The 69,794-nt window shown below is 52.1% G+C and overlaps 2 protein-coding genes across 6 annotated transcripts; one reads left to right on the top strand and one right to left on the bottom strand.

Moving 5' to 3' along the window:
* Positions 1 to 16,074: 16,074 nt before the first annotated feature.
* ZIC4 (Zic family member 4) lies at positions 16,075 to 38,884 on the bottom strand. Of its 5 annotated transcripts, XM_055126348.1 has the most exons (6): positions 38,775 to 38,884; positions 35,683 to 35,818; positions 32,179 to 32,263; positions 25,772 to 26,392; positions 21,088 to 21,421; positions 16,075 to 18,950 (listed from the first exon to the last, which is right to left on the bottom strand). In XM_055126348.1, coding segments are annotated over exons 3-6 (1,026 nt in total). In that variant the 5' UTR covers positions 32,249 to 32,263; positions 35,683 to 35,818; positions 38,775 to 38,884; the 3' UTR covers positions 16,075 to 18,949. The 5 variants fall into 5 exon arrangements, with proteins under 5 accessions (XP_054982323.1, XP_054982327.1, XP_054982325.1 ...); XM_055126352.1 differs by lacking the exon at positions 35,683 to 35,818 and having other exon boundaries at positions 38,775 to 38,836; XM_055126350.1 differs by lacking the exons at positions 35,683 to 35,818; positions 38,775 to 38,884 and adding an exon at positions 34,055 to 34,130.
* A 124-nt stretch (positions 38,885 to 39,008) lies between these two features.
* Positions 39,009 to 43,888, top strand: ZIC1 (Zic family member 1). Its single transcript, XM_055126347.1, has 3 exons — positions 39,009 to 40,781; positions 42,407 to 42,570; positions 43,024 to 43,888. The coding sequence occupies exons 1-3, from the start codon at positions 39,800 to 39,802 to the stop codon at positions 43,219 to 43,221; spliced, it is 1,344 nt and encodes a 447-aa protein (XP_054982322.1). The 5' UTR covers positions 39,009 to 39,799; the 3' UTR covers positions 43,222 to 43,888.
* The last annotated feature ends 25,906 nt before the right edge of the window (positions 43,889 to 69,794 follow it).

Here is a 69,794-nt window from a genome sequence, read left to right on the forward strand (position 1 = left end):
GACAGAGGGAACGAGAAGGTGTCCCTGTGTGCGTGCCTGTTTTCCTGGGGGGTTGGGGGTGGAAGTTACTTGCTTCTAAAATGTCCGTGTTCTGAGTCCTCAAGGGTGGGCCCCCACTTCGGTCTGGGTTTTTACACGCACCTCTGATTTCGGTGTACTTTTATCCCCCCCCCCTCCCCTTGAGCTGAGAAAAGCTGGTAGCTTACTTTTCGAGAGACTTTGCTCGTTATTCATCTGTTTAGTCGCCTCAGAAGCACAAAAGCGGATTCGCGGCGTTATGAAAAATGGCCTCTGGGCGAGGAGAATGTCACAGTGGTCGGGGTATTATTTTAGCCTTCTTAAAAAAAAAAAACTCAGGGAAAGTTTGCTTTTGATGAATTCAATAAAAGCGAAGCTGCAACGGAAGAGATTTTCAGCTAAAATCATACAGCATGGGGCAGAGCTCAAAACAGCCAGATGGCCCAGGGAGAAGGGTCCTCCCGGTTTCAAAACCGACACCCTGGATCCTGCCGGCTGAGCCTCTTAGCTTATTTAATCCCGTGTGTATCTTTTTTTTTCCCAATTGATTTCCCACACACCCCCTCTTTTTTTTCACCTCGCTTTGAGTCGCGTCCCCCACCCCACCCCAGAAATTGTTGGTCAGCCCCTGTCTTGGGATTGTGCAGAAGTCACTTCGCAATTTCCTTTCTCTGATCGGAGTTAAACTTGAGGCCCACACATGGCCGGGCAGGGCACAGAGGGTCTTGCTGGCCGTGGGCAGCTCTCTGTGGCCGTCATTGGGTGTTGGGTGGAAGTGTCATGACCTTTGACACTTGGGGACAACTGGGAAGTTGGAAAATAGTGACAAATATATTAATCCCACCCTTACTCCACCCCATCCCACCTGTACCAAAAACTAAAATAAAATTAAACAAAATAGCAGCGAAATGAACTCAGCCTTGATTCAAATCCTTCCTGAAGCCCTCCGGGGAACCCCACCCTGAAGGTGAGGTTTGGCGGTAAAGTTTGGTGCATCCCCTATTCATGGTTTTTTTAGGAGGCAGAGAGGCAGAGACAGGAGCGGCCATTGGAGTTTGATTTGCACTTGGAAGTGGGCCCTGTGAGGGCAATGGCTTCACCTCTGAGCCCTGATTTCAGAGTCAGACATTGGGGAGGCAGAGAAAGTTCTGGGGAGAAAGTAGTGTGAAGAACCCCGGGTTCTCTCTCTCCAGGTTTGAAGGTAGGAGAGGATTCAAACCCACCCCCCACCCCCCACCCAAGATTCCCTTCCTCACCCTCGTTCCTAACAGAATTTAGGTGGGTTTGTACATTTGAACACCACCTCTAGGAAGGCCTCCAGATGTCTCCTAACACCAACATTCCAGGCTGAGAATAGATATTTTGGCAAGCAAGGGCCAGGAGGATTGGTTCATGGTTGGAAGCCTGCCTCAAGGGCTGGAGGATAGGGGTAGGGCAGTTGGGATAGAGAAGGGACCATTATGGCAATGATGGTTGGAAGGGATTGGTCTGGGTGGGAAATGTGTACTAAAAAGAACCCATGTGGGGCTGGAGCAATAGCACAGTGGGTAGGGCGTTTGCCTTGCACGCGGCCGACCTGGGTTCGATTCCCAGCATCCCATATGGTCCCCTGAGCACCGCCAGGAGTAATTCCTGAGTGCAGAGCCAGGAGTAACTCCTGTGCATCGCCAGGTGTGAAACAAAAAGCAAAATAATAATAATAATAATAATAATAAATAAAAAGAACCCATGTGGGTAAAGGACCAAACATGATGGCCTCTATATGGCAAGCCATGGGGAGGAGGGAGGGAGAGAGAGAAGGAGAGAGAGAGAGACTGTCACAGAAGCAGGCTGGGGGTGGGGATATTGGTAGTGTTAAGTGTGGAGGGATGGCTGTTGGAACATTGTTCTGACTGTGAAACCCTTCCACAAAAACTTTGTAACTATCTCACAGTGATTCAGTTTTTAAAATAAGTACATTTAAAACTCAAATAAAATTTAAAAAACACCAAAAAATCACTTTAAAAAGAAAAAGAAGACAAAGGGCTTCGCAATGTGGCTCTCAGCTCCCCAAGCCTAACCCACCGGGCAATGGGGAGGGGGGTGATAAGAAGAGGGTTGGTGGGGTGGTGCAAGGATTAGCGCCCGGCTTTAATTCGTCGGGGGTGTGGGCCATCTCTGAACTAGATCTTTAGGGGGCTCTCCAAGCTCCTAAAGAGAAGAGTCCCACCGGAGGGAGAAAATGGGAGACTTTGGCAGGACCGGGCCATTTCCCAGATGCGAGGCCCCAGATTTCTCCAGCACCCAACCCTCTGCTTCTTCAGCTGGGAGGCTGGCACAGAAGGAGAATCTGCTCCAAGCAAACTTCTTTGTTCATTTGTTTCCGGCAGAAACGAGGGTGCACAGCCCCTCCGAGAAAACGCACTTTACACTTGACGTATCTCTGGACGTGACGCTGGCGTGGCTGCGGCTGTGTCTGCTTTACGCACAGCTGCTGGTGTGGGTTTGGCCGCCACGGTCCCCGGGTGCGCACACGGCCAGCAAGCGGAACCGTTTGCCCCAGCTGGGAGTGGGGGGTCTCAGAGGGTCCAGGATTGGAACCCAGGATGGAAGGAAGAGTCCCTCCCACCGTGTCCAGTTGACCCCGCGGGCGCGTGGACGCCCCCTTCTGCGGAGATGGGGGACACGGAAAGGTGCGCAGAACCCCACTGTCCCCCGCCGGGCCTGAGCGCGCTCCCCTTAGGGACCCTCAGCAGTGCCGGAAGCCTGCGAAGAGCCTCCAACAACGGGTTAGTACCGACGTTTTGGAAACAAGGCGCTCCATTTTTCTTCTACTTTCTTTTTTTGGGGGGGGAAGGGGCGGCAAAGAAGAATCGCTAGGATATGGAGAACCTGGGAAGGAGGCTGGCGCCCGCCCTCACACACAACCAAACTCAACGGGCTCCAGAGTTCACACCTCTGAGCTCCACTGTTCTAGAATTTTCGAAGAGGATGCCCTGGAAAAGCTCCACCCTTCCATCTTTCCCCTCTTACACACACACACACACACACACACACACACAAACACACACACACACACCCTCACTCAGGGGCTAAGGGGACGGTCGGGGAGGGGGGGGGAGGAGCCCATTAGAGCTCCAGGACCTTAGGGGCAGGGGCGCACAACAATTACTGGGGACCCAGGTCACACCTCCAAGTTGCGGTGTCAAAACTGGTGTCCCCAGTTGTGTACAAACGAGTTACAAACACACTTGGACGGGGGGGGGGGGCTGCTGGGGTTCCGTGGCACATGTTCAAAGATCCCCCGCCCCCACCGCCGTTCCCCCAGACCCTGAACTGTTTGAAGTGCACGGACGCAGAGCACTAGATGGCACCTTGACCTTCACCACAAATTCAGTCTGGTCCTGAGCGCCCAGCCCCCGAGGGAGCGCTCCGTGGCTCCCATCTGGCAAATGGGGCAGGTTCTCTGCACCCTTAAGAGAAAGTGGGGGGTATCTAAAGTTCTACTCTGAACCTTGGGAAGACGCTGGGTTGGAGGACCCTCCCCGCCTCTCCCATCCCACAGTGCCACAAGGGTACCTTCCCACCTAAGCATCCTCGCAATAGGTGCTCCCCTGAAGAACGCGGTGCCGGTGCCGGGAGAATCCCCACCCTCCTCTGGGGGTTATGAATAATATACCGGAGGAGCCAACTGAAGTTTCTGTACTTTTATCTCAACAACAAAACAAAATAAAACTTCCCATGGCCAGTGGACATGGGTGTGGCAGGAGGGTTTACATGCAGTGGGGAACGGGCTTGCCTTGCACTCCAGTGACCAGGGATGATCTCCAGTACCCCATCCGATCCCCCAGCCTTCCAGAAGTGAGCCCTGAGTACCTTGGGGTGTGTTCCCCCAAAACCAAAATGATAATAATAAAACAAGCAGGTTCGCGAACCTCTAACCTTCCAGGTTGAAGATATGAAGGACTTTGCTTTAACTTCACCATGATTATTAAACTATTCGAGACTCTGCTGAAATACTTTATTAGCGAAGACTGAGCCTGAGGTTAGGTTAAAGCACTCACTTCCCTCATCCCTCCTCTGTCACAGGTGTTTATCACTTTCCCATCAGTTTTTTCAACACAAGCCCCACCCCTACTGCCAATCTGCTCACTCTCCCTCCCTCCCTCCTCTCTCTCTCTCTCTCTCTCTCTCTCTCCTCTCCTCTTCTCTCTCTCTCTCTCTCTCTCTCTCACACACACACACACACACACACACACACAGTTTCTGGGCTGTGTAAGTATCAATCAAAAGGAACTTGGGTGCCTCGCCTGAGGTAGGGCTCTGGCATTAATTGTCCCAATAAATTGAGATATAGTGTTCATAATGCAATGGAGCAATATGGTTAGAGTCCACGTGTATGACTTAATTAAGCTATTTGCAGCTTGATGCTGCAAGTCAACGGGTGTGCAAGTGGATTAACAATTGCCTGCTCCCTGATCCTCAGGATGGTGCATAATTACTTTACTAGAGGTACATATCAATTTTTGATGATTGCCGAAGCCATGCTCGCTTCACCCAGAAGCCGCTTAATAACTCTCTGTTGTGTATTAAAAAAGTGGTGTTTGGAAATATTTTGAAGTCGTTCCCAACATTTTTATAGGTTCTGGTTGTGGCCTTTAATGGGCCACCGTTTTATTCCTGATGTATATTTTATAAAGGGGCAGAGGCTAAACTCTAAGTCCATGCTCAGAGAGGAAATTGGAGTCTCCCTCCTGCTCCCCACCTCCGGGGCAAATGCCTCACACATGCTAGAACTGAGTTGGCTGAAGAGGAATAATGGACTTGTAAAAAAGGTTCCCATCAGGTCAGACCCCCCTCCCCCCCCCACACACACATGCACATACACATGCATGGAGGCACGCACTCGCACTTACAGATAATTGAGGGGAGCCTCCGTAGATGAAGTTCTCAAGGGTGTGTGTGCTCCAGACCCCTCATGGTGGACAGACCAGGCTAAGGAAATCCAGGAAGGGGGGGCCCACAGGGTAGTGTGTGCTGACACAGGTTGATAAAATTTGCAAGGAGGCTAATAAAATTACCCAACCTGATGGTAGAATTATTGACAGCCTCACTTCCTGGGCTCCTTGCCCCTTTGTTGAGGGCAAGATGGCGCCGCAGGGCCCCAGCTCCCCTCCATCAGGGCTAGGGATGGATGGTGTGGATGTCCATTTGTTCCATGTGATTTACTATTTGAATCTTAAGTCAGGGCTGATGTTTGACCTCTTTGGATTGAACTAAATTCATCACCTATAATTTTATTAAAAAGCCCCATGGCCATCAATCATAACGAGAGCGTGGGGAGCTAACATTTTCAAAGGAAATGTGTCAACCTCATTGACACAAAGCACTTAGTGACCCCTTTCCCCCAGTGCTGGACTGAGCAGGCACAGACTTGGGGTGCCTTGCAAGCTCCAGGGCAGTGTGGCATCTCTTGGGTGGTGTGATTAGAAAGAAGAGATTCTTTTTTGTGTTTCGGATCTTTGCTTGCTTTGCTTGCTGAAGGGATAGGAGAGGTGGTGTCCTGGAATAAAGCCCAGTTCCCTCCCTCCCAGCCCTCTACCTTTGGACTCAAGTGATGATTTACAGATTGTGTCCCCAGGCTCACTCCAGAGGCCATTTCACAAAAATTCTAAAAGATGATATCAAAATCACAACTGTTCTCCTCCCCACTCACCCTGTTTCTCATGGTGCTGCTGTAAATCACATTGATATTACAGGATATGTGGGACCTACATCTGTCTGAGTTTCCAAGTTATTGCTTACTAGTGAAATAAACCTAACAGCAGTCTCATTTAAAAATTTAAGAAGGGTAAAAATTTCCAGTCGTCTTTTAAGCCCAAGTCAACATTAATTCTGAAAAACGAAGGTCGCAGAGTCCCTGTTTTGAAGGCTTCCTGGTCGAAGTCGATTTGTTCTCCTACCTGAAGCAGGTGATGTTTCTGCAGAGGCATCTGAATGACAGCGGGAGTGAAGGACAAATCTAATAAAGCCTAATAAAGCGTGAGCGTCGCAATGTCATTAAACTTACAAAGATGAGACTCAAAATCACCAAAAAGGTAAATGTCTTCATTAGTCTGATCTCTGAAGACTGTCGAACATTTCATTAATTTATAATTTATGATTGTTTGACAAATATTGAAAAGTATGTAAATATGAGCGGGATAATGTCTTTTCTGCGGGGGATGAGGAAATGACCCAAACTGTACGTGCCTGCAAGATTACACACAGGACTCAGCGCTGTGTTATCAAACTGTGCCGCCCCTTTAGCCAACATATTGTGCAAGTGACAAGTGAAATAGTGCAGATAAACCAATGGTTTAAAACGTAATAAAGACAACAGCCATTTGCATTTTTTACATTTTATTACAAAGGTAATTTACTATGACACATTTCTGAATGTAATTTATGAAAACATGTTAAAGCAATTACATCGTGTATACAGCCCTCAGAGCTGCGAAATTCAGATAAATAATAATATTATAGATCTTTAGAGACTTTCACTGTTGAAAACATATCATGAAGGGAAACCTTTATTTCAGAAATGGGTTGGGCAGGAGAGAATAATGACATGAACATTTAAAATTAAGACCAAAACATTGAAAAAAAATGAATAAAACCTGGAAGAATAGAAAGCCAATGAGTAATGTTCCCAGCCAGAGGGACAAAATGGAATTTTTGCAGTGACAATTTGTTTGTTTCACCAGATTTAGTATCATTTTTTTTTCCTTCCAGGAGTCATTCTTCTGGACAAAGTATTAACAGCTTCTTAGCCAGGAGACACAAACAGAATCTATTTCCTCTTTCAAACTTCTCACTTCCTTCTTTCTTTCCATTTCTTTCTAAAGCCCAGGTCTGAGTTCTCTCTGGAAAGGAATAGAAAAGCCAGTTCTCTGAAGGGCCCTGAGGTCTGAACCATTCCAGGTTTTCTTCAGCGGATCTGCCATAACTATCAAAATGGAAGAAAACTCCTAGCTGGAGGGGAGAAAAGTATCAGTGAAATTCAAAAACAAGAGTGGGGTTAGTCCGGTAGCCGTTTCTCCTCCCTCTCCTCAGACATTCATTTTGCTCCAACTCCAAAATGTTTTAAAATGGGTGGTGCAGGGTTGGAGTCTTTTGATGTAGCCTCCAATTATTCATATCAACTTTGTGGGGGAGAATGGGGGAGGGGGTACTCTCACTTCTGAAGGTCCTAGATCTGGTACTGGGCTGTTTTAAGCTTTAAAAGTGATCAGAATCATCAGAAAATGTCCGAGTTGGGGGTTTAATTCCACACCCTTGGGGCTCTCTGCAAGGCCTGTTCGAAGTGTGCTGGCCTCCGGCATGTGTGACCAACCTGTTAGCCTGACACTCACAGACTCCGCTTTGCTCTTGGTCATGTTTCATCACCCCAGGCTGAGAATAAGGACTCTTCACACAACTCAAACTCCCAACTCCTAGACCGGAAACGTGTCTTCAGTTGCATGGGTGGGTGTCTGTCTTTCTAGCTACCCTTGCCCCACCTGAAGCTCTTCTTTCTTCCCCAGTGTGAACCCCCGGACACCCCCACCCCCAAGTGAAAGCCAGGAGCCCTGGACATGTGCTGTCCAGGAAGTCTGCAAGCAGACACATGCGGGTGTTCTCCAACTGTGGCTGACTTTTCTGCAGACCAGCCATGGAATGAGCCTTGGGTTTGGTGAGCAGCCAGACGCCCACAGCCCCTGTCCTTGATCCAGTGCTCCTGGGCGCCTCCTGAGGGACATTTGGACCCCAGACTGACCTCACTGTCCATAGTCGCTCCTAATACCTCCCCCGCCAAGAAAGCCGGGACAGACCCCGTGCTCAGCGGGCCTGGTTTTAGATTAGGGACCAGGTCGCTGCCGCGCCCTACCCCCATCCCACCAACAGCCTGGGGGCGATTCCCACCCAGCTTTAAGCTGAGCTTCACTCTTGGCCCCTCCGCTGATCCTCAGCCCAGCCTCGCCTGGGCCCCCGGACTGCCGGCCCCGCCCGCCTCTCTGAGCCCCAGACTGGCCCAAGGAGGTGGGCTGGGGGTCCTTTATGTTAGTCCTCGGCTTCTGCCTTTGTCTCTCTTGGAATGTTTAGGGGCTGCATATGCTTTTGTGTTGCAAACAGCAAGCGGGGTCCCCAGGAGTGCCTGGCCTCGTGCCTCGGTGGGAGCACCGTTTCCCGGGACGACAGTGACAGGCCAGTCTGCGGCAGACTGGGGACGGGCCCCAGGACCCTGCCACCATCCCCCGAAACTGACACGTCAAGTCCGGCCCTGATTATAGAAAAAAAAAAAAAGAAAATATAGAGGAAAGAAAAGTTCCTTCCTTCCTTGCAAACACATAAGAATGAAGAATTGCACCGATATCAGACTACCTGAATTTGTGGACTAGATTTCATTTAAAAAAAAAAAGGTGGAATTAGATTTAATGAGGGAGAGAATCAATAAAGAGAGGAGAGGGAAAAAATAATACCTGCTGATGTGTCAACTTCAATGGGCAAACAATATGCTAACAACTGAAACAATGAGAAGGGGGCATCATTTCCCAGGAAGCTCTCCCCAATGTGACCCCGTTTATATCTGCAGACCATGTTTTGATGACTTCTAGTATATGCAAAAACAAACTTTCCTGCCGAGGGTTTTTTTTTTTTTGTCTTTGCCTTCACTTCTGCTTGTCAAGCTTTTCTTTCCAAGCAGTCCGATGCTTTAAAAAAAAAGAAGGCAAGGAAGAGGAGGAAAAAACCTGCACCACCATCACCACCCAAGAAATGATAAATAGCGTCGCATAGCTAATCGCTGGAGGGCGCGTTTACCAATTCATAATCATTTATTCTTGGTGATGTATGGCTTTTACTCTTAAATCTGAAAAGCTTCTATTTGAAGGTGTAAATAGCTTTTTCCCCCCTTTTCCTGCAGTAAACCTTCCTGCATTAGCAGTGATTGATCTCATGTACAATTCGTCCCAGAGTGCTATTTTACAGGGGAACACTAGCTTTTGGAGATTAACTCGGGAGTCTGTTACATATTAATGAAGCCGGGAGATATACTAACGTTTTGGTAATTTAGTTATTTGTGTCTATAGCTATCGTGGTTATTTTCCTTTAGACCCCTGCGGTTGTTATCCATCGAATTAAAAAGTGGTCCTTAGAATTATTTTTTTTTCCACTGGCAACTAAACGCCATTTAATGTGAAAAACAAATGTTGACTTCTCTCTTGAAGGAAGTGTGTTTCTTGGCAAGACATTAAAGTGTTTTAAACTGTATTAGTGGGTGATGTTAGTTTTCCTACCCGGTGCCTGAGCAAAGTAATAAGGAACAGGAAAGAAAGAAAAAGGGGGGAGAAGAGGAAGTCGGCCTGCTTCTATCCTGGAAAAATGATTTGGTCTTGGGCGACAAGGAATGAAAGTTAAAACTCCATGATCAGAGGGTTCATGGAAGCGGTTTCCCTCCACAGGGGAAGTGGGGAAGGGTGAGAAACCCAAACTTCTGCCCAGGTTAGAACCGGAGCATGAGAGGAGGCATTGAAGGGACCGCCAATCAATCGGCAACTTCATAATCAATATCGCACCAAATGAGACATCAACGTCTGTGGACTCTTATGTCCCAGCAGACAGAGTCGGAATGGACTGCCAACCCCAAGAAAAGCCACATTCCGGGAAGAAGGGGGTTTCAGGGTCCCAGTGAGGGCGGGGGGGGGGGTGTCTGGGACAGGGACGGCGCATATTTTGTGTCCTTACAGGAGTCATAGAGGGAAGATGTTTTAATTAAAATCCCCCGACCTGGGGCAGGAGAGGTATTACAGAGGGTGGGGCGCTTGCCTTGCGCGTTCATTCCCCGCGCGCCCCCATTTTGTGGGGGTGCCTCGCAACACCTTCAAGAGCAATTCCTCGGTGCTGCAGAGGCAGGTGTAGCCCCTGGCCGTGGCAGGGCGGCGGGTGGGGGGTGGGGGGAGGTGGCCCCCAAAGTAAAATCAAAACTAGAGGGGAAGGGTAGGGAGTGGTAGTCAGCGGACCATACCCAACCCCCCGGGGTCAGCGGTGGTGGAGCGCGGTGGGAGAGGGGTGAGGAAGGGAGAAGAGAGCGTGGGGCGGCCACGCGGCCAGCCGGGGCAGCGCAGGGCAGGGCAGCGGAGACCCGCGACCGCCTGCTGAGTCCAGGAGAGGCCAGAGAACACCAGGGGCGCCCTCTGCCCAGGGCGCGCCTGCGTGACCACCTGAGCAGGGCGAGGAGAGGAGACTCTTCTCCCCTCTCCTCTGCCGCATCTTCTCTCCGCATCGTCACCACCGGGGCCCGGGGAAGGCGCAGGGGTCCCGGGAGCTCTGGACACTGGTGGGCACTGGCTGGCGGGGGGGGGTGCGGGGTGCCTCGCTCCAGCCCAGCTTCCGGAAAGCCACCAACTTTCCAGCGCCTGGAGACGCTGAAGCGTGATGGCGCCCGTTGGCCGGGGCGTGCCCCTTTTGTTTTCGGGGGGCGATTTATGTTCTTTATCAAAATGTGGTTGGGGGAAAAATAGAAAGAGCCTTGAAAACGTTGTTACAATGAAAAAAAAAAAGGGACAAATTAGAAGACATTTTCCGTGATCAAAGGCGGGAGGGCGAGCGCGCATGGGCATTCACAAAGCTTGACTTATTCACTCCCCTCCTTTGCAAACCGGGGCAACAAGCGTGTCCCCCATTGACAAGGCGCCCTATTCAGACTGCAGGTGCGAAGTGGGCCGGCGCGCCCGGCCACATTATGTCAAGGTTGTTGGAGATTAGTGTTCGGCCTTAATAACTAAAGCGCTTGATTTACATTGGAAAAAAGCCCCCTCAGCCGTGAAAACAAAATCGTTGAACGCGTGATCACGGGGAGGGCGGTGATGTCCTAATACTGGCGTTTGTTCTCGGGTCCAGCGAGTCTCAGCGACCTCGGAAGGCCAAGGCCTGCCCCCCCTCCCCCATTGCAGACCATCGAGTTTCCAATCCGGCGGGGGGAGCACAACCTGTTGGAGTTCTGGAAGAAACAGTGATGGGCAACAATTTCCTAGGGCCAGGGAGAAGAGTCTTCCTCAGAGTCCAGCTCTCAAGGAGAGATCCCTGGTGTGGGTGGGCCCCAAAGTCCAGCATATTCAGTACGGGACAGGCCCAGCACTGTTTTGGTGGGAAGGCAGGGGTGGAGAGAGTGGGGGGCTTACACAACCCGGGTGACAAGGGATGATCCTTTGGAATGACTGCAGAGTTGAGGGGATTACCAGGAACTCATGCGTACCCACTTTCTGGGGCTGCCTCCCTGTGTGACAGGGTCAAATCTGTTCCCCCAAAGACAGCCCTTTCTGAAAAGTTCCCAACTGCCTACAGCCCCGCCCTCTTTTAGTTTTGTTCGGCCAGGGCCTAAGGGGGCAGGGGAGGGGGGTGGTACGGGAGGGGGGGTGGTACCTTGGCCTTGGACCTGCTTTCTCTCCCAGTGTGGATGTTACTTGGACTCCATCCCACACCCCCCCCCCAAACTATCTCAGTTTGCCCCACCCCCCTAAGAGCTGGTGTGCGGGAGAGCTAGGGTTGAGACTAAAGAATAGGTGCTCCGAGGTGGCTAGGCAACCAGTCCAAGTGCAGAAATGCAGTATCTTTTGTGGAAGCCAAGCCACTTTAGGTCATTTCTCTGAGCTCCATCCAGAAGAAAAGGTTCAGAGTGGACAAGGTGAGAAAGTTTTAACCATTGTCTGGCCTTGAAAAGGTCGTAAGTCAGCGCCTGGGTAGCTGACCTGTCAGGAGAAGGTATAAAGGCTTTATTCATGCAGTTGCAGTGTTCTCAGCTCTCACAAAAGTGTTTTTATGATTCCATTTTCTTACCTCTTTTCTTAATTAAAAAAGCTGAACCATTAGAATAGCACCTGCAACGTGTCCTGATGGTGCCTGCATACTAATTACAGGGCCTTTACAAGCAGTAATTATAACATAAAATCAGAGATTGAATAAAACAGAAGGATTTTGCTCCCAAAGCCCCACTAATCCCCTTTTAAAAGGGCCTGGTGAAATAATTCAGAACAGTATCCGGAAGTTGGATTACCGCTTCTTTTTTACTTTTCACAATGAAATGATATTTCACACTTAAAGGAAGCTCTGTTTTTGCATGATGTTTTGTTTGGTTAGGTTTGGCTTTTTGTTAAAGAGAGTTGGCAGGATTTTCCCCTCCCCAGACAAAAGGAAGAATTTGACCATGAATTCCTTGCTTCCCAAATGCAGGGGCAGAAAGCCTGGGAGACTTTATGGCAGGTTGGAAACACGGATGTTTTCTCAGGTGAAGGGGGCGGCAAATTGGTGAAGAAAAGAGCTGTTGCATGCATCCTACCTCCAGCAACTCCCCCCATCCCCATTTCTCCTGAGGGAATAAATAGGCAGAGCTGTGTGTGTGTGTGTGTGTGTGTGTGTGTGTGTGTGTGTGTGTGGTAGGGTAGATTGCTGTTTTTCATAACTTGCAAATATGTACGTGTCAGGGAAAAGTCTTGTTACAATGCCCAGGAGGTCTTCATTAAACCTGTGTCCAGGCTCAAGAACCTTGAGCCGTCTGCAGTTTCTGCCCAGTTCTGGCAAAATAAAACGGCATCCTCATCTGCCTACAAGAATTGTACTGGGGGTCAGGGCAATGGTACAGTGGGTACCATTAGTACAGTGGGTACAATAGTATAGTAATAGTACAGCGGGTAGAATAGTACATCTCTTGATTTGCATACTGCTGACCAGGATTTGATCCCTGGTACCCCATATGGTCCCTCCTGCCTCAGTTCCCCAGGAGCCAACCTTGAACACAGAGCCAGGAGTAAGCCCCAAGTACTGCCAGAAGTGATATAAAACAAACAAATAAACAAAAAAAGAATCTTGTAATCTTGCCGGGACCAGCTCTCAGTCACAGATAAGAGAACACCAGAATCCTCTTTTAAGATATTGATTTTTTTCTACGTGCTGTTCTTCTCCAGCTGCACGGTATAGCCTGAATCATGGAAATTTACTCTAATTTTGGTTTCTTCCTTTTGCAAGCAATTTCCAATTTATTGTGAGATTCCAAACCAGCGCAGCCCTGTTTGTCTTGTTTTCGTTTGATCAACATCCTTGCTCACCAGAAGAGCCAAAGCCATCTTGCTGGTCATGTTCATATTTGATTCCCTTGCATCCTGAAGCATTCCCCACCTGCCTCCATCCTGTCCTGCTGCAAAGCTGTTCAGGAACATTGGTGGAGATTTCCAAATTTTCCCCTGGAAGATTCCAAGGTGTATCCCCAGCTTCTCTGATTGCCTATTGAGCTTCTCGGGTTTTTTTTCCTGAATGTATTTGGGGTCTGACTTTGATAACATTCAAATCAAGCCCTTGGGCATATTTTCCCTCCAAGAGATTTGGGTAAAAAAAAAAAAGCAACATTGTCTTGATATGTGGATTGGAAGTTGATAACTCAAGAAACCACTTGGTAACCTGGAGGTTATTAATCACCCCCAAGTGAGGATTCAGTAACAGAAAACTAGGAACTTAATAAAGTCCCCTGCTTACCCGGGGAGAAGATGTTTTTTGTGTGAGTTTCTCCCACACCTGGGACCCTTACCCACTCTCCCCATCTCACCTCCTCCTCGGGGGACCCCTGACTTTTGCATTCCCACCTTCACATCCAGGTCTTGAAAAGCCCAATTCAGACTCCATCACAACAGACTTAGATAATAATCAGTCAACAGCTGGGCCTGAGGTCGGTAGTGAAATTTACCCTGGCAGGCAATGGTAGTGACATTAAACAAGTCATGGGGGTGACACTAAAACTAGCAGATTTCCGCAGCTTCATTCCACCCCCAAAGAATTTCAATTCCCGCGCATTTTTCCTCGGACCTTTTATAAAGGCGTCCCTGCTTCTGTGCCCAGCTGCATGGGGCTCTGACGCTCTCACCCTCCAAGAACATAAATGAATGTGGTTCAGGCCCTCGGTGCTTGGCTAACCCCCTCAGGCTGCCGGGAACTTGGGGACCCCTGGGGTGCCATAGTTCCTAACTGGTCTGGGGGGAGGCGGGGCTAGGGAAGTCTCTAAAAGATGAGTCCTAAGTAATCAGAGCAACACTTAACAGGCAATTCCAAATCGCCCGGGGATCATCTGAGTGAACCGTCCCAAGCAAACTGGCGAAGGAGCATCTTTTGCTGCATTTCATCGGAGGAGGCAACGGAAGGGCAGGGAGGGTTGGTTGGTTCATCCCTTCCTGTGCTTGAGCTGGACAAATCTGAGCAATTGGCTCCTGGCTGTAGTCAAGCCACCAAGCCAGCATCAGGTCCTCCCTCCCGCCCCCACCCCCGACTCCAGACGCTTTCTCTGGGTTTATTTTTGGTCAGGGGCTCACACCCAGCGATGCTCTGGACTTCCTTCTGTTCTATGCTCCCTGGGGCTCACTCCTGCTAGTGCTCAGAGGGCTCTGCGGTATTGGGGTTTGAGCAGGAACCAGGCCTACATTCTCCTTGAGCCCCCTCACCCGGGGCTCTCCTGGGATCTATTGGAGAAAGGCAGAGTGAGCATTCCCCATACTTGAGAGCGTCTGGCTGTGGCTTGCTTCCCCCCAGAGGTGTAACACAGCTGTCTCTGGGAGCCAAGTAACCCTCGGCTCTTGGGGAGTGAATTCAACCTGGGAGCAGGTATGGTCTCATTCAACTTCCTGCCCCCAGTGCTGGTTTGAAAGCAGCCTGCGCCATCCACTTTCTCCCTCTCCCCTTGACGCCTCATTCCCCCAGGAGCCCAGACTGCTTTTTTCATCCCCCAAGCTTCCCCCTCCTCCTCCTCTCCCTGCCAGGAGTGTCCCTCCTTTCCAGCCCTTTCCTCTCCCTCAGGAGGTCAGATTGAAGGTGGTTGGGCCTGGTACCCTTCCTGCAGTACAGTGGGGACACAGGGGCACCCACAAGCACCATCTCTCCTGGTGCCCTCCTGAGTAACCTCTAGGATCTGGTCCCCTGGTGTACTGGCTACTTCCCAGTTCCGTCCAGCTCCCCAGCACATGGATGCAGTGGGGGAGACTTAAGGGGTGCTCTGGCTCCTGGAGATCAGGGCGAAGAGCCCAAGAGGCAGGAGAAGCCCCCTAACTTGTCCCCAGTCCAGGAAAAGGAATCTTCCACGACAGAGACAGGAGGGGGCGCTCATTCCAGGGCTAATTTTCCCAACCTCTTCCCTGGACTCTGACTGGTCCCACCGCTCCCAGTCCCCCCCTTGCTCCCAGTGGCCCCACTTTTTTTATATCCGTGGTGTCCTTGGGGTTCCTTCCCCCCAACTCTCTCTGTGGCACTGCAGCGCTTGCTCTTGAACTGATTCCTCAGAGAAATAACTTCACCCTAGCATCCCAGGAGAAAGCCCTCCACCCCACAGGAACCAACTCTCCTCCCCTTAAAGGGAACTGCTGGCTCTACCCAGTGATGTGATGGGGGTGAGTGGACCTTGGAGGTAGAAGATGAATTTGTTGATCCTGATGCCTCCAAAGCTGTTAGGTACTGGAATCAACTCGGCAGTAGCTGGATCAGAGAAAAACCCCTAACCCCCAACCCCAGTGCACCCCTGGGGGTGGGGGAATGCTCAAATCTGGGAAGATGCTGGGTCCAGTCCAGGGAAAAGAAAAGCCTTAGGGCTTGTCGTGGGCAGCTGGAGAAAGGAACCCTGAGGTCTGAGGTCTGAATAGAGAAAAACCACAGGAAGACCCCCATGGGCAACCTCACCCCCCTGATCCTTCCTCAGCACCTCCTTCCAGGAAACTTTATTTCTGCCACTCTCAACCTCCCTGTTCCAGATCAGAGGGTGCACGGTGCGGTGGGGTGGTGGTGGGGATTGGGAGCCCTAAAAGACAGCCTTTTCTAAATGACAGAGCCCCTTTACCGAATGGAAGTCTGCTGATGAGTACCAGGATTTCTGGGGTGACACTGAGCTTCCTCAAGGGGTTCTCCTTCAAGATGACCACTAGATGTTTCTGTGAGGGCCTCTAGCACAGAGGGTCTAAGGAACCTGAGTTTCTCCCCCGAACCCCTAAAATGTGAAGCAATAACAGGCCAGTCGGATGCAAAAGAGGAAGGGAGACATGACATCATTTATTTCCAAAGAAAGTAGCAAAATGGATCTCCATGTACACAAAGATCTTTAGAGGGAAAAGAATCACAGATCTCAGTTCATTTGTACATATTTACAGCAATGATGAAACCAGGGCTTTCAACTAGGTGCTCATTGACAATCACTTTAGTCAAATACATAACAACTTTTTTCTTCTTTCAAGTTAGATCACAGTTTAAGGATGCTAAGGGGCTGATGAAAAAGCACAGTGAGGGGAGAGTGTGTAAGGTTTCAATCAGGGATTTTTTTTTTGCTTTTGCTTTTTTTTTTGTACGTGTGAATTATGGTTACAAAACATTTGCCTGTCTGTATAATTCACATTCATTACAATCATTACATTTTCCCATAAATTAGCGATATAAACAAACATATGGGGACCTCCAGTAAACAAATAAAAATCAATATAAGATACAACATTTTGTAGCAACTATAATAACAGCATGGGTTACAGCTTGGGGAAACTTCTTTACAAATCATTTATTCAACACACAGGGGGTGAGGGGGGAAGCTGGAACAACCTTGGGTATTTTTTTTGGCTTTTTTTTAAACCACCTTGAAAACTTGGAGACTGGGGGGACAGCTGGACAGGGTGGAAGTTTCTTCCCTGGGCACAATATAAAGTAAAGAACTGCACACACACGTGTGGGTGGAAAGGGGCACTGGCATGCACTGGGGGGTCATTATCTTGTAGACAGAATCTCCTGAGCCCCAATTGCCAAGCTTCCGAAGAAAACAGGAAAGTATTAAAATGTCTCTCCCCCTCCAGCCACCTCTCCTTTCTATTAATGGCAGAAAGGGCTGGCTGATTGCAGCTAGTGGGAAGGAACACACAATGGGCCTATTTTTAGCAAAGATTGTCTTTGAGGAGCAGGAAATATTAACCATCGCTTGGCTGAAGCCTTAGTTCCAAGCATCCTGGGCAAGAAGAATATTGGAAGCTCAAGGAGTCCCAAGAGGATGCCGATGAGAGAGAGGGGACTTGGAGGGACTGAGGCGGGAGAAGTGGGCACAACATAGGCTTGGAGTTCAGAGTCTCTGCCTGCACTTACCTTCTTAGAAACCTCCCCCAGATCCCAGAGCTAAGCCCAGGCCCTCCACATCTGCTCACCTCCACAGACCCCAGGCCCCAGCTCTCTGCCTTATTATTATTATTGTTATTATTATTATTTTGGTTTGGTGTTCTTGTTTTCCCTTAGCAGGACTGATTCCTAAAGTTATCAGCTAGTAGAGTTTGCCTCTTTTAATTTTTTCTAAAAAAAAAAGTTTGATTTTTATCTCTTTAGAAACGGTTTGAAACTAACGGAGCAGGGGGAGTTTGACAGCGAGGAGAACAAATCGCTGACAAAGAACGTTTTACGTTTCATCAGCGTTGTTAGGACGACAAGCAGGAATGTCTCAGATAATAACCCCCACTTCAAAGATCTCTCAGCTCAATAGAAACCGGACCATCCTTTTTATTCAACCACAAGGACTAGCACTAAAGAAGACTCCACTGTTTGATTTTTTTCCACCATGTTTATTTTTCCCCTATTCACTGGGGTACTTGGATAAAATAAACAACAAGACAATTAAGGGAACATGGACTTCTAACTTTCTTGCCATCTTTCTTTCCTATCCCCTTGGCCTTGGGCGTTTAAAATCGCGCCCAGGGCCAGTCCTGGCCTGGGGGTTATCAAACACCCCCACTCTGGGGGAAAACAAATTTGGGGGTTAGGGAGACTCCTGGGATGGAGGCTTGGATTGCGCTGGGGGCCAGAATGTCACTGTCCCCAACGCTGAACCCCTGGTTGACCCAGGAGGGCTCGTTTTTGCTCCCCTTTCTAAGTCAGTGCTCCCCAGCCGGCCTGAGATCGGGGATCCTCCGCTCTGCCCCCCCTCCCCCCCAACAGCTGGGGCTGCTCATTTGTGAAACTGCTGAGGTTGCCCGCCCCCCCCCACCCCACCCCCCAGTTCCTTACTCCTGACCCTGGGACCTCACTGGGGACGCAGTCAAGAATTCTCCGGAGCCGGCTCCTCCCGGTCCTGAAAGCGCACCCCCTCCCCACCCCCAGCCCCTCCATCGGAGAGCCGGGTGAACCCCGAAAGGCGGGAGAGGCAGGTCCTAGGGAGGAAGTCTGTGCCGAAGCGCGCGGTGACAGTATTAAATGGCGTGAAAGCAAAGGTCAGCGCAAATGTATCTTAATAGAGTGTCTGCGGCGAAGTGTGTCGGCTTTGAAGAGACCGCGCTGCGCGCACATTTCCATGACGAGCCTAACGCAGCGTGCTGATGCAGCGTCCAACTCACACTTTCAACCCCAAAACCCGACTCTTTGAACAACCCGAGCTTGATTAGACCTTTCTCCTTTTCTTTCCCCTCTTACAAACCATTTCCTCGCCTTTAGAAACTCGCCATCAAACCCAAATGCGCCCTCTGATCACCGCAGAAAAGCAGAAACAAAGGGCCGGGCGGCGGTTCAGGCGGCTCTTTTCTTCCCCTCGCATTATCATCCATTTTTATTATGATCGGGAACAAGTGCCCATTCGCGTGGGTTTTGTTTACCGGAAATTAAATGAAAATGATTTAGTCCGCGTCAAACAAAAATATATACTTGTATACACAAGAAAAAAGGCCTGTTAGACGTAAATATTATGTCCTTAATGAAAAGCCTGGACGGGCTCCAGGCTCGGCCTTTCAGGATTTCAGTGCGACTCGCCCATTGCCATAGAAATCCTAACTTACCATGAAGATGCGCCGTGGCGAAGAAACGTTGCTTTGTGCGCGGGCGCTTTGATGTGGCCGGCGCGGGATGCGGGCGCTCAGCTGCGCCCGGAGAGATTACCTTGCGAGCGACGCACTGGACATCTGTAACAAGCAAATGAAAAATTAAAGGCGATTAGTGGCCGGCCAAACATTTTTTATTTTATTTCATGATTTGGGACGAGCCGGGGTGGGGGTGAGGGGATGGGAGGCAAAGCCCCCCCACCCCTCCACCCCCGGGCAGAAAAAGAAGCGAGCCCCCTACCCCGAGCGCAGGGTGGGGGGAGAGGGTGGGCGCGGGGCAGGGGGGTGGGGGGGAGGAGGCGGGGGTTCAACGCCGTCAGAGGCCGCAACTTTCCCAGATGCCGCTGGCACCTTGGCCGTGGGGTGGGAACTGACCCATGGGGAGGAACCGTTTGCTGGCCCCTACTGTGTGTGTTTGGGGACAGGAAGGTGGAGGAAGCTGGCCAGCCCCGCTACCAGGCATGCGATTACTGGCAATGCATTTTTGGGGGACTCAGGTTTGCTCCATGTGAACAGAAATGTCAGCCCCGTTCCACTCGGGAAATATAACCTCCGTGGATGTGGGAGGCTCCAGGGTGGGGGGGTGTTTTATTAAGGGGTTCAGGGAGCCAGACATGGCCGCCTGCCCACCAGAGGGCCAGCCCAGAGACCCGCTGGCTGGACCCCACTTTTAAAGTTGAGCTGGAGGTGGGGAGGGGGTGCGTGGAGAGGGAGGCTCCCCCTCGTGGGAATCCTGCACCCCTGCTACCTCCAAATTCTGGCAGCAGGAGCCCCTCTGCACTTGCCTGTTTACTTTCCCTTGCATGTCTGGGTGTGAGCTTCAAATCTTAGTGAGGAAGGTGGGATGTGGGGGGCAATCCGACCTCCCTGCAGAGGTGGAAACACATCTAATTACAACACCCCCTGGCCCCCAAACACACACATACACTTGGGAAGGATTGCCACAACCTTCTTGCCCCTGCCCCCGATATGGGGCTCTTTTTCTGGGGATCTGGGACAGGAAGAGCAAATACACAATTCAGTTTAGACCCACTGGGTGTTTCCTTCGAGACATTTATTATGCAATTCATCTCCTGACCCCCCCCACACACACCCTCTTTTACAATTAAGACCAATACTGTGCAACTGTTGACAAAGACCATCACCCAGTTGACAGGATTCACCCAGCCACTGTCACCTAGTCCTCAGTCTAGTGACGTCATAGATCCATCTGCACCCAAGTGCATGCTACCGGGCCAGAGTGGAAGCCAGTGCCTGGCCAGGGAGACCTCCCCAAATTGAACCCTACAGCCCCAGCAGCTCACTTTTGTCTCCATTTCCTGCTCTTTTGGACTCACCCCCTGCCCCACCTATATAATGCTTCTGGGGCAAAGGACCAGGGCTGGGTGCAGGGTTGGCTGGTGTGGGAGAGAGAGGGGCGTGGGATCCAGGGAAGAGGGGTCTTCTGGGATCTCCCCTCCAGCTCACCTCATCTCTCAAAGTGGTTGGCAACCAAGGAGTCTGGGACTCTGTGTGTTGTTGTTTCAAAGGGGCGTTGGGGGACGGCAGGGGGATTGCAGGGCACCCAAAGAAGCAGAGGCAGCACAAGGGGAAGACTGGAAGGATTGGGAAATTCCTTTGGCCACTTTTGCAACTGGCACATCCCCTGAGGCTGTCGCTGGGGGCTGGGAAGGGAAGTGGGGGTTACCCAGGCCTGGAGAAGAACGTTTTCCTTTCGGGGAACCAGAGGGGCCTTGTGGTCTCACTGTGGCCACCTGCAGTTACCAAAATTACACAGAAACTCTCCGAATGAGGTTTTACACCCACTTCGGTCTGTCCCCTTTTAGCCCCACTAGTTTCATGCCACCAGGCCAGGAACTGAGTGAGTGAGTGAGTGAGTGAGTGTGTGTGTGTGTGTGTGTGTGTGTGTGTGTGTGTGTGTGTAGAGGGGGTGCTGGATCTGATTGTGGAATTAATGTGGCACCTTAGCTTTTAAATAGCTAAGTATATGGGGAATTATATAGCAGCATCTTCCTTCCTTCCTTCCTTCCTTCCTTCCTTCCTTCCTTCCTTCCTTCCTTCCTTCCTTCCTTCCTTCCTTCCTTCCTTCCTTCCTTCCTTCCTTCCTTCCTTCCACCCAGGCTCCTCTCTCAGGCCTCAGCGCCCGAGTCTCAGCGAGGAACGCGGGCGCGGGGCTCGGGGGGCACCTGCGGCGGGACCCGCGCCCTCACACACGTACCATTCGCTCAGGTCGGCGCCCCCACGCGCCGCCGCCGCCGCCGCCGCCGCCGCCGAGGAGGCCGCCGGGGGCTCGCGGCCGAAGTCGGACGAGGGCGACACGAGGGCGGACGGCGGGGCCGAGTCGTAGCCGGAGCTGGGCGGCGGCGGCGAGCGCCCGTGCACCTTCATGTGCTTGCGCAGGGAGCTGGGGTGCGTGTAGCACTTGTCGCAGCCGCGCACTTTGCACGTGTAGGGCTTATCGCTCGTGTGCACGTGCGAGTGCTTCTTGCGGTCGCTGCTGTTGGCGAAGCGCCGCTCGCAGCCCGCGAACTCGCACTTGAAGGGCTTCTCCCCTGGAGGAGGCAACGCACAGACGTTATTCGCGCCGGGGTGGGGGTGGGGGTGGGGGCCGGCGCGGCCACCCCGGCCTCTGCCGTCACCCCATCAGCACCAACGCTCTCCCGCGGCCTCTGCGCCACCCCCCCACACACAGCCCTTCTCGGCGCGCGCCCCCCGGAGTCCCTCGGGCGCGCCTCCCCCTCCCCCTGTCCCGGGCTGGTGGGGGGGGTGGGGTAGGGGTAGGAGGAGCGACCACGACTCCATCTCAGTCGCCTGCCCGTCCCGGACAAGCCTGCTTCCTCCTCCCCACACCACCCCCCGTTTGTCGGCCTCCAGGGGGTCCTCCCCGGGCGCCCCAGCGCCGAGCAGGAACCTCCACGTCTCGGCCCTGCGCCCCTCCGGACACCCCCACACACCCCGGCACGGCCCCAGTCGCTTCCCCAAGGAGGTTTTTCTTTTTTTTTCGGGGGGGATGGTTTTCTGCACAAAAGCCCAAGGCGCTGGGCTGCTTTTCGGCCGCGCGGTCTGAAGCCCCCGGCGTGTGCCAGGACCTGGATCCGAGCCGTCGCCGGGAAAGGAATCCTGAGCGATGATTCATTTCCCAGGCGATTTTTTTTTTAACAGGACACGGAGCCCCCTCCCCCTTCCCTGCCTTCCCTTCGACCCCCCGAGGGCAAGCACTTAGCAGCCTTCTTCCCGTCCTGCCTAAACCGTCCGGGCTCCGCGCGCGCTCGGGAGCCCTGGATGCCGCCGCTCCAGCGGCCTCGGGGAGACTCGGCCGGTCGGCGGCCCGAGCAGACCACCCACGCCTGGATACGGGGGGCCCGAGACCCCCGGCCCCGCAGGCTCACAGGCCTCTCGCGCCATCGCAGCCTGGAGCACAGCCGGCCTGGCCCCGAGGGCGAGCGCGCAGCCCGGAGGGTCGGCAAGGGGCCCGGAGCGGTGATGCCACGCCCGGGGGGAACCGCGGGAAGACGCGAGCGCACGTTAGGGCGTAAGCGTTGGCCGGGCTCCGGCCCGCGAGCGGGGAGCTCACCGCCTCAGGATTCGCTGGCGTTTGGGGGGCACAAAAGGCCCCCCGAGAAGCCGGAAGCCCAGGTGGCTGCTGGAGCTGCAGATGCGGCGGGGAGGAGGGAGGAACCGTTCTAGGAGCGTTAAACAAACGGATGCCGCCGGAGCCCTGGGCTGCGGGGACCGCTACCGAGCGCCTGGCAGTCAGAGAGGATGCAGGGCTGCTGGCCTTTGTGGTCCGCTCTCCCGCCGCGCCCAGGAAAGCAGGGCGCTCGGGGGGCAGGTTTGAACACACAAAGCCCCGCGGCCCGGCCCTTCTGAGGCCCCGGCCGACGCAGAGGTTTGCACCGCGTTTTCACCTCGGCCCTGCAGCGGGGTTGGAGCTCACGGCTCCAGCCCACGCGGCCTTTCCTGAGACTTGCTGTTACGAACTTTCGCCATTTCCCTGGACACCGGCACCATTTTTTTTTTAATACGAAAAAAGATGCAGAATAAATCAGTGTCCCCTCGTTTTATCCCCTCTGATCCCCGTTGGCGTGCAAAATTAAAATCAATCTTCCTTCCTTCCTTCCTTCCTTCCTTCCTTCCTTCCTTCCTTCCTTCCTTCCTTCCTTCCTTCCTTCCTTCCTTCTTAAAATCATTAACAAAACCATGCATTTCAGGGCCTGCAAAAAAAAAAAAAAGAAAGAAAGAAAAAGAAGAAGAAGAAGATTTGCTGCAAAGACAGAGGAGTTTGAGAATGAATTGGAGATCCATTTCCCCGGGCTCCCTCCAACAGTTCTCCACACACTTAGCCCGTCTAGGGGCACCTCCTTCGACACCCCCAGGAAACAGAAACAAGGGGTTCCGCCCAGAGGAGGAACAGACTAAGACGCAGGGCAGGGAGGGCGTTTTGGTTGCCTGAACTGTCCTGGCCAGACAGGGTCAAGTAAGGCTGCTCCCCCGGCCCCCGCCCGCTGCTGGCCCGTTGCTGCTGGCCCCTGCGACTGTTTGGCTGACATTAGCCACCACCACCGTCACTCCTCTAGACACAAAGCCCTGGTCCTCTCCCTCCCACTCAGCCTCGGCACTGCGCCTTGGGTCAAGGCAGGCGTGAGCCAGGGTCCTGAAATTCTCCTGGGTTGGCTTGGCCCTGGGGACCGAGTGGGGACAGGCTGGGAGTCCTCTCAGTGAGCTCAGGGACTGGTGAGGCCTATGCCAGCTCACACAAAGTTGGGCCACGAGGAGTAGTTAGGTTAGCGCTTGCTGGCCGATATCTCTCCCTCTCTCTTTCTCTCTCTGTCCCCTTCCGACAGGGAAGGTGCGGCCTTGCTGAGGGGTCCCTTACTTGGGCACCCTGTTCTGGGCTGGCTGTGACCACCACAGAGTGAACTCTTTCGAGTGGTCTGAGGGTCTCTGCCTCCAGCCAGGCCAGGAACCCGGGTCTCCGAGCATCGCCACGCTGGAGAAATCGGCTCCGGCTCCTATTCACGCTTCTGCGACTGAGGAAAGGCAACGCCATTAATATTTGAAAAGGCAATTATTTTCCTGTTGAATCGAGAACTGTCTTCATGAATAATTTGTAGTGAGGTCTATTGCCATTTGAGAAACATTTTGTTGGGTTCCCCCTTTTTTTTTTCATTACTGGGCGGGGGGCGGGGGAGGGTGGAGGTGGAGGGAACGGCGGAAGCAAGCAAGACTCTGGAGATCCCCCCTAACTCCAGCGGTAATGAATGAGGACCGCCAGTGGGAAGGAGGCACTTAGGCTTCTGTCCTGAATAGATGCAAACCTGAGCCAGTCCTGGCGCACTCAACTCACTTCTCTGCTGTAGGTCGATTGCACCAAGAATTTAACCATTTTCTGCTTCACAGACTTCAAACAGTAGGCCGGCAAAGAGCAGTAAAAGTTTGTTTGTTTAAAAACCCCCTGTCATTAAAAATGAGTTCCTTCCCTGGCTGGTGAGTCCTCGGCTACCTTCATGCGTGTGCGCACACGGTGGCCAGTCCAGAACTGTGGGGCCTGCCAGCAGGGATCAATCAGAGCCCCCTGTTTGCTCCCTCCCCCTATATATAAAACAGGGGGGGCAGGGGGGGAAGATGCTGCAAGAAGGGGGGAGGTGGATCCAGAAAACAGCGGATGGAAACTTGCATTTCCAGAAAGATTCCGAAAATAAAGTTGACTAATGGAAAATGGACTTTGGTCTGGCCTCTAAGTGTCCAGTGCCCTGTCCCCTAGAATACAGGGTTTGGGGGAGAGGGCGGGGCCAAGCCTGCGGCATTCTGTAACTCTGAAGGCTGATGTTTCCACCACGAAGGGAGGTCAGGCAGAGCAGCACCAGGAAATAGAAGGGGAACACCAACTGGAATGGATTTCACTTTTCTCCCTGCCCTCCCCCAAACGGGGGAGGGAGATCTTGGTTTCTTCAACCTGAAATTGGCGGGGGGGGGGGGGGGGGGGAGGTTGGAGGTGCGAGAAAACCCTAGCTAAGGCGGTACTACTTTGGCTGCTAAACTAATTAATGTAACTTCACAGGCTGTTCTGGGAAGTGTGAAAACTTTCTCCTTGCAATTGCATTAATTAGAGACGCTCCTGGCCAGAGGAGTTCCAGTGTGCGGGCTGCTGGGGGCGGGTACAGGAGGAGTTTCTTTTCTTTCTGTTAACTAGAACTAACAGATGTGGTTGACACATGTCCCCATTTCGCTTAACAGCTCGGTAAATGACATTTAAGGTGGGTGAGTCTCCTTGGGGTCTCAGCTCAAACAAAAAGGGAGGGTTTGTCATACCCCAAAGAGTAGGATCAGGAAAGCTCAAAAAAGGGGATCAAATTGAGCCCTGTGGGGCCCCCAAATCCTTAGGTAGGGCTGATAAGGGTTCTCTGCTTTCAGGCTTAGATGACCATCAGGTTGCCAGGCTGACTGGTGGAAGAATGATCCCCAAAGATCCCAACGGGACCGAGAAAGTTAGACAACTCTCTCTGGCTTGAGTACTTTGGGGAAGGGTGACATTTGAAAGAGCTCAAATAAATGCCTTAAAATCAGCAGGGAGCCCACATTTTCATAGACACCCAAGCACGCGCGCGCGCGCGCGCGCGCGCACACACACGTCCTCCCACCCCTACCCCACCCTCCCTGCAGAAATCTTGTGCTTTCCTCCACACACAGCCTCGGGAAAAACCCGTGAGTCTAAGAATAGAAAGTTATAATTAACACTTTATGGACTTGGTTCGAGGAAACACTCCCCCCACCGCACACACACACATACCCATCCCCCTCCTGTGGAACTTGAGAAAAACCAGCCCAGGGGGGTCGGGAAGAGGCCTCCTGGTCCCCCAACCCCCAGTGTCCGAAGGAGACAGACAGTACAGAATACTGACCTGTGTGAGTTCTTTTGTGTATTTTGAGATTTTCTGATCTAGCAAAGACCTTCCCACACCCCGGGAACGGACAGGGGAAGGGCTTCTCGCCCGTGTGCACGCGAATGTGGTTGACCAGTTTGTATTTGGCTTTAAAGGGCTTGCCCTGGCGCGGACACTCCTCCCAGAAGCAGATGTGGTTGGCCTGCTCGGGGCCGCCGACGTGCTCCACGGTGACGTGCGTGACCAGCTCGTGCATGGTGCTGAAAGTTTTGGAGCAGAGGCGCGGGGCCGCGGGGCCGTCGCCCGCCAGCCACTTGCAGATGAGCTCCTGCTTGATGGGCTGGCGCATGTAGCGGAAGAAGGCGCCGGGGCCGTGGGGCGCGCCGAGGTTCACGGTCAGGTTCATGCCCCCGTAGCCGTGCAGGGCGGCGGCGGCTGCCAGGGCGTCGCTGCGGGCCACCGGCCCCGGCGGCGCGAAGGGTTCGGGCCGCGCGTACATGTCTCCGGGGAGCCCCAGACGCAGGAGTCCGTTCAGAGTGCCGCTGGGGGACGCCTGCGGCGGCTGCTCGTGCAGGCCCGGGAACACCGACGGGCTGGAGGCCGCCGCGAGCTGGGGGCCATGGTGCCCGGCGCTGCTACCTGTTGTCGAGACAAACAGCGCGCGTGAGAACGGGGTGCCGGGGCCTCCGCGTGCCCCCGGGCCTCGGAAACGGGGCTGGGGGTCAGGTCCGGCCCGGGCCCGCCGCCCCTGCCTCTGAGACGCCCAGCGCGGGAGCCGAGAGCCCTCGGGCTGCAGCGGCAGCTCGGGAGGAGCGCGCGAGGCCGTGTGCCTGGGCCGTCGGCTGGGTACCGGACCCCCGGCGCGCCGGGAGCCGGAGAGGGGCCGCGACAGTGGGGCGGGGGCCAGGGCCAGCGGGGTGCGCAGTGCGAGTCTGAGGGTCGCCGGGGAGGGGCGGGGGGGCGCCTGGTCCTGGTCCCGAGGAGCAGCCTGGCCTGCGCCCTCGAGGGGGATGGCGGCGTCCAGCGGGGGGACGGAGGGACGGAGGTGGAAGGTGATGGGCACAGGTGGTGCCCACGGTGCGCCCGGCCGGAGAGCTTCATTGCTGCGCCCCGCGGCAGCTCGGCCCCGGCTCCCCGAAGCTCCGCACCTCGCGGGGGGGCTCACGCCAACGTCACCTGACGGTGGGAAACCGGGAGGAACCACCACACACACCCCCACCACAAACACACACACAACTCCGCAAAATTTTTTTTTCTTTTTTTTTGGTTGTTATTGTTGTTGTTGTTTTTCCTTTCCCTTTTCCCCTCCAAGTTTGGGGCCGCGCCTCGCCCCTCCCTCGCGCCGCCTCTGCCTGTCGATCGTTCGTGCCTACTTGAAATCCCGGCCGCTGCCCAGGCAGCAGCGGGGCGCGTCAAGAAGTGAATAGAGACTCGGGGCCGCGGCCGGGGCCCGCCGAGAGGAACAATCGCCCGGGTCGCCGATTGGCCCGCGGCCCGGCCCGACGTCAGCGATGACAGGTCCCGGCGCAGGCGGGCGCGCGCGCGCGCGGGCACAGACACGCGCGCACACACGCACAGACACACGCGCGCTCGTTCCCCCTCCCCCCTACCGTTAGCTCTCCCCCACCCCACCCCCGAATCCACTGCTCATGCGCTCTGACCCGGGCACGGTTGCTTTTCTCCTCTCGGGCGCGCCCGCCCCCTCCGGTCCCCGAAAGCGGGGTGGATCCCTGGGCCGGCGCCCCGCGCCACCTCGGAAAAAGCGGGTGGTGCGCGGCCGAAGCGTCCCGGGGCGCCCCGGCGGCCGACCCTGCCGGGGTGGCTGATGAGCGCCCCGCGGGCGTCCTGGGCCCGGAGGCGCGAGGAGGCGGCGAGGGCCGGCGGGAGCCCCCCGAACGGGCAGCCGGGGGCCGCGGGGGCGTTTAATTGTCTTTTCTCGCTTTCCAAAAGGTCTAGTCTGCCGCCTCCTCCTCCGCCGACGCCCCCCTCCTCTCCCCGACCCCCCCTAGGTACACTGGGTCTCCTCCCCACTGGGATCCTTTTCGCCTTCCCCCTACCTTTTCCCCAATCCCACCCTTCCTACTTCGCCGCCCGCTTCTGCTCCGGGTACCGGGCGCCAACCCCAGAATCCCGCCTTGCCCGGAGCGGGAGGCTGGGTGGGGGGTGCTGAATGGCAGTGAGGACCTGCGAGGGGGGAGGCTGGCCCCGAACCCGCACCGCCCTCCCGAGCGGGCCCGGGCCGCAGACCGCAGCGCACCGAACAGGGAACAGGCGCGGGCCGAGAGAGCCTGGAAAACAAAGGCGAGGAGCGCGCGGCCCGGAGCGGGTCCTCAGCCCCGGGGTCTCCCTCTACCACCCCGAGGTCCCCGCTCTGAATAGCTTCCACCCTCACCCCGCCGGCCCCCGCCGGAGCCTCGAGGGAGGAAACTTGGGGTTCCCTTCTACGCCCGTCCCGGCCACTTGTTGTCTGGGCCCGGCCCCTGGAGAGAGTGACCGCGGCTCTCCCGGCTCTGGGCGGGTTGGAGCGACCGAGAACGCGGCGCTGTCAGTCCGCCCGGTGCAGGATCTACGCTAGCTGGGTATGGGGGGACCGGCGGGAGAAATCCCTGGTTCTGCCCCGGCCGGGTGTGGCAGACACGCCAGTGTCCTTTGTTCGAGGTGGCCGGCTGGGACTGGCTGTCCCGCCCGGGAGCTCTTTTTAAAAAGGGCCTGAGGCCTCCCAGCTCTTGTCTTGCTGTCGAGTGGAAAGTCGCAGCCTAAATACCCGGGCCTCCCTAGCGGTGGGCTTGAATGCCCCCAAAGTCCAGAAGGATTTGAGATTATTTTTTTTAAGTGAAATTTTGGGGGCTTGGGTCAAAGACCCGGTGAGCCCGTGAGGGTGGAATGGAGTTGCCCCAGCCCATCCCAAGAACCCAGACATCCTCTTCTACCTTGGTTCGTCGGAAAATAAAAGTTTCTTTTTACACGTTTAAAAATAATTAACTTATTTAGAATGGTTGGCAGATTCTTTGAGACTCTCCTCATTTAGCGCATTGTTCCCTGCTCACGGCGGCATTCTCACTAGGGATTAACTTCCTCAACAATTTCCCTGGGCATTGACAAGTCCTGGTCTTTCTGCTTCTCCAGCGGAAGAGCTTAAGAAACACCACCAATAGCTGCTGCTTAGCGCCGTTTTAAAAGAAACTGAAGGAGAGCATTTGACAGCCGCACCCCTTCTGCTGTTGAAACCGAGGTGACAAGGGTTCCTCCAGCAGTGTTGAGACTAGACTTGGTGCCTTTGCCTCCTTTCGTCTTTCCCTCTCACTTTCTCTCCACTGGGCCTCCTGTCTGGGCCTGCGGCCTGCAGTTTTCCCTCCCCGCCATTCAAGCAGCTCTCTGGAGGAAGCCCAAATCTCAGGGTGGGGGGGCTCCAACGCTCCCCTTCAGTCAGGTGTCTGTTGAATGACTCTTCCCTAGTGCAGTCTGAACTGAGCCCCATGAAGGGCTCAGAAGATCACACACACACACACACACACACAAACACAACACAACCAAGTATGATCCTCTCTGGGTGCCTTGACCACTCATTTCTCCTGAGCATCCCTCTACACAGAACTCAGAAAACTCCAGTAGCAACCAACCCATCTTCTGCCTCCATCCCTCAATGAGAGCGTGGCATTCCCCCCTTGAGGCTACTGGTCAGAATGTGTGTCAGACCCACCATCCACTCTGGCTTCTATTCAAACTGGGTGGCACAGAAACGGAGCCCCTCACACATAGATTCGTAATAGACCCTCCTTTGCAACTAAAAAACAACAAATAACTGGGGCGTTGAATTTTCTTTTGCCTTTCCCCCCTGTAGAAGTTTGGTGAAGCCAGGGGCCCACACTTGTCATAGAAGCAATACTAGCTCCCCCAGAAGGTGTTGAAAATAAAAAGTCAGTATTTCCCACCCATGTTTGTGGAGTTCCTGAATGCAAAGCATGGATTTCATGGGCTCTATGAATGGGAAGCAAGAAAAAAAAAAGAACAAAAAAAAAAACACCCAGACTGTTAATGCACTGCACAATTTATCTCACAAATATTACCCCTGGAAAGCTTTAAACATGTGTATGACTGTGTGTGCCAACAATGAAAAGGCAGATACATCTGATTCAGCCAAATTCTCCTGGCCCCATGAAGCTCCTTCCCAGATGCAGTCTTCCCTTGAAGCACTGAAAACATCTGGACCCATTCTGGGTAGATGCTTTGTGAGTTGCCTTGGAGTGGGGCAGGGGGTGGGGGGCGGGGGTTGGAGCTGTAGGCACTAAAGATCCTGTCTTGACCCTAGGAGCTATGGGTTTCTCACCTCCATTGGCTAAACACAGCAATGGGACCAGGCATTCTCCCAGAGGACATTTCCCCAGGGACACGGAGAGGAAGGGAAACATCCATTTCATCTGCTAATAGTTATAGACAGGGGACAGTGGGTGATTATATAAGGGAGTTCAAGGCATGGCCCTGAAATCCACCCCCAAAGCAGTATCAGGCTAATCACAGATGGCAGGCGGGCCACTACTGTCAGGGAAGCATATTTCACTCTGTGTCAGCTCCTCTGAGTCTCCTAGGGCTTAGGGAGCCTGGAGTCCAAGGTTTCAGGGTCTATTGAGTGGGTGGGCAGAGGAAGGGAGAAAATTCACTCAGAATTTTCCTTTCAGAAAGTGACCAACACTTACCCCCAACACCACAGGGTGGCTGGAACATTACATACCTAACCTTGCTGGGGTTAGCATTGTTCAATCTGCCATTCTGCTTGTTTTGCAGAGAAGAGACCCATTCTGCAGCCCAAAAGTCTTCAACAGAGGCCAACAAAGCACTGGGGGCTTCCATGGGGGTCTGTCAGTAGAACATTGCACCACTGGATCCCACATATCCCTCTAATAGTTAGGAACATGTCCTACCCATCTTTGCTTGCTCCAACAAGGTCCATGAAAATTTACACTCAAATGACTTTTTCGTCCTACCATAGAGAAATTAGACTGTCTTCTCACTTGGGAAAGAGAGATTGGGAGGAGATTTCAGATGACTAGTTGGGCTACTTTTCCCTGAACCCTTTAAACAATGTTAAATTCTGCTGCAATTCAAGCCAGGGCAGGATCCCCCCAAACTGAGGGGCACCGTTCAGAGCCTGGCCCAGAACAGCATTGCTGCCTGAACAGGCTGCACTGAGACCTGAGGTCACTTGTCCTATTCCTTCCTGCCTGTTTCTGGTAGGTTACCACCCAAGCAAGGGGCAGATCTCTTTCTGAGGCTATTCGCAGACAGATTCCAGAATTCCTGGAGTGAGAGGTTGTCTCTAGTTTTTAAAAAAGAATCACTTAAACCCCAAAAGCCTGCCGTATGTGCAAGCCCAAATTGCACAAAGGAGATGAGACCTATCAGGATTTTGGAGATAAAGGAGGATATTTCTCCTCTCTGCTCTGGAAGTTTAGGCTTTAATCAGCATTAATGGGACTGAGCATGAAAGGAAATATGAATATACTTGGACAGAAATGAAATTTCCAAGTATCGGTTCAATAGAATATCTTTTTGATAAGATTAAGCAACATGGATAGAGGCGCTTCCAGAAGAGCACAGAGGAATCAAAACAACTGAATTTGCATAATAGCCACATCTCTCTGGAGAATTCTGCCATCAAATCACACCCCCCCCCAATCCCAAATAACAGAAGAGAGCCATGTTTTTTAGCTGCCCATTTAACTTCTGTTAAGAAGGCTGCTCTTCCTATCACTAAGGCAACACCTTGGAGGCACCGTGTCAGCTGGTGGTGTCCTTGAAATGAGGAAGCTATAGGCCTGGAAGGGGAAACACCCAACCCTAAATCATATGCTTATTCCAAATGGAATATCAAATTAAATTCTTCACAATGAAGGTATTCCTGACTGAGCAGCTGTCAGTCACTCTGTTTCAGAAACCACATTGTGGGAATGTCTTGGCTGCCACATTGCAGAAGGCTGGTGTCCCTGGTTAAGATGATGCCTATCATGTAAACCCCATCACCAAGATCAAAGTCTGCTCCTTTCATGGAAACCAATACATGTCAAACCTCATTCCAATCAAATCGCCCGGAAATGAATTCAAGATGAGTATGTCATAGAATAATGTGACAGTGGAACTGCGGAAGGTCAGAGGTGGTTGTTTCGATGAGAGAGTCGTCAAATATTAATTCTAGAGCATCCAGATGAGTAGGCATGGAAAGGGATCGGCCGGCTGCTGGTGGGACTATATGTTGCTGATTTGTGTGTGGACGCATCAAACCTCTATAGATACTGCTCTAAGTTTACATCACAACTCGGGGACAACCCCAAACACACAATGCAGCATGACCAAATGACAAAATAAAACTCCCTCCTTCAAAACTCCACTCCAGCAAACCAGTCAGTATTCAAAAGAGGGCTTTAACTTACTTGCGTCTTTCAGGGCGTTTCGGTAAAGCCGGAACCGTTTCCTCATCACCAAGGAAGTCTTGTATCTCATTTTCTAATGTTGAGACTGTTGGGGAAGACAAAAGGAAGAGTCACAAGTTAGACAACTTTATATGTGCCTAGAAAGAAAGATCCTGTGACCTGACTGACTCTAGGCACAAAAGCAAAGGTTGATCTGAGAAGCATTTTAGTCTTCCCTTGACCACTTTCAAAACTGGGGATGAGCTAGGAGGATTCCTTTGGGAACTGCCCCAATATATTGCAAATTAATCTATCCATGGTAGTACATATATACACACACATATATGCATATGTATATGCATATTACTATTTCCCAAACTAGAGGTCTTTGAAACCTGAAACTCATTTGTTGTTTTGCCTTTCGAACAGAATTAACTCCCAGCTCAGCCTGTTAGTATTCAAATATCTCTGACTTCTACATATGCAATTAGTTGCATTGAAACCATACCCCCCCCCCATTATTTTCTTGAAGATTATGAACCAATTCCAGTGAGAATGTCATGAGAAGGGCTGGGTGTCCTGTAGGAGGCAAGCAGGTTACAAATGGAGTTCTAAGTGTTGGAGCTGAGAGAAGGTCTTCTTTGTGGATCTTGTTCTGTCAAAGTGGTGAGAGATCCCTAATCTTCACATCACTTCTTCCCTGCAGATTCATTAGGAAGCCATCACTATTTGGTTTCTAGAAATTAATATTAACATCCACCCGGTTAGGGGTGGAGGGTGGAGGAGAGATATATTCTTTCTATCTTCTTGTCCTGGCTGACCTCTGCATCTGTTAGGCGAGGCTAAAGGCAGTGGAGCAGATAAACAGAAGCGATCCACCCAGCCCAACCCTCAGTGTGGCCTAGAAAGACAAGCAGTCATTGAAAAGGTCGGACAAACACGGTCGGCCCTTCTGTCATTGACGATGTCTGCCTGTCCTGACACTCCAGCCCACAGAACAAGCAGTTATTTAACTTGTTGAACCTCAGGCCAAATCCAAGTGGGACTCTGTTATCTCAAAGGCTTTCTAGGGCTCTTTGCTAAATGATTTCCCCAACCCCCTCCATCCCCACCTCAGCAGAGACAAGCTTGGGTGTCCCCCCCCACATACCTCCCTTCTGCTCCCTTCTCTCATAGATCCCGGCCTGAGAAGTGGCGGGGGGGGGGGGGGTAGACTCACCTTTTCCCAGAGGGTTTTATTTATTTTCAATTCTTTCTAACCAAGAGGCATCAGTCCCCAGAGGTAATAAGCTCTTTCCCGGCACCAGCCAGGAAAGAAAGGAGGCCCAAGTTTGCATCCCCACAGAAGGGCGGCATGCTGGGCGTCCTCGCTCTAAAATTTCCTCATGGCAGGATGTCTGGCACGGGAAAAGTCCTGGTTGGTTGGAACTAATAGAATTTTCTTTTTCGCTTTGGAGGGAAAGGGGTGTGAGTTTCCCCAGGGAATTCTGTCCACCCACAAAGCTGCCCGAGATTCCCCCTTTTTTGACAAAGCCTGGGCAACTCCTACCCTGGGTCTTGGCCATGTTTTGTGCGTGGACAATTCCTGTCCCCAGGTACACAGTTGCTGGACGTGGGCAGGCCACGGGGCCCCAGAGCTGCCTTGAGCAGCCGTTCTCACACTGTAGGCTGGAGCAGGAATGGGGGAAATGGCTTGTCCTTGGAGCAAACTCCGATTCCCCTCTTAGTAAGTAAGGCAGGGCTTGCTGCAGGGATGCAGTGGGCAGGCTGGAAGCTGCCCCGAATCACTGGACCTGAGAGCCACAGCAACCTGGGATCCGCAGTCCCCCCCCAAAGTCTCCTCTGCTTGGGCTCCCTCTCCCCTCCCAATGATTTCTCCTGTTTCAGCTGCTCATACCTGTCTCACCCACTGACTCGCCAGCCAGCAGCTCTGCCCAGCTCTGCTCCTGAAGGAGCAGAAAGAGTGCCAAGGCCCCCAGTGACTGTGCTAGGGGGAGGAGAGAGAGGGCTGGTGGGTATATGCAAAAGACATGGGTTATCCTGGAGGGGGGGGCAGCGCTGGGAGGGACACTGAGGCTGCCTGCTGTGGGGTCACGGGGCAGAGGAGACCCGATTGAGGTCAGAGGTCAGACTTCAGTCCCCAAGGCCGCAAAGCGTCTTCAGAGGCTGATTTCTCCCCAAAGTGCCCCTGCACCGCAGAGCCAGGAGGTGTTGGTCTGGGCCCTGGGGGGCTGGTGGCAAGCCCCCCTTAGAAAGCTGCCCCTGCCCCGACCTGGGGGATGCCAGTGGCACTGGAAACTTCCCTGGCTGCCCTCCACCCTGCCCCCAAGCACTGGAAGTTGGGGTGGGATGCTCAGCGATGATGAGTCCCTGCAGGAAGGGACCCTGGAGGGGGGTGCCCCACCCGCTCAGGACTGAAGGCCAGAGTCTGTCATCTGGCTTCCAGAGGACCAGCCTGACCCCTGTACCAGTTCCTGTCACTGCCATCCCCAACCTGCGGGCAGCTGGAGGTGGTGCCTGCTCCAGGGTCGCGCTGAGGCCAGGGCTGCCAGAGAGGGGACAAATGACGACCTTGGCGCCCAAAGGGGGGGTTGCCTGCAGGCGAAGCGGCGGAGATGCAGCCCTCCGGCGCCCCTAATCCCTTCTTAGGCCGGGCTGGCTCTCGGCTGTCCCCCTGGGCCCTGCGTCAACCAGCCCCGGGCGGAGTCCTTGGTCCTCCTGGACCCTCTCCCCGCCTCCCTCACGGCTCCCTCCCTTCCAGGGTCCCTGGGAGTCTAGGGGAGTAGCCTAGAACGCAGGCAGCTGCAGCCTGCACCCCTAGAAAGCCGTTCTTTCTCTCCGCTGGGCGTTCTGAAGCGAGCGCGCCGGGGTTCGAGCCCACGGCCAGCCGGCCGGGGCGGCGGGCAGGCCGAGGGGCTGCGGGGTGCAGCTCGGGCGGCGCCGGCGCCGGATCCGGCGACCAAGCCGAGAGCGGCCCGCCGGCGGGTCGGGGCCGGGAAGTCACGTCCTCGTGCGGCCAGATCACTAGCTCCGCGCCTGGGGCCCCGGAAGGAGGGGGCGTCCGGGTCCCCCCGCCCCCCCGCCCTCGGTCTCCCTCGGGGCACCCGACGGCGGCGGAGGGGGCGCTGGCAGCGCTGCAGGGCAGCTCTGGGCCGCGACTCCCCTTGCTCGTGGCCCCCGTGGGGCAGCCGGGCAGTTTACAAGGAGGGGAGGGCAGGCCGGGTGGTGCGGGGGCGGGGGTCCCCTTTGCCCCCTTGCCCCCCTCTCCTGGGAGGAGGGCATGGACTCGTCTCCAGCGACGCCCCTGGGCGGAAGGACCCCCCTCCGCCTCTCTGTGTCCGTGGGGTGGCGCCTGTCCCCGTGGTTGGGGGGCTAAGGAGGGAGGGGAGTGGGGAAAGAGCGGAGCCGGGCCTTCCCCCCACCCCCCAGTGGGGTTGGGTGTCTCTGGCCTGGGCACTTGCAGCCCCGCTCCTGGGGGAACAGGCCGCGCCTGTCGTGGCCCCCCCCCTGGACTCACACACTTACCCCACTCCACCTGTTGCCCGGAGCGCCTCATTTCAGCACATCACTTTGGGGTGGCTGAAGGGGGACCCCAAGCCCCCTCGCAGCCTCTCCTGGGTGGTTCCAGCAAGGCGGTCATCCTTCATTTCTCCTTTTCCAGCTTTCGGGGAGCAGTTAGGGAATGTATGATGAAGCAGAAATGAGCCGTCAGGATGATATTTTAATGGCTTATGTGTCACGTTGGTGTGTGTGCCTTTGAACTGGAGCCGCTTGCCTTCCCTGCAGAGAGCGCTGCAAATCCCTCTTGAGAACTTCTACAACCCACAACTTTTTTTTTTCCCTCTCACATTCACTCTTACCCTGGATATTCGGACGCCTTTCCTAAAAATACCCTCTTGTCAACGTCCCCCCTTGGATGTTCCACGGGCTGGAGTGGCGAAGATGGACTTTTTTTTCCGGTTTTGAAGAATTATTTTCCCTCCCTCTCTCCCAACGGCTACCACCCTCCCCCCTCAGGTCCCCTCCCTTGCTTTTTTTTTTTTTGAAAGGCTGGCAAGGTGGGTTCAATATTTTTTTTTCTCTCTAGTGAGAACGCGCGCTGCCTGCAGAGCAAACTTCTCCTTGCCGAGAAGGTTTTCCCAATCTGTAGATGCGGTGGCATCCCACTTCCCTTTGTAGGGCAGCAGAAGAGACTGAGTGGCTCTGATATATCTTTTTGGGAACAAAGTGTAGAATCTATATTGCAAAAAAAAAAAAAAACCACAACACACACACACACCTTAAAGCCCCAAACCCTCCATCCCTCCAGCTCCAGCTCTTTCTCTCCCTTTGCCATCCTGGGTCCAATTTAAGTTGGCGAAGAGGGTTGTGCTGAGACTTGTTGCTGGAAGAGAACCTATTTTCTTTTTCTTTCTTTCTTTTCTTTCTTTCTTTCTTTCTTTCTTTCTTTCTTTCTTTCTTTCTTTCTTTCTTTCTTTCTTTCTTTCTTTCTTTCTTTCTTTCTTTCTTTCTTTCTTTCTTTCTTTCTTTCTCTTTCTCTCTCTCTCTCATTTCTACTCCCCAGCCCAACAAGCTCGGCAGGGTCCCTGCAGACACCGGGAAACCATCCCAGATACCTAAGTCGAATTTGGAGCCAGGAGAAGCCAGGAAAAGGGCAGCTGAGTTCAGCAACCCCCAAGGAGAGCCTAGTCGATGAACAGAGCTGAAAGGCAGAGAGGCAGGAGCGCCCGTCGCTGACCCGGCCATCCTCCGGCCGCCCATGCCCAGTGACTGGGCAAAAATATTCATTTTCCTTTTCCTTTCGCCTGGGCATCGGTGAGTTTCCTAACGGGGGCCGCCTGTGGCAGGATGAGTTGAGGTCTCTTTGTCTGAGCAAAGAGTTTAGGGCTCTGATTCAGCTGCAAGAAGCCAAATGAAGTTAGGAACAAAGGGCAAATTGAAGGATTCCGACTCTTGGCTTTTTGTGTTTTCCTTACTAGAAAATAATTAGACCTAATGAATATGCAGACGCTCCAACTCAACCCTGGGCCCGGGATGCTGGGTTTGAAACAGAGCCGTGGAGAAATACAACCTTCTTCCCTCGCACCCCCCACCCCCATCCATCCGTCCGCATGCAATTTTTTTTGAAATGCATAAATGTTGCTCGCCTTAATTGATTGAGTCACAAGGATTTTTCCCCCTGCTTTTAAGTGCCATACTTCTCTACCTTTCAACAATCATTTTAATATATAGTCAATGGCTCTTTGTGGACGGGACAAAAAGCAACTACGCGCAGTTGTTGAATAGACTTTGCGCTGGGCAGGGACAGGTTAATCGAGGGCTGCATCGCGAAAACAAGCGAGTGTTGTATGTTTGCACTGAATCCAAATGTCTGCATTTTCCTAACTAAATCAAAGGGAGTGTTATTTCTTTTTCTGCTCACTCATCTGAAGGTAAGTAAATTTTCTCTGGCGATCAAAAGCCTGGTCGGCAACAAAGACCGCGCCCGCTTTTTCCACCGTCCTGGTGTGGCGAGTTGCGGGATTTCAATAACTGTGACAAGGGTGACTGATTTGTGAACTAGAAAAGGTTTGAATGTCACAAAATTTACATTGGTCCTATCTATCGGGGATTTAAATACCAAAAAAGTATTTGGAATTTCTCGGGAGCTTTCAGCAGTCCCCAAGAACAATGGCTCGTTGGGAAATTTACAGTTTTACCTGAATGAAAAGGGCCTGTGGGGTGGGAACAGGAGAGCGAGGGGAGGGGGCTGGTGAGTGGGGGGCGCAGACGGGCGAGGGGAGGGAAAAAGGGAGAAAAGAGAAGAATAACACAAGAGGGGGAAAAAGAAAAAAAATCGACAGTGTTTCCAGTTTGATTCCCAAAGCCCAAACCTCAATAATCTGGAAAGTTCAGGGCTCCCCGGCACCTGTACTTATTTATTTCTACGCGGATCAATTTTGCTGGGCGTGGGGAGGGGGCTGTGGGCAGCCTGATGGACTCGATAAAAGTGAGAACATGGAGGTATCGGGTTTTCGAGAGAAATCCCATTTCTTGCAAAGAGAGTGAGAGTTGGCCGAGCGCTCCCGAGATCTTAAATTATAAACAGGAGGGGACGAGGGCCGAGGCAAGCAAACTTCAAAAGGAGCAAATAACAAAAGCCTCCTTTGCTGCCCTTGAAGGGGGTGAGGGCGAGGAGGGGTTGGGGGGGGGAGAGGGGAAAAGAAAGAAAAGAAAGTTGCTGAATCGGGACATTCTGGAAGTGCCTTCGTCGCGCTGACCGGCCCCATCCCCGCCTCCAGCCCTCGCGGCCGGCCCGAGTCGCTCAGCGCTCGGCGGCGAGCGGGTCTGAGCAAGGACGAGCCGCGAGGGACCGACACCGAGACCGAACGAGCGACCCGGAGCCTCGGGGCGGGGTGGTGGGAGATGCGGGGCGAGAGGCGCGGGGCGCGGGAGCGGGAGCGGGGATGCCTGAGACTGAAAAGAAGAGAAAAAGGAATCGTGGGCCTCCCCCTCCCCTCTTTCCCCCCTATTTTTTTTTTCTTGAGAAGAGGGAAAAAATTTGGCTAAAAAAAAAAAAAGTTGCTACTCCTGGCAGCCCTGTTTGTCAAAAGGGGATGTCAAGCGCTTTACAATACCTGGGATTGATGAGGCGGGCGGGCCAATGAGCGTTGCGCGGCGCCTCGGCGCCCTCCGTCGGCCCGGCGGCCGCGGGCGGGGGGAGCGCGCGCGCGCCAATGGGCGGCCGCGTCGGCGGCACGTGACGCCTCCCCCTGCTCCCATTCATCAAGGGGGGGGGACGGTGTCGTCCTTTCAATTCATTTATCTGCAGGAATGATTGCTGCTATCAGTCTCGCGCTCACCGCCCGGCTGAGGAGGTGAAAGTTTCTCCCCAGGAAGATAAACCGCAAAAGACAATATTGTGCATGATTTGCGCCTTTTCTTTGGCATTTTCTTTCTTTCTTTTTTTGCCCTCCCTCCCTCTCCTCCCCCCTATTTTTTTTTTTGCAAAAAAAAAAAAAGCAGAGGGGGGAAAAAGGAGAGTGAAGGAGCGAGGAGGCAAGCCTGAGAGAAAGGCGAGAGAGAGAGAGAGAGATAGAGAGAGAGAGAAAGAGAGAGAGAGAGAGAAAAGAAAGGGCGAGGGGGTAGTGCAGAAGTGAGGAGGGGCGGACGGCGCGAGACGGAGCGAGCGAGCGAGCCAGTCGCGGCTCTGGCGCTCACATTCCTCTATGCTACAAATCCGGGAGGAAGTTTTTTTGGGGGGCTGAGATGCTCCCTGCCTTCCCCCGGGCTGCCTTGACGCGGGCCGCGCCCGGCAGCGACTGAGCGGCGAGCCAGTGCGAGCCGGGGCCGGCGGCGGGGTCTGCCCGGAGCCCGCCTCGCTCGCGGCCCGCAGCCGTCCGGCTTCCCCGCGCCCGGCCCGGCGGGCGAGGACTCCGCGAGGTGGGTCGGCTCCCCCTCCCTCCTCCTCCTCCTCCTCCTCCTCCTCCTCCTCCTCCTCTTCTTCCTCCTCTTCCTCCGCCTCCCGTACCTCCTCCTCCTCTTCCTCCTCCTCCTCCTCCTCCTCCTCCACCTCCTCCTCCTCCTCCTCCCGACTTTCCCTCCTCGGCGGGCGAGGGTGGGGGGGGGCGGGGGAGGCCGGGGCTCGCCCCGAGCAGCCACGATGCTCCTGGACGCCGGCCCCCAGTACCCCGCGATCGGCGTGACCACCTTCGGCGCGTCCCGCCACCACTCGGCGGGCGACGTGGCCGAGCGCGACGTGGGCCTGGGCATCAACCCGTTCGCCGACGGCATGGGCGCCTTCAAGCTCAACCCCAGCTCGCACGAGCTGGCCTCGGCGGGCCAGACGGCCTTCACGTCGCAGGCGCCCGGCTACGCGGCGGCCGCGGCCCTGGGCCACCACCACCACCCGGGCCACGTCGGCTCCTACTCGAGCGCCGCCTTCAACTCCACGCGGGACTTTCTGTTCCGCAACCGGGGCTTCGGCGACGCGGCGGCGGCCGCCAGCGCGCAGCACAGCCTGTTCGCCGCCTCGGCCGGGGGCTTCGGGGGTCCCCACGGCCACACGGACGCGGCCGGCCACCTCCTCTTCCCCGGCCTGCATGAGCAGGCGGCCGGCCACGCGTCGCCCAACGTGGTCAACGGGCAGATGCGGCTGGGCTTCTCGGGGGACATGTACCCGCGGCCCGAGCAGTACGGCCAGGTGACCAGCCCGCGCTCCGAGCACTACGCCGCGCCGCAGCTGCACGGCTACGGGCCCATGAACGTGAACATGGCCGCGCACCACGGCGCCGGCGCCTTCTTCCGTTACATGCGCCAGCCCATCAAGCAGGAGCTCATCTGCAAGTGGATCGAGCCCGAGCAGCTGGCCAACCCCAAAAAGTCGTGCAACAAAACTTTCAGCACCATGCACGAGCTGGTCACGCACGTCACCGTGGAGCACGTCGGCGGCCCCGAGCAGAGTAACCACATCTGCTTCTGGGAGGAGTGTCCGCGCGAGGGCAAGCCCTTCAAAGCCAAATACAAACTGGTCAACCACATCCGCGTGCACACGGGCGAGAAGCCCTTCCCCTGTCCGTTCCCGGGGTGTGGGAAGGTCTTCGCGCGCTCCGAGAACTTAAAGATCCACAAAAGGACGCACACAGGTAAGGGAGAGCGCGCTTTGGGCTGGTCGCGACCCTCCCCCGCCCCCATCTCTCCCCCCACCCCCCAACCCCCCGCCCCACGCCCTGGACCCGAGGTCTGGGACCCGAAATCCAAGTCAGCTGCTCAGGGCGCAGCAGCCGGGGCCTCGGCCGAGGCTGGGTGTCAGGTTGCAGGAGGCTGGCGGCCACGGGCTGAGCTGGGTTTTCTGCAGGAGGTTTGAAATGAGGAGACCGAGAGAGGGTCGGACGAGACGGGGCTGGGGGTGTTGGTTTAGAAACGAGGTGCTGGAGGGGGTGGGAAGAAGGCCCGGAGCGCCGGGGCAGAGGCCGAGCCGGCTTTGCCGAGCCGTTGGCGCGCGCGCGGCGGGCGCCGGGGCGAGGTGGCCGGCTCCGGGCGGCGGCGGCGGCGCCAGCAGCTCTCGGGCTGCAAGCCGACAAATCCCAACGCTTCGCTTCCCGCCGACATCCCTCTCCAAAGCAGCGCAGGGAGGCCTCTGCCGCGGGGGGGAAAGAGCCGAGGGAGCCCGGGAGATCAGAGGAAGGGGCCAAAAAAGAGGAACAAAAACAGACCGAGGGGTCGGGGGCGGGGGCGGCGACGGTGGCCGCCGCTCAGTCGGGCCTGGGGTCGTCTCCAGTGGCTCGCAGGCTTTCCAGGAGCCCGATTTTAGCAGGGACTTGTTTGGGAGTCGGTGGGAGGAGTGAAGGGGCAAAGTCGGTCCAAGTGGGAGTTCTTTTTTGTCCGTTAGATCCTCAGAGGCGAGTTTAAAAAATAATAATAAAAAAAAACACCCAGCCCCGGCGTTGGCCTTTTAAAAAGATGCAGAAACTGGCTGGGAAACAGCGTAAAGAAAAGTTCTTCACCCGCTCAGGGCTGTCGTCCCGGGTGGGCCCAGCCGTGCGGGGTCCCTGTGGCGCCTCCGAGGTCGGGGACCCCCGCCGCTGCCCTGTCGCGCGTGGCCCGGGTGGTTTCCGAGCCCGGCGTTGGGGGACTCGGGCCGGATTCCATGCGCGAGTCGGGCAAAAACTTGCAGCGCCGACGCTCTCGGCCCCAGCTCGGTGGGTCTAAGATGCGAGTGTGTGTAGGGGGTGGGGTGGGGTGCGGGAGGCCGGTAGGGGGGTGCGCAGCGGCGGGGAGGGGTTGGGGGAGGACAGGCGAGCCAACACCAGCGGGGGAATCAGCCTGGAATGTGAAAATGGGAAACCGAGAGCTTAGGTAGTGGCGGCCGGACTCTCCCGAGTCGCCCCAGGCAGAAAAACCAGCAGCCTGACCCGCCGCGGCCCTGTGGGTTCTCGGGAGCGGCCCCTAATAAGGCCGATAATACGACAATAATAAAATCTGGATCTAATTGGATTAGGAGTTAAAATAGTGCAGATGGTTAAAATTCCACTGTCGATAGAGGACCGTATAGAAGATCCGGGTTTTTGAGCTTGCAAAAAAAAATTTTTTTTTAAAAGCGCTAATAACTCTAGGTCTTTGGTTTAAAAAATTTAAAAAATAATTTTAAAAAGTAGAAATATTTTAAAATTGATTTAAAATAATAATAATAATTTAAAAAAAGCAGCAGCTGCGGCGGGATGTGCCCTCCCCCGGCCCTCACCCGTTCTCTCCTCGCCTTTCGCACCAGGGGAGAAGCCCTTCAAGTGCGAGTTCGAGGGCTGCGACCGCCGCTTCGCCAACAGCAGCGACCGCAAGAAGCACATGCACGTGCACACGAGCGACAAGCCCTATCTGTGCAAGATGTGCGACAAGTCCTACACGCACCCCAGCTCGCTGCGCAAGCACATGAAGGTAATCGCCGCGCCCGGCGCCCGCCCGCCCGCCCGCCCGCGAGCCCGGGCCTGGAGGGCGACGGGGCTGCGGGGCGGCGGCCGCAGCCGGAGGGGGAACCCGGGCCCCGCCGCCCGCCGCAGCCGCCGCGTCACCTCCTCGCCGGCCGGGCCAGGTGGGGGTGGAGGGGGGGCGTCTTGGGGGGCGGCCCCGGGGGCTGCGTGCCGGGAAGGGCCGCGCGCGCCCGAGCCAAACGCCGCCGCGGTGGGACCCGCGCGGGCTCCGGGTGGCAGCGGCCACCGCGCCGGGCTGGGGCCTTCCGCGCCCCCTTTTATTTTTTGGGGGGTGGGTGGGTGATGAGGGGGGGATCGGTGCCCCGGCGGTGCTCGGGGGGCGCCGGCCCAGCAGCTCCCCGGCGGGCGGGCGGCCCGGCGGCGCCGTTATGCCGGTAAAAACGCCACTTTATTCCCGCAGGTCCACGAATCGTCGTCGCAGGGCTCGCAGCCTTCGCCGGCCGCCAGCTCGGGCTACGAGTCGTCCACGCCGCCCACCATCGTGTCTCCCTCCACAGACAACCCGACCACCAGCTCCCTGTCGCCCTCCTCGTCCGCGGTGCACCACTCGGCCGGCCACGGCGCGCTCTCTTCCAATTTTAACGAATGGTACGTGTAAACTCAGCACCCCCCCGGCGGCCACCCTATTTAAGAGACTGAGCACACACACGCGCGCGCGGGGCGCAGGACCGTGCCGAGAGCACCCCGGGAAGCCACGCGGCGCCCCTGCCCCCCACCCCTCCCCACACAGCCGGTTTCGTGGTCTTGTTTGGTGTTAAACCTTCCGAGAGACCCCACCCCCCCTCCCAGGACCGAGTCAGTGAGACGGAGCACCAAACCTTTCTATTATTCCCTCCGATCTTTCGTTTGTTTTCCTTTTATTGGAGATTCTCTCTCTCTCTCTCTCTCTCTCTCTCTCTCTCTCTCTCTCTCTCTCTCTCTCTCTCTCTCTCCCTCTTTGGTATTTTTTTTCTTTTCCTCCTCTCTGTCTCTCTCTTTTTCTTGCAAAGACTTGGTAGCCAAGGGGCGGGAAGGGAGGCGGCCAAGGAGCTGGCGGCCGCTGGACCCCAGGATGCCCACCCCGAGGGCCAGTTTTCTCGGCGCCAGCAAAACAGGCTTTTGGGGCTTTTTCTTTGGCTCCACCCCCCCCTTCTGATTTGTTTTTTTGGTGGGCTTTGCATTCTTGTAAATACAGAATTATTAGCTTACAGCTGTACTGTTGGATTCTGTAAATAGTTATATCTCGGTTGGAGCGGGCGGGCGGGGTCGTGGCGTCGTGGTCTTTGCATTGGGGGGAGGGGGGAGGGGCCGGGCGGGCGGGGGGAGGGGGAGGGGGCGGGCGGCCGAAGTCCAACTGTTTGTACTGAATGGCAAGAATGTTCTAGTAAATGTGCACCAAAATGTGAATTACTTTGTACGATTACAGTCTCCACGTCGACCTAACAGACTTTGATTGGTATTAATGTGCTTTTTTTGTATAAAGTGCAAACATCTCGTCCCAAAGTCTAAGTACTTTAGTGCAGTAAAATGTTTCATGTCCTGTCAAGAATTTCGTATAGTTACGAGCCTGGATCTGCGTGTCAAACTGTTTCATTTGTTTATGTAAAGTGATATTAAAAAAAAGATATAAACTATAACTGTCCGTTGCTTTTGGCAAAAGATACAACCACATAATGTATATAGTTCCTAGCTTCCATATTTATCCGCATGTAAAGAGCCGGTTTATCCATGTTACAGCTATTCAATATTTATGGCTAGAACTCTCGTATGTACACTTTAGTTTCCAGAACTGTTTGGTAACCTTTCGTACCTTATTAAAGATTCTTAAATCTCAGCGATTGTGGTAGGAGTTTCTTCGTCACCCCCCAACTACCTGCTGCTGCCTCTTCTGCCAGCTCTGGTGGGTCTCGGGACAAGCTCGCCAGCCTCCCTCGCCTGTTCTTTCTGTCATCCCAGGTCGTATAAACGTGATAAATGAACGCTGCCCTGCTGGCTCTCCGAGAGGGTGTAATTAGTATTTATATAAAAATTTATGAAACAAATTTTCGGCCGCAGTATAATTTAAATGACCTTTGCAGACATAGAATAACAACCATAAAAATAACAGAAATAGATTGCATAGGCGACATCAATATTAATGTGGGCGAATTGTCTGAAGCTCAGGGGCTCGCTCTGCAGCGTTGCAAATGAACTTGCATTGGATGGTTCCATTGCCCCCCAAATTAAATTCCCCTGGCTGAGACCGACTTGCAGATTTACAATATCATATTTTAAATCGCTGTCTTCAATTAAACCATTTATGACCATAACTAATTTTCAGAATGTCGAAGCATGCTTTTCCAGGCCTGCCTTCTTTGTGCAAAAGTAAATGTCCATAAAGCGTTTGACTTGTATTTTTTCAAACGTGATGCTAATTTAAATTAATTACTTCCTATGATATGTTATTATTTCCATAATTTTGCCACTGTTATTAGTGCTTTCAAAAGTACATCCAGGGAAGAGAATTATTTTATGTAATTTGATTATCTTTCTATCTCTTTTATTTATTTCTCATTTACTTAAGAAATTCGTTCCATTGGCTGGCGTTGATACAGTAAATTTGTAAATGAGGAGACAATACAAAAAAATCTAAATTACTTGTGCTTAATGACTGTGGCAGAACGCCTTTTCTCTAAATCAGATTGTCTTTCTTGCAGTTTAGTTTGATAGATTTGCAAGCTATACTGCTCCCTCGAAGTTCGCTGCGCTGGTAGGAACCACAAGCTTCTTTGTCTCTCCTTGTAGCTTGCATGATCGCCCCATTAAGCAGACAGTGTAGCCAGAGATCACAGTCAGGTCTTGGCTGTAGCTGCAAGGGTGGGGATGAGGGTGAGCAGGAAACAGAAACTGACCTTCCTGTGGCCAGGGAGAAACCCAGAGCTGCTGCAAGTCCTGGGCTCTCCTGACTCCGGAGAGAGAAAAGCAAGAGGAAAAGCCCTCAACAGTATGAGAATCTGGTTCTTAAGCTCCTCACAGAGCTTTTGAAGTGACAGCGAAGCTTCAGAATACACCCTGGGCCCAGGCCCAGATGAAAACGTTACATTTCTCTTTAAATTTCCTTTGTTGGCCTGTCTTTTGTCTCTTGCTATTTGTTTTTGTCACTTCCAGCCAACAAAGTTTTCTTGGCCCAGGAATGGAGCTGTACTTCCTGCAGCAGTTAAAACTGGAGAGGGTGGTGTTTTACTTTTTCTTTTTTTTTAAAGTTATTGTTATTATAGAAGTAAATATTAACCTTTTCTGAAAAGAGCGCCACCTTGCAAGGTTTGGTGAGACTCAAAGTGGAACACCTAAATAGAGACTGATCCAGAGACTGGTGAGAACAAGTGTTGTCCCTATTGGCCTAGGAGGTTTGGAATGACCCAGTGATACAGCATTTGAAGTGACCTGGGCATCAGGCTCCCAAACTAGCAAAATAGGAAGAGGCATCTTTCTAGGAAAGAGAAATATGTCAATTAATAACCCTTCCCTTTGCCTTTAGAGATGAGAATGTCAGGGAGGCTGCCCATAACAACAGCACCTTGGTAACTGTCTCAGTGCCTTTTCCCTTGGGCCATTTCTTAAGCAAGGAGTTTGCTTCAAATTCGGAAATAGGAGTGTCTCATATGTTAAGTATCTGGTGCCTTAAAATATCACAGTATAATAGTCAAATGCCACATTCTATATATATGGCGTATGACCTAACTGGGATTTTTTTAAGGATCATATGTAGGCGTGAATATTTACTCCAGATTTTAAATATAATCTTAAATGTTAGAGGTAAAATATTTAAGCACACACAAGCGTTCGAGGAATACTGTGTGTGTATGTGACACTCACAGGGAAGGGATTTTTATAGCACATGAAAACAGTAAAGTCAGTCCCTCATGCATCTTCTCCAACACCCACCACAAAGAAAATGTCATTAATGATGTAGGTCGCCTAAAAAATGCTTCAAACTTAAATGCAGTCTATTATTTTGCTGGTACCTTTAATGTCTGCTTCTTGAGATGTATTCTTCATACTTTTCTTCATGGGCTATTAGGTTTTGAAATACATGAATGTGAACAGCGAAATATATTGTTAGACCCTATTTAGCAGGAGTTGAAGATACTGCAAATGGCTGGTTCTGTGTGTAGCTGTGGATTTTGATTTAGGCAGAAAGCTGCCCTGGTTCATATTTTCATTGCATTGTATTCTGGATACACCAAATGACTAGCACAGCTAACAAGTTATTAAAAAGTTGTATTGTGTCAACAAAATATGTCTGAGTACAAGCAATCATATTTGAGAAATGAGTTGTGGGATGCGGGTGTGTACATTCGTAGAGTAAGCATATAAATATACAAGCACCATTTATGTGGGGGCTAAGTAATTTTCAAACATTTCAGCTCTTTTGTTTTCTTCTTCAGAAGCTACCCCCAGCTGCTTTAAGCATTTGCAGCTGATGATTTTGATTTTTTAAAGTCAAGCATTCAAGTTAACCTTTAAGAAGCAAACCACCTCCAAAAGGAAGATGTAACCTTTCAATTGCCTCATATGCTTATCATTTTTTTTTTGCTTTGGCTGACAATGAAAATAGCACTAACCTTCTTTACTGATAGGGCTGGCATTTAAATGTTTTTATTTGTTGATTGTGAAGTTTTCTCAGAACTTGGAAAGGGCTGGCTACAGAAATACATCCCCCCTTCCATGGTCTTGTCCAGCCCCCCAAACTTCCAGAAGTTCATTTTTTTGAGACCAACAGGCACTGGGTGCCTTGGATCTTTTGAATGCGTGCTGTTGAAATTGGTACCTGAGGACACTGCTTTCCAGGAAGCAACTTGGAGAAGGCGCTGGTCCTTAGAGTCCCATCAGTTTAAGACGGCTTGGGGACTCAGTGCATATGACCTGACCAACTCAAAATGAAGACACTGAGTTTGTGCCTTTCATTATTTGTGAACTAAGACAGAAGGCATCGGATTTTAGACACTCCACACTTACTGCTTCTCTCTCTCTCTCTCTCTCTCTCTCTCTCTCTCTCTCTCTCCTTTCTAGATCAAAATACTATTTACAAATTCACCTCCTTTTTTCTAGGTACAGGCTTGTGGCCTAAACCTAAACAACTAAGAGTCTTAGCATTATGCCTGTTCCTATTAGGAGGGAAAGGGTTATTATTAATTTTTTTTTTATAAAAGTGGTCACCTGTGATATCACCCTCTGGTTTCAGAATTCCTGAAAATAAGGTGGCAAAGAATTTATTTCATCACGCCAGTCAAGTCACTGAGGTTCAAATTACCTGTGGTGCTCTCTCCTTTTAGAACTTTGCCACCCTCAGTGATAGGTACTTGGTCACACTGCTTAGATATAGAAAGTAAGATTTCATGGGAAAACTATGCAGTAATCTTTTTTTTTCCTTTAAATGATAATCGCTAGTTTGGGGCTAGAAATAAGAACAAATGTTAATAACTTCCTACAACATGTCACATTTGAGCCTTTTCCTCTAAGTTTATTGCAAATGTAATGGCATAATATGCATAAAATAGGGACAATGTTCTCCATTAATCTCTGTAAGGCTGGTTCACTTCAGAGTCTCTCCTGGGGCAAGAGGAAACATGATCAGACCAAACCGGGGGCTATTTTTACCTTGCAAGATGAAATCTGGTATTATTTCCTAACGTTTGTTTCCACTTCAGAGCGAGCAGTTTAAAATGACACCAAGTTTTCCAAACTAATGCTCTACTGCAGGTGATTATATTTGACTCAAGAATAAGAAATCGGATTTACCTATCTGGTAATGGAAATGACATTGTTTGGCAGTGAGGATGCCAGGGACTTACAACTGTCTGTCAACTGTCCACAATATTTTGGCTGCCTCTGATAATTGCGGGCACCTCTGTAAGTACAGGCGGGAAAGGCCACGGGTGTGAGAAACGTACCCGGCGATCACACACACACACACACACACACACACACACACACACACACACACACACACTGGAAAAAGTGGATATCAACAGCTGCGAGTAAAATCTAAAAATACCCTCGATGTCTAAAGGCATGCAATTTTAGCAAACTGAAACATTTTCATTTGGGCATCTGACTTTTGTGGAACAATTCCCACGAACCTACAGCCAACACGAGAAGGTGAAATGGGATGTCATCAGCTCACATCCTCATTCTATTTTATTAAACAACAACAAAAAAGTTGTGTTTTTGTTCTCTGTAACCGGGGAAGACCGTAGCCCCTGGTTAAGAAAACGGAAAAGTTGCACGCGGGCGAGGCAGAGGCATGAACCGGGTGGGGGTGCGGCAACAAAAAAGTTGTGTTTTTGTTCTCTGTAACCGGGGAAGACCGTAGCCCCTGGTTAAGAAAACGGAAAAGTTGCACGCGGGCGAGGCAGAGGCATGAACCGGGTGGGGGTGCGGCGCCCGGGGACCATCTCTTGCAAACACAGAATCACCGGCTCGGGCAGGATAGGGGGTGGGGGGGATGGTGTCCGGTGGGGAAGATCCAGCTCGCCCCCCACGGCACCTCCACCCACCCCGGGCCCCGAGGTCGGCGTCCGGGGGAACCCGGTCGGGCCCCGCGCGCTTTCCGAGTGGCCGTGGGCGGCGGGGGCCGGCGCGGCGCGGCGCGGCCGTGCGCATGCGCGGCCCGCGGCCCGCGCCACGTGCTGATGAATATGCATGAGCGCCCCGCCCCCGCCCCGCCGCCGCGCCCGCCCCGGGCCCGGCCGCCCCGCGCTGCACGTGTTTGTTTCCAAACGCCGCCGGGGCCCGGGAGGCCACAAAGCCTGGCCACCTGCGGCCGCCGCGCTCGGAACCGCGAGCCCGGCCCCCCGCGACCGCCTGGAGTCCGCTTTGCGGGGCCACGGGTCCCCGTGGGACTCCCCTCCCACCGTCCCCCCACGCCGAGAGCTGGGGAGGTTGGGGGGGTATTCCTGGCCTGCCCGTCCCCTTGGAGGGGGAACAGGCGTCCCGGACGCTGGGGAGACGTTTCCTGCGCCCCAACAGCCGCTTCCTAGCTAGAATTCGGGGTGCAGGCGTAAGGGCGCCCTGGGGGCTCTGGGGACCCTCGTCTTTCTTCTGGCCCAGGGGTGGGATCTGACCACCTCCTCCCGCTAGGCCTCGCGTGCTCCTGCGGGCTGCGCCCTGGCCCCTACCAGTTGCGCCCTCGGTGCCTGGCCCCCTCGACCCTTTCCAAGCGGCTCCGAGCTCGGGTTTCCCCAAGGGAACTGTCCTGGACCACCCGGGAAGGTGGGATGGGCAGTGCAGGCTTTGCGGCGGGAAGCCCCCCATCCCCCACCCCCCACCCCAACCCCCAGGCTCTGGCCTCTGGCAACCTTCTTGGCGCTTGGCGCTTGCTGGACGCTTGGCAGCCGAAGGACCGGCCTGTGCAGAGCGCGTGGGAACGGTCTGGTGGCCTGAGCGTCGCTTGTGAATCACGAGGACAGGGTGGGGGATAATCGGGCGGGCCCACGTCCAGGGAGTGCGGCTTTCGGGGTGTCTTCACCATCTGAGGTTCCCCGTGACGCCGGAAAATGGCTCCAGGCCGGTCCCAACCCTCGCCTGGCGTTTTCCTTTCGGAGGAACGGGTAGACGCGGCGCCCGGCGCCCCTCGCTGTCCCCTCGCTGTCGCCCCCCCCCCCCCCCCCCGCCGCCCCAGCACAGGCCTAACGTCCCTGACGCCCGTCACAGGGCCAGCGTCCCCGTTCCAGCTGCGACACCCGGGCCACAGCCTCCTTCTCGCAGGCAGCCCCTGTGAGCGTTCAGCTGCGGGGGTGGGGGGAGGTTGGAAACACCCCAGCGGACCCAGGGCCTTGCCCCCTACCCAGCCCTGGGGCTTGGAACTCAGGGACACCGCACGAGTGGCCTCGGCAGGGCCCAGCAGGCCTGGCGCGAGGGGGCCTGGGCCCAGGGCCGGGGAGGCCAGAGCCTCTGGGCCTGACTCAGAATCTCTGCATCCTTCCCTCCATCCCGCCACCCGGCTACCCCAAAGCACCCCCGTTCCCTCCTTCAGCGATTTGGGCTGAGTTCCCCGGGTTGGGGGCTGAGCCCAGACCCTCCAAGGAAGACCCCACCGCTAAGGAAGACGCGGTTCTCAGGGACCCGAGAGCGTCCAGCCCGCGTGGGCGCCGCGATGTCCCTCTACTCCCACCCCCAAGGCCAAGGCCCTAGGAACCCTTTTCATTTGGCGAGGGGCTGGGGGTAAGGGAGGGGCGGGTCTGCACCGGCCCAGGTCGTCCAGTCCGCGGCCCGGCGCGGCCGCCAGCGTCGGGGAGGGCGACGTGACCGTCTTGTCCCGGGTCAGAGAGTGGGGACGCCCCCTTCCCCGCCCCCCCTCCCCGGAGCCCCCCGGGGTCGGCGTCAGTGTCCCGGAGGCCCCAGGCTCGGGCTGGATCGCGGCGCGGCGGGCTCAGGCTCGGGGCGGCCTTGCCCCGCTAGGCCGAGTCTAGCCTGCCAAGGCAGCGGTAGGGCGCAGGCCGGGCCCACGGGCAGACGGACGCCCCCCCCCTCAAACCCGACAGGCGTTCGCCTCTCCCGCACCCCACCCCGTCGCCCCTGCCCCAACTGCCCGTCTCCCGGAGGACTGTGCACTGCCAACCTTGCCCCAGCTCTAGATCCCAGGCCCGGTAAGTCCTTCCCCGACCCGCCGGGCCACCTTCCCCGCCAGCTGGGCCGGCCGAATCCACCGGGCCTCGGCGGGCGGACCGGGTGTTTCAACGCCGGGGACCCCACGGTGCTCAGGACTGCTGCGAAGCTCCCCCTAATAAGGCGGGAGCGACAGGGTGGGCCTGGCTCTCCTCTTTGTCCCCCGTCCCCCCCTCCCCGCCCCCCGGACCCCAAAGCGTTTGGAGAACACGCGTTTCTGCTGGTTTTGAAAAGTGTGCATGCGTAAAGCGTGAGTGTGCAAGCGCGTGTGTCTTGGGGGGCAAAGGGGGCCACGGGGGGGGGGGGTGGACTTCATTGCTCCTTTCCCCGAGCAGTCGCAAATCCCCACGGTTTCCAGCCAAGTTTTCTCGGTTTCCGTTTGAATGCGGCGAAGTTATTATTGTTATTATTATAATCACCATCATCATTATTACTATTTTTAAGTGAAGATGGAAGAGGCGCAGCGTCTCCAAGCTACGTGCTTCTTAAGGACATTTTGACAAGGGCCTTTCCCCACTAAACTTCACTAAACTCCACTCCCCCCACACACACCAACCTCGGGGCGGGTGTGTGTGGGGGTCCGCTTCATGTTAATGCGGTTGCCCCTCCCCAGGCCCCGCGGTTTGCGGTTTGAGCGTCTCTAAGGTGAGAGGGATCCGCAGGGCGAGCCGCTGCGTTCTGTGTCCGAGCTGCGTGCGCCCGGGCGCTGGAAGTGGGGAAGATGGATTTGGGGGTGGGGTGGGGCGGGGAGGGGGCGGCCGCGCGCTTGAAGGGGCGCTTTGGAACCGCGCTGCCCTTTGTCGCACTGGCTGACCTCTGGCTGACACGGCCACGGAGCCGGCCGTTCGTTAACGAGGATTTGATCCATTAGACACCCGAGCTGGGCGTGGAAACCCACACGCCGAATCCAGATTTCGCTCTACTAGAGTGTGCGAGCAGAGGGTCTGGGGACAGTCCCGAAGCTTCAACCCAACTGTCCGGAGGGCCCACCCGCCCGCAGTCCCGGAACCCTGGGTGAGGGGCACATTCCTAGCTCCCCCGGGAGCCCACAGACCGCCCTCCTTCTAACACAACAACAAAACGCAACACCTCAGAACCGGCGTTGTAGATTTACTGTAGATTCCCCGGTTGACGCAAAGCTCAACAAGACCCATCAGCTCCTTGTCGCGCATTCGTGGGTCTAAACCCTGGTGAAAGCAGGTCCTCGGCTAGGGCATTTTTGGGGGTAGGAGAGGGGGGTGGAGGAGGGGAGAGCTTTCTTCAGGCTTATTTCTGTTGGGCTGGCCGGAGCTCCCAGAGTGAAACAGCGTCTTGTGAGCCGGGCAGTGGGGTACCGGCGGAGGGGAGACGGCCCCCAGAGCCTTAAAGCCCTTTCAAAGTTGTGCGTCTTGGTTGCATGTGGTTCTGCGAGCTCCAGACTTTGGGGCGCAGACGGGCCGGGCAGCGTGGCCTGCGCGGGGTTGGGGGGGATTGGAGAGGGACGGCGGGGGACGCGGAGGCCACACAGCCCGGGCCACGGTCGGGGAGAGGGTGTCATTTCCTCTGAGTTGGTGCTCGGGATCTCAACTTGGCGAAACAGTCACCCCACGGCCCTCGCCCCAACGCCCGAGCCTGCTAACTGCACTTATTGGGCGCGCGGGGGGAGGAGTTGACGGGGCCTGGCCACTTGGGCTGGAAGGGGGCTGGGGGCAACGCCCGAGGTCGTGGGGGCTTGCTGGGGGCGGGGAGAGGTGCGCGCAGCCACCCCACGGCCGCGGGCCCGGGGGACAGGATCGCCAGCGGCACAGGCGGCGATCGGGCCCCGGGGGCGCGCTCCGGCTTTGGCTGAGGCCGCGCAGGGTCGGTTCCTGGGACCCCAGTTTCTTCCAGGCGGAAGCGTTTGGCGAAGCGGGGTGCAGTGTCCCAGCTCCGCGGTGGCAACGTTCGCTGAGCGTTGGAGACAAAGGTGGGAAGCAGAGGAGAAGAAAAGGCCCCACTAACACGGGGAGAGAAAGAGGAAGTACAGGCGGTGGGGGGGGGGGGGAGCGTTTGGAAATGACGTTTCCAGGGAGAGAGGCTCGCACCCAGAGCTGGCCTGCGGGGAAAGGCGGCCCAGCCCGCCCTAGGAGGACATTCGTCCAGCTGCCCCGACACCCTGCCCAGAGACGAAGACAAGTGCAGTGGCTGGGGGCGGCCGAGACCGTGGTGTTCCTCGGAAGGACCACACCTGTGTGTGGAATCTGGAACGCCACCCGCTGGCCGGGGCTTGATGGGGTGGGGGGGTGCAGAGCGCGACCAGGGGCTGGGCACTACCTCTGGGCAGGGACGAGGCCACCGCCACGCCAGGTCGAGCCCCTCCTCCCCGGCTGGTCTCAGTCCCCCCCACCTCAGGTTGCAAAAGGCCCGGGACCCCCCAACTCCCAAGTTGTGTCAAATCGGGGCAGACTCGCCGTCCCTCTTTTCAGGATCCACTTTTTAATTCTTGCGTCAATCCAAGTTGACCCAGGGAAAGCAAGGCTGGAAGCGAGGGACGCTCCCAGACCCGCCCAGACCCCCATCCCCCTTCTCCAGCACCTCCACGCCCCCGCCCTCCCCGCCTAGCTCCAGGTGCGGGTCCAAAACGCTCTGGCAAATATGGGGGTGGGGGCGTCCAGACGGCCCCCAGCAGCGGCCAAACCGCATCGAGAACGGCTCCAGGACTTTTTGATTTCTAATTCTTTTGGGGGGTCTTACCCTCCCCTCCCCGCAGCCCACCGTGCAGGCCACTTAAGGAGGGGGGGGGATGTGTGTGACACCTAAAATTGGCCACAGTGACTGACGTCAGGGGCTCCGAGTGGCTGACCCCCAGCCCTGGCCACAAGGCCCCTGGCGCGGGCATCATTAATTACCAGGCACCGAATGTGGCAAAGCAAAGCTCGAGCGAGCGATCACGGGGCGCGAGCTGGTGGCCCTGTGCTTCTTTCTGGTGTTGGGGCAAGCAAGAGAGGAAGAAATGTGGAAGGAGCGGCCGGGATGACGCGGGGCACAGCCTCTGACTTCTCACACCTCCAGCCTGCCCTCCTGGGTCCCCCTCTGAAGTCTCACTCTGTACCTGGTTAAGGGGGTGACTTGGCGGAGGCGCCAATGTGGTCCTGGGGGGCACCTATCACCGCCACCTGGACGTGGACCGGTGCTTCATCTTAAAAATCTCCTACCTGGGGGGGCGGGGGGCCGGGGGGCTAAGGGGAGCCGGGCAGCGCTTCCCAAAGCTGGGTCTAGGATGCGCGGTTCGACCTTTCCGTGAAGGCGAGAGATCCGTTATGATGATTGTTGTTGTTGAGTGTAAAGTGCGGAGAGGAGGGGGATTCCCCCCCACACACACACCGATGGCGCAAGGATAAAGGGGACAGGGCCGTTCGCGCCCTCGAGAGCCAAATCTTTCCTTTGTAACGGCAGAACCAGCTTTCCTTTTTGCCCCCTTTTGTTTCGAAAGGAATTATGTTTATACCATCTGGCTTCAAAGACACATTTCTGCAAACTTACACCAGCTCTTGGTTTGGGCTCCGCTGCATTTTCAAAATTCTCCTTGAGAATCAGTGTCCCCCTCCACAGTCTACGACCTGGAGACAGTTCTCTGGGGCCCTTCCAGCATAGGGACAAACAAATAAACAAACAAGACAACCAAGCCCTATATGATGGAACTCCACAGGTGATGTGAAGTGATTTTCTGGAAAAAAGGATAAAATAAAACTATAACCAAGCAAAAATTCCTTTCCAATGATGGCAATTTTATATAGTGGGAACAATAATGTATACATTCAAGCATCTTGTTATCATATTTGTCCTACACTGCTTTCTTGAAATTCACTAATTGATTGATACATTTGGAAGATCCTGTGTACAAAAGTGAAACTCACACGTGTTATTGCCTATAGCCAGTAAGTAGCAGCTCTCAAAGATGTAAAATGATCTTCATACATATGAATGTAAAATATACTTGTCAGCCTTTACAGGACCAGAATAAAAAGCCTCATCTAGTTATATCTATAGGAGGCAGAAATATTCTGAAAAGTATTTTAAAAGTAGGTAATTTTGCTTAATGTTTCACAAACAGAAAAATAGTACACTGACATTTGTTTTTTGCAGCATTTTATATAGTCTTGTAGGCAGCTGTTGATTCAAAATTATGATGTTGATGATTTTATTTTAAAATTAGTGACTTACTTGGAACCAGCAATCGCATGACAAATATTTCACAAATAAATTCCTCAGAAATGTACAATAATTACCTTGCAGAATAGAAGCAAAAATGAAGCTTGCTCTCATACAGAGTAAAAATAGATCAGTAGCATTAAAATCCTTCTGAAGGATTTTTTTAAAAAAAAGTTTAAAAAAGCATGTTGATAAATGCACCAAATGCCTCAAATATGTACTAGCAAAAAAATTTTAGGAAGTGTGGTAAATGGATTAGAAGAGAATACCTGTACACAAAATGAGAAATGCAAAGCTGCCTCATACAATGTCATAGAAATAAACTTGGACCACGGTCCAAATTATTTTTCTTCCCTTTTAATGATTACTATCTGTTTTATGATAGTTCCTATGACTAGGCTTTATTTAAATTTCCAGAAATATGTGTTAACTGAAATTAAAAAGAATTGGAATTGGAAATAGCAGTCGGGCACTGGGTAGCTTCCGTGCTATGTTCTCCCTTTGCCCACTATTTCTTTTGTATACCATATATCTTTGCAGAGAATTCTGTTATTTTTGGCAGAAAATTCTGAAATTTATAGGTCTGAGATGTATCCCAGGTTATGTGTATAACTACCCCCAGGAAAGTCATTAGATTTTAAAGTGTCAGCTAATATTATAGTTTCTAAAAAAATGCAGATTTAAGATTTAATTGAGCTGAAGTGGCAAATTGCAAGGTTATTATGTGAGTGCAGGTCTTCAACTGAGTGGTTTGCATGGTGTAGACAATGTTCTAGGGGGTTATATGATTTTTAGACACTGCTTTTATTCTGCTTTCACTTGTTGGCCTGTGAAATCAGTTGGTCTCCCTAGCTCTCAGCTTTTCTTTTAGGAAATTCACTGTTCACTAATAACCTTTTTATATAGTTCTTAAAGCAGTGAGTTTGCTTATTCTTGCTTATGATTTTTTTAAATAAAAAAAGCTTTTTCAAGGTAGAGTTTTATTTGTGGGGGAAAATTATTTCTGGGAAACCTTCTGAACTGACTTGGATATAAATGCAAACCAACTGCTGGCATTTCCTATGTAAAATCTCTTGCTGAAGGTTTTTTTTTTCCCCCCAGAGTTCTGAATTAGGTGCTCTAATAAAAAGAAAGAGGAGAAAAATCTATCTCTCTTTGTTTCAGAGTTTGAGAAGGAAATAGAATGTATTTCTGGGGTTTTGTTTATATGGGTTTTTAAAGACTGTTTTTTCACCAAACAGGGGTGGAGGGTGCTTAGGAGAAGGAAACCCGAGTCAATTGCATGCGAGATGCATCTAGGGGGTGAAAACTTTAAGTTCTCACCCGACATAAACAGAGGTAGAATGTTTACTCTATGTGTAAATGCAAGAAAGTTACCCAAATCCCTCTGCACAGAGTCACACAAGTAGGAGAAGCCAGTTCTCGCTCATGCCCTCTTCTTGCTGATGGAGTGGGGAGAGCTGGATATTTTGAGTATATTGTTTCAGCCCCAAGTTCTACAGCTGATGCTTGTTACTTACCTCTCTGCTGACTGCACCTATTAATTTATTAATTAGCCCCAACACAAAAGTCAAGCATGGCCATCATTACAGAACCTATATGGCAATTAAAAAAATTAAATTTCCAAGCTTTTCTTCCCTCCAGGAATGTAATAAGAGAGACACAATGCCCCTAACATATATGCAAAGGTAAAATCTGGTAAACTTTGTCATAACGGAGACAGCCACAAACTTCCAGTGGGGAATGATTAACCTTCCTGTTTAGAAGATTCCAGCTGTCACGGGATGATTTAGAACATCGGGATAACAGGTCACTAACTTTCTCCCTCCACCAGGCTCTCCTTGCCTCCTTTCCGTTCCCCTCACCTCCTCCCTTTTCTTGCCTTTCTCAACTTTAGAAGCTAAAGCTTTTGGGGAATTTCAAAAGACCTCTCTGGGTGTGGTGGTGGCGCTGGTGCGGTGGGCTGGCTTCCGGAATCCCCGCTGGACTTTTGTCTTTGGGGACCAGTTTTGTCTGCGTGCCTATCCACAGTCAGACTGCATGGGCTCCCGTGGCTAGGTTGAGGCTCAGGGAGTTCAGGGGCAGGGGGCTGCTCAGAGCTTCTCAGCAACCAGGGGGTCCATTATTATGGTTGGAGTGGGTCAGACTAAACCTTGATCAAGTTCAGAAAATTCCAATTTTTGAAAAAAAAAAAAGCCCTACTGACTTAACAGGACATTCACACTGTGCAGACTTTTTCTTCCTTCCTTCCTTCCTTCCTTCCTTCCTTACTTCCTTCCTTCTCCTTCCTTCCTTCCTTCCTTCCTTCCTTCCTTCCTTCCTTCCTTCCTTCCTTCCTTCCTTCCTTCCTTCCTTCCTCTTCCTCCCCCTCCTCCTCCTCTCCTCCTACTCCTCCTCCTCTCTTCTTCTTCTTCTTCTTCTTCTTCTTCTTCTTCTTCTTCTTCTTCTTCTTCTTCTTCTTCTTCTTCTTCTTCTTCTTCTTCTTCATTTATCTATACTCCTATATATAATATATTTGTTTAGTTAAATAATATTTGCCATAGAGTATCAGCATAGTGACCATTTTTTTCCATGACTTTTGGACCTGTTCTAAATACTAAGTTCTGTTTTTCTCCTCCCCACCCTCTCTCTCTATCCCAAGCCTGGCTTAATTTTCTGGGCTTTATTTTCCAAGGAAATTTTGTGTCCTCCTTATAACGTTTGATAGTCACTCCATGAGACCAGGGAATTATTCATGTTCCCAAAATGGTTGCATTCAAATTCTTTAGAAGCTCTAAGTAGATGTAACCTGTAACTAACTAATCAAAGAAACAAAAAATGACTGGATTGTTCAGCTGTTATTCAGCTTCTTATTTTTCTCCATTCTTGCTGTTCCTTGGAACCACTGTGGGCTTGGAAAATGGTATAATCCAGACACGTTTGATTAATACCTACTAGGATTTTGGGATTCAGGCAGGAGAGAGGTGACAGAGTGTGGTTTAAGACTTTTGTCATTTTCATTTCTTTTTTTTATCTTTCCAGACACACATTTTTTAATTGAATCACCATGAGATACAGTTACAAAGCTTTCATGTTTCAGCCATACAATGATTGAACACCCATGCCTGCATCAGTGCGCATTTTCCAACCACCAATGTCCCCAGTATTCCCCCTCCACTCTCACCCCCTTCCCCTCCTCTATGGCAGCAAAAATTTCCCCATACTCTCTCTCTACTTTTGGAATAAAAAATAACATAATATGAGACCTTACACCCAAGGAGAGTAGAGACAGGGCCAGAAGATTGCTCCATGGTTGGAAGCCTGCCTCATGAGCTGGGGGGAGAAGGCAGCTGGAGATGGAGAAAGGGATCACTACGTCAATAACTTTTGTCCTTTCCAAGTGACTCTAATTCCTTTTAGAGGATTTTCATTGCTATTTTCAAACATACACAAAGATAAGGGCAGTGTAATAAATCATGTTCTGCCAACTTCAATACTGATGGATTCATAGCCAGTTTAGTTTACCTCTAACCCACCTACTCGCTCCCCCTGCCCCCCACAACACCCAGGATTATTTTGAAGCACACCCTTAGACATCATACTATTTTAATCTATAAATATTTTGTTATCAACTAATGTGCAGCTAATGCTGTTACAAAGCAGAGTGGCTTTTTTTTTTCTGAGGCAACTTATGCATTTTCTCAGACACTGCTGGTTTCTGAGCTTTTGGGATTGTTGTTTTCGATCCTTTTAATAGTTTTTGCTCCTAATGTCAGAGCCTTTATTAACCACTGGAATCAAGGAGCTTTGTGGTTCTCAAGTGGAAAAGAATAATTCAGTTGATTATTATCATAATCAATGAAGATGAGGCTTCAAGTGGAAAGACTTACAATTCCCAGGGTCCAGTAGACATAATGGGATTCAGAATAATTCACTCAAGAAGCTTCAGAGTTTAGGGGAAATGTGATGATGAGGAATTCCTTTTGTTAAAAAATATCAGATGAATTTTCACTTTGTATGAAAAAAACCATTGTACTTCATAAACTTTCACAAACCCACAGGATTTCAGTTTTCAGTTTTTTACCACTCAAGGCAATCTTACAAGTATTAATAAATAATAAATATGAATCAATGCACTATAATTCAAATGTAATGCTTTCTTGTCTCAAAAATTACACAAGAACATACCTGATGGTAATTTTTCATTTTGGTTTTTGGGTCACACCCGGTGATGCATAGGGGTTACTCCTGACTCTTCACTCAGGAATTACCCCTGGCGGTGCTCAGGGGACCATATGGGATGCTGGGATTAGAACCCGGGTAGGACGCGTGCAAGGCAAATGCCCTACCCGCTGTGCTATCACTCCAGCCCCCTGATGGTGATTTTTTTAAAAAAAGATAATGTTGATCTTCTAGAGATCTGTACCAAACTATGGATGAAATCATATGATGTCTGGAATTTGCTTCAAGTACCCTGGGAGAGGATATCTAAGAATTAAGATATCCTAATAACTAAGAGTTTTATTGCTGGGCAAAGGTTCTATGATAATTTCTTTCCAGATTATTTATATTTTATTCTGAGTAAGACATCAGCAAAAAAGATAAAGATTAGGAAAAATGACACTGAAGGGTCTATCCATTAATGTAACAGCAGAGAATTAAAACAGTAAGAAGAAAATATTTAGAGTTTAAAAAAGGTGGAAGATGTTATGAGCTGGTTGGGGGAAGACTGATGGTAAATTTCTTGATCTTGGACAATTGGCATATATTCTTGAAAAAATCAGCACACATCTTTTTTTTTTTTTTTTTGCTTTTTGGGTCAAACCTGGCGATGCACAGGGGTTACTCCTGGCTTTGCACTCAGGAATTACTCCTGGCGGTGCTCAGGGGACCATATGGGATGCTGGGATTTGAACCCGGGTCGGCCGCGTGCAAGGCAAACGCCCTACCCGCTGTGCTATGGCTCCAGCCCCAGCATACATCTTTTAATTCTGATTTCAACATGGATATTTCCTTTGGTTTAAATAAATGTGATACCACTAGACATTCAATATCAATTCATAATACCTTACCTTGTTGCTTAATGAGATAAATTTGCAGTTACTTGAATGTTGGCCACCTAATTGTTTCAGGTCTAGAGAATGATCTGATTGCTACATTCTACTTGTTCTATGCCCTGGGTATGATAGAACCCTTTTCAGCCTTCGGGAAAAAGTGATGGGAGATACCAAATTAGAAACTGAGACAATTACCATAGCACAATCCTGTGATGTGCTCTGTCTTGGTAGACACCCAAAGTTCAGATTTAACACTTTGTTTCTCTTTCCAGAAAACATCTATCCTCTTCTTTTTCTGGTTAACTCTCCCCTCCCCTTCCCTTCCCTCCCCTCCCCTTCCCTCCCCTCCCCTCCCCTCCCCTCCCCTCCCCTCCCCTCCCCTCCCCTCCCCTTCCCTTCCCTTCCCTTCCCTTCCCTTCCCTTCCCTTCCCTTCCCTTCCCTTCCCTTCCCTTCCCTCCCCTTCCCTTCCCTCCCCTTCCCTCCCCTCCCCTCCCCTCCCCTCCCCTTCCCTTCCCCTTCCCTTCCCTTCCCTTCCTTCCCTTCCCTTCCCTTCCCTTCCCTTCCCTTCCCTTCCCTTCCCTTCCCTTCCCTTCCCTTCCCTTCCCTTCCCTTCCCTTCCCTTCCCTTCCCTTCCCTTCCCTTCCTTCCCTTCCCTTCCCTTTCCTTCCCTTCCCTCCCCTCCCTTCCCCTTCCCTGTTGTGTAACAGTCCCAGGTGCTTGGGGGATGCTGCCATTTCTGTGCTCTGGGGTTGCTTGGGGGATTATACATTGCAAGGAATCTAACCAGATCCCCTGCATGCAAAGGAAGCACCTATTCCTACAGCCATATGGGCAATTTTATTTTTTGCTTTTTGGGTCACACCTGGCGATGCACAGGGGTTATCCCCAGGATCCTATATGGTCCCCCAAGTGTAGAACCAGGAATAACCATTGTGCATCACCTGATGCGGCCCCCAAACATCTCCCTCCACCAAAAGAGAAGAAACACATATAGACTTTAACACCCAAGTCTCCAAGGCTCTTCTCTTGTTGCCCTCCGGCTGCCTCATGCCACACTCCCACTTCACCTCCACCCCCCTTCTTCCTTAGCACTGTCCGTTTTATCATTTGGGCCCGATGGTTTGCCGTCTTTGCATCATTTCTAGTCTGCTATTTTGTGTGAGGACTGGAGTGATAGCACAGCAGGTAGGGCATTTGCCTTGCACGTGGACGACCCAAGTTTGATTCCTCTATCCCTCTCAGAGAGCCCGGCAAGCTACCAAGAGTATGCTGCCCACACGGCAGAGCCTGGCAAGCTACCCATGGCGTATTCTATATGCCAAAAACATTAACAACAAGTATCACAATGGAGACGTTACTGATGCCCGCTCGAGCAAATCGATGAACAGTGCTACAGTGCTATACCAGGTGTGAGGGAGGACATCTGCTCTTTGTTCTTCCTCTGACTTCCAGTTCCCTCTAGGTTGCATGGGTTCCTCGTCACTGACAGCCACTGTGTGTAGAGACCACAGCTTTGTTATGGGATGTCTTTTTTCCTCAGAGCTCCGGTTTGCTTTAGATTTCACCCACTTCTATGGTGGCAATTCCATTTTCAAATATTTATTTAGCCCCCTCCTCTACCTTCTTCTTTTTTTCTTTTTTTTTTCTTTTTGGGTCACACCCGGCGATGCACAGGGGTTACTCCTGGCTCTGCACTCAGAAATTACTCCTGGCGGTGCTCAGGGGACCATATGGGATGCTGGGATTTGAACCTGGTCGGCCGCGTGCAAGGCAAACGCCCTACCCGCTGTGCTATCACTCCAGCCCCCCTCCTCTACCTTCTATTGCGCCTGTTGCTCTCACGAGAACCTGAGGTCATACAGACTTTGTTGCAGTGCACTGGACACAAACATGTGGATGTGACTCAGGAGGTCCCTAAGAGCAGAGCTCCATGGATGGCATTCAGGCATGAGCTGCGCCAGGGATTTAATTGTGACAGGAATTGGTCCCCCTGTCTCAAGCTAGCAAGGCTGACCCTTTGGCATCTGGCTATCCCTGCATCCCTCTTGTCATTTTTAACTTGCCCGATGCCAGTAATTTCCAGAGTCGAGACTTCTGTAGAAATTCAGAGAAACAAAACCAGCAACAATACCACAGCACAACATCTTAGCAAAGGAGGGAGAGTCTTGAACATATCACCTCATTGTTGCTATTTCCCTTGCTGCTGTTCACCATCTTCTTCACCTAGCATTAAAGCACAACGAGGCACATGATATTGATAATAACAATGTGCACAAGAGTGACTTTTTTGGGTTTATTTTTTTGGACAATACCCAGTCATGCTTACTCCTGGTTCTGCACTCAGAAATCGCATTTGGTAATATCCATGGGACCTTATGGGAAGCTAGGAATTGAGCCCAGGTCAGAGCAGAGTGCCTTGACCACTGTACTATCTTTCTAGCTCCCCAAATATACTCTGAAGTGCTAAACTTCTGGGTGTCGTGGGAGATACAGAATAAAATGTACTATCCGCTGCTGGTGCATCTATTGCTCTTGGTAATTGTCTATCAAACCTCTTCTGTTTGCCATCTTTGCATTTGTCTGTTTTCACGTTGTTGTGATGTAGTTTATAGCTGCTTTCCAAGAGGATGAGTATGTTCCTCCCTATGTTTTTGATTTTTTTGATTGAATCACTGTGAGATATAGTTACAGGCTTTCATGTTTGAGTTACAATCATACAATGATCAAACACCCATCCCTCCACCAGTGCACATTCTCCACCACCAGTGTTCTCAGCATACCTCCATTTTCCAACCCTCCTATTGCCTCCATGGAAGACAATTTCCCCCATACTCTCTCTCTACTTTTGGACATTATGATTTGCAATACAGGTACTGAGAGGTTATCATGTTTGGTCCTTTATCTACTTTCAGCACACATTTCCCATCCCAAACGATTCCTCCAACCATAGCTGTTTTAGTGACCCCTTCTCTATTCCAGCTGTCTTATCCCTCAGCTCATAGAACAGTCTTCCAATCATGGAGCAATATTCATGGCCCTGTCTCTACTGTCCTTGGGTGTCAGTCTCATATTATGTTATTTTATATTCCACAAATGATTGCAGTCCTTCTATGTCTGTCCCTCTCTTTCTGACTCATTTTACTTAGTATGATACTCTCCATGTCCATCAACTTATGAGCAAATTTCATGACTTCATCTCTCCTGACAGCTGTATAGTATTCCATTGTGTAGATATACTGTTCTAGTCGTCTGTTCTTGGGTACTTGGGTTGTTTCCAGATTTTGGCTATTGTGAACAGTGCTGCAATGAACAGATAGGTGCGGATGTCATTTCTACTGTGGTTTTTTTTTTGCACCTTGGTATATATTCACAGAAGTGCTGTTTTTGGTTTTAAGCTGTTTTTGGTTTTAAGCCCTCAGAGGCTATGTCTCATTCTATACTAAGGAGTGATCTCTGGTGGTTAATATTCAGGGGGTGGGTGGCAATTGCAGTTCCAGGGATTGAACCAGGTCATCCACATGCAAGAGAAGTGTTTGAACTCCTGCCTATATCACAAGTCTGAGAATGAGCATTTTTGGAAGCTCCGCAGTGCTCAGGAGGTCTGGGGGCCTCACTGGTGCTGCTTTGCAGGCATCTGGGGGCCCCACTGATGCTGCTTTGCAAGATAGTTGGTGCTTTGGTGCAAGGGTAGGAGAATATTATGTTGACTGATACATTTCCAGCTCACCAAGTGTACTCATGATGTAAACGATGATCATTGGCCGTCCTTACATTCTTAGGATACAGTGATGAAGATGCCCAGAGAAGATTCCCATAAGGTGGATAAAAAAATATGTAATATGAGACCAATACCCAAGGATAGTAGAAATAAGGGCCAGAAGAATTGAAAGCCTACCTCAAGTGCTAGGGGGGAAGGCAACTGGGCTAGAGAAAGGACCACCATGACAAAGATAGTTGGAAATGATCACTCTGGATAAGAACTGTGTGCTGAAAATGGATAAAGGAACAGACATGATAACCTCTCAGTACCTGTATTGCAAACCCCAAAAGGAGAGAGAGAGGGGGAGAGGAAAGAAAGGAGAGAAGAGAGGGTGAGAAAGAAGAGAGGAGAGAGGAGAGAGAGAGAGAGAGGAGAGGGAAAGTGCCTGCTACATTGACAGATTGGGGGAGGCAGGTGGGAAACTGGGGACATTGGGGACATTGATGGGGGGAAATGTATGCTGGTGGAGGGATGAGTGTTGGAACACTGTATGACTGAAACCTGACCATAATCAACTTTGTAACTCCATATCTCACTGTGATTCAGTCAAAATAAATGATTTTCACAAAGGTGTCAAGTCTCAGGAGAGCTGGCAGGTGCTGGAGGGTGGCTGGGGTTGGCTGTGGAAGGAGGGATTTGTGGAATCAAAGACAGAGCGGCTTTAGTGGTGTATGTATCCATGTCCAGGTATTGTTGCCTGCCCAAAAAGGGCCAGTTCAGGAGTCAGTGTCTTGGGGGTTACATTGTGATTACACAACTCAGAGGAAGACCCTACCTCTTTTACACATGACAGTGTTATAAAGTTGGACTGAGTTCTGTGTGGGGATGTAGGCATGGTAAGGAGACTGATTTGTTTAACTAATTATTATTATTTTGGTTTGGGGTCCACACCCAGCATCCTCATGGGTTATTTACTCCTGGCTCTGCACTCAGACACTACTCTTGGTGGAGCTCGGGGAACCCTACAGGGTCTCAGGGATCAAACCCAAGCCAGCTGCATGCGAAGCAAGCTCTCTACCCACTATCACCCTAGCCCACATGAACAGATGTTTAGACTGGCAATTTCTTCCTTAAGGAGTGGGTCTGCCTGCCTACATATACGTTAGATACAGGCAAATACTTGCCAAGTCTCAATAGCAATTTAATTGTAGCAAAATAGCCTTTGCAATTTTATTTGTTTATTTATACTTTATTTTATTTTTTTGCTTTTTGGGTCACACCCAGCAAGTCCCTCTCAGAGAACACAGCAAGCTACCGAGAGTATCCCGCCTGCATGGCAGAGCCTGGCAAGCTCCCCGTGGTGTATTCAATGTGCCAAGAACAGTAACAACAAGTCTCACAATGGAGATGTTATTGGTGCCCGCTCGAGCCAATCGAGGGACAATGGGATGACAGTACTACAGTGCTACCCAGCAATGCTCAGAGGCTATTCCTGTCTCTGCACTCAGGAATTACTCCTGGCAGTGCTTGGGGAACTATATGGGATGCCAGGGATTGAACCTGGGTCGGCTGTGTGCAAGGCAAATGCCCTTCCCTCTGTACTATCGCTCTGGCCCCCAAGCCTTTGCAATTTTAGCTTCAATTGATATGAGGAAAGACGAGAAGACAACTCATAGGCGAGGGTGGTTAAAGTTGAACCAGTTATCAATCATAAATCACTTACATACAATCATACATCTATATATACCTGGGAATATAATTTTATTTTTTGGCTTTTGGGTCACACCCGGTGATGCTCAGGGCTGACTCCTGGCTCTACACTCAGGAATCACTCCTGGCGGTGCTCGGGGGACCATATGGGATGCTGGGAATCAAACCTGGGTCTGCCGCATGCAAGGCAAACGCCCTACTCGCTGTGCTGTTGCTCCAGCCTGGGAATATAATTTTTTATTTTGGTTTTGGAGCAACCAGCCCAGCAGGGTTTGCTCCTAGACTTGTGCTCAGGAATCAGTCCTGGCCTCTTGGGGAACCATATAGGATGTTGGGAATTGAACCCAGGTTGGCCGTGTGCAAGTCAAGCACCTTACTTGCTTTATCAAACCCCGGGATAGAATGTTTAAGCAATCACTTAATCTCTGTTCTGCATAAAGTTATAGTTGCAAAAATTATGACATGCTCAAATAATGATTTAGTTGTCTGTTTATATTCCATTACAGAAAACCGACAATCTCAGCTGTGGGTTATGTATTTTATTTTTTTTATTTTTTTATTTTTTTTCTTTTTGGGTCAAACCTAGCATTGCTCAGGGGTTACTGCTGGCTCTGCACTCAGAAATTACTCCTGGCAGTGCTTGGGGGGACCATATGGGATGCCGGGGATTGAACCCAGGTTGGCCGCGTGCAAGGCAAATGTCCTACCCGCTGTGCTATCACTCTGGCCCCAGGGGTATGTATATTAAAAGCATGATTCTTTTTTTCTTTTTGGGTCACACACAGCAATGCTCAGGGGTTACTCCTGGCTCTTCACTTAGGAATTACTCCTGGCAGTACTGGGGGACCATATGGGATGCAGAGGATTGAACCTGGGTCAGTCGCATGCAAGGCAAACGCCCTCCCTGCTGTACTATTGCTCTGGCCCCAAGTGTGATATTTTTCACGGCTAGAGAGATTGTACTGGAGCGAAGCGGAAGCTGCTTGCCTTGTATGTGGCTGCCCCCGATTCAACCCCTGTTCCACATACAGGATTTGAGCAAATTGAGGAGTGATCCCTGAGCACAGAGCCAGGAATAAGCCCTGAGCATCACTGAGTGTGGTTCCAACTCACCTTCACCTCACCAAGTAAAAGATTGCTTTGGGCCAGAGAATTCCTGGCATCACACTTAGTCTCTCCTTGAGCACTGCCCTTGGTCACTCCTGAACACGGAGCTAGGAACAGCCCTTGGGCACTGCAGGGCTTAGCAAGAGCAATAACGAAAAGGACAAGCTTTGGCCTTTCCTTGCTCATCAAACTAAGGTCTACTGAATGCCTTTTAAGTGCCAGATCCGTAAATTCTGTAGATTCTGATAAACATATCAGTGCTCCTCACTGGAGCTTGCAGTTCCCAAGAAGGGTGTGGATGACAATCACGAGCACGGAAGGGCACTTCCCACAGTCTTCCTCACAGTGCAGACCTGGAGGGCCGGAGGGGTCAGAGGTGGCAGTGGTGAGACCCAAATGAGGAAAAGAAAGAAGTCATGGGAGGAAGAAGATGGGCAGGAAGTTCCAGCTAGGCAAAGAGGCATGTAAAGGCCCTGTGGTGGGAACTAACTTATTCAACTATTCCTGTTACTCACCCAAGTGTTTGCTGAGACCCTGTTCTGGGCCTTCAGTAAGAGTCTAAGGAAAAGGAGACGAGTAAGACAGTCTCCGTGGGCTCCAGCCCATGGAGAATAATGTTCTAGTGGGGAGGACAAACAGAAACAAATGTCTGATGATAATGAACGAATTATTACTGAGTGGGTGGAGCAATGAGAGAGAGAGAGAGAGAGAGAGAGAGAGAGAGAGAGAGAGAGAGAGAGAGAGAGCAATTTTGTTTTTCTTTTGCTTTTTGGGTCACACCTAGCGATGCACAGGGGTTACCTCCTGGTTTTGCATTCAGGAATTACTCCTGGCAATGCTCAGGGGACCATATGGGATGCTGGGAATTGAACCCGGGTCGGCCGCGTGCAAGGCAAACGCCCTACCCGCTCTCCAGCCCCGAGAGTGCAATTCTGTTTCTGGGCAAATGTTACAGAAGGTGGCAGGAAGAGCTCATGTATGTATTAACATACTTCATTGATCTTTTTCCAGTTAGGGAGTGGGACAAAGTAAAATAGACTGAGGATAACCTGAGACTCCTTTAAATATACCAGAACCCCAACCACTCTCTTCCACTGACAAGTGCTTTGGGAATGAATGAAGCAGCAACTGTTGATTAAAACAAAGAGATGATTCATAAGTTTATGTACTTTTTAGTAAAAGCAAATTATGTGCCACTTCTCATCAGCCATGTGGGATATTCAGGCTGAAACGGGTTCTAATTGATGGGTAGGTGTGGTAGAATTAAGGTGCTTTAATTGAATAAGGAACAGCATCAATTGCAATTCAATTTGCAATGAAATAATGATGGTAGGTGAATTAATACAAATTAAGATAAATCTACAACACCACAAATCAGCCTTAGCTTTTTCTTCTTCCTTTGGTATTAAAATCTGTGGATTCTGGGTTGGAGAGATAATACAGGAAATTAGCTGCTTTCTAAACACACAGCTGATGGGTGTTTGATCACTTGTGTTTGGTCTCCTGAGCACTGTCACGAATGACGTCTGCATTCAGGACAAGTGTAAGCCCTGAGCATTGCTAGGTATGAATCAAAACCAAAACAAAAAACCAAAAATCAGTGGCTTCAGGGTCAGAAAGGTAGTCAGGTTCTGAACTTGCATAAAATGGATCCTGGTTTAATCCCTGGCACCACTTATGGCTCTCTGAGTATGGCCAGAAGTGACCCCTGAGCACAGAGCTAGGAGTAAGCCCTGAGCACGACTGGTTGTGGCCCAATCCCCCAAATCAAGTGGGTTTAGCAGTAATCACTTTAACTTTATTTTAGAACTTTTGCCTTCAAATGTTCTGTTGTTGTTTTAGTTTATACTATGGGGAAAATCTGAGTATTTAAATCAAGATGCAGAAAATGGAATTTCATCTATTTATTTTTTAAAGTCACACCAAGCAGTGCTCAGGATCTACTTCTGACTCTGTGCTCAGGGATCATTCTTTGTGGGGCTTGGTGGACCATATATAGTGCCAGGGCTCAGCTGAGTGCAAGGCAAGTGCCCTGCCTATTGCACTATTGCCCACGGGATAGAATTCCCTTTAAAGCAGTGCCCATGAAAAGGTGTTAATAGGAAAGAGCACAGACCAGTGATAGCTTCTATATGTCGATGGTTCTGGAAAGTAAGAGGCCATTGCATCATGGTCTCTACTCATGGGCTTCATTTAGATTCCTACTTTACTATTTTGCATAATCAGTTTCGCTCCTAACTCATGAATTTCTTTCCCAACTCATGGTCTCAAAAATTAGTTTTATAAATGGCGTTGGTAGATACTCGTTTCAGATTCTCTGTAATCTATAGGTCTGCTACTCCCTGGGGGAGACAGAGAGAGAGAAAGAGAGAGTGTGTGAGAGAGAGAGAGAAAGAAAGAGAGAGAGAGAGAGAATACCAGTTGGAATACACAGCTTGAGTTGGATGTAAGCCCTTGTCGGATCACCTGTAAGTGGAGGAAGATATAGGAGATAGAAGCAACATAGTTTGTAGCTGGTAAATAGTAAGGTCAGTTGGGCATTTGCCTTGCATGTGGTTGAACCGGGTTTGATTCCCAGCATCCCATATAGTATCTTGAGCACCACCAGGAATGAATCCTGAGCACAGAGCCAGGAGTAACTCCTGAGCATTGCTAGGTGTGACCAAACAAAGACTAAACAGATAAATAAAGAGAGAAGAAGCAACATAGTTTGTGATCGTTATATGGTTATATTTGGGAGTGGGCGGGGCCACACCCAGCAGGGCTCAGGCTTTCTCCTACTCTGCACTCAGGATCACACTGATGGTCCCTGAAAGAAC

Source organism: Sorex araneus, chromosome 2, assembly GCF_027595985.1.
Source record: "Sorex araneus isolate mSorAra2 chromosome 2, mSorAra2.pri, whole genome shotgun sequence".
Classification (NCBI taxonomy): domain Eukaryota; kingdom Metazoa; phylum Chordata; class Mammalia; order Eulipotyphla; family Soricidae; genus Sorex; species Sorex araneus.

Bases quoted from the DNA above. Each gene is read 5' to 3' on its own strand.
- ZIC4 (XM_055126348.1), bottom strand. From the start codon at position 32,248: ATGAGATACAAGACTTCCTTGGTGATGAGGAAACGGTTCCGGCTTTAC. The intron at 26,393-32,178 runs GTAAGTTAAAGC...TCTCGACAACAG, and splicing joins AAACGCCCTGAAAGACGCAA to GTAGCAGCGCCGGGCACCAT. The intron at 21,422-25,771 runs GTCAGTATTCTG...TGCCTCCTCCAG, and splicing joins ACACAAAAGAACTCACACAG to GGGAGAAGCCCTTCAAGTGC.
- ZIC1 (XM_055126347.1), top strand. From the start codon at position 39,800: ATGCTCCTGGACGCCGGCCCCCAGTACCCCGCGATCGGCGTGACCACC. The intron at 40,782-42,406 runs GTAAGGGAGAGC...CTTTCGCACCAG, and splicing joins CCACAAAAGGACGCACACAG to GGGAGAAGCCCTTCAAGTGC. The intron at 42,571-43,023 runs GTAATCGCCGCG...TTATTCCCGCAG, and splicing joins CGCTGCGCAAGCACATGAAG to GTCCACGAATCGTCGTCGCA.